Here is a 57055-nt window from a genome sequence, read left to right on the forward strand (position 1 = left end):
TGCTGTAGATTGATACTAAAAGGCTAAAAAAAACACATATTACCCCCCCTTTAAACAGACTTGATTGATATCAGAAGGAAGATTTCCACATTTCATTTGGTTTAAGCTTTATTTTGAAAATGTAAACTGATTTATTTGATTTGTGCTTTGTATCATTTTACAGTTTTCACACTGTCATGGTGAAATAGTTCAATAAACACTTTGTAAAATACTTCAGTCGCTCTTTTCACTTCTCAGTTCAGGATTATGAATTAGGGGGCGGCTGTGGTTCAGTGGGGGAGAGCGGACGTCCCACAATCGGGAGGATGTATAGTTCGATTCCTGTCTCCCCCTATCTGCATGCCGAAGTGTCCTTGGGCAAGACACTCTGAACTGCCGCCTCTCCAGGTGTGTGTGTGTGTGTGTGTGTGTGTGTGTGTGTGTGTGTGTGTGTGTGTGTGTGTGTGTGTCCAAAGACCAGGGTGAGAGGAAGCACCAGATGAGGGCAACGCGCCAGAGAGGCAGCAGAGGAACCTGGACCAGGTCCTCCAGAGGAGACATTCAAAACTTATAAATAAATTCATTCATGTCAAAGAATCCTACTGACTGAGTATCAATGGAGACTGAATTGGTGATCAAGTGTTGTGCTTTCAGAAAAACATCAGTTCATTGATCGTTGAAATCAAACCGTTCCAGCACTTTATCCAGAAAAACCAGCTGACTATGGAAAGCCTTCTCTGCATCCGGCCTGTTCGGGGATGTGTGCTTCTCCTGATGTGATGCTGTGTTTGCCGACCCTTTATGACCCCAGTCTGATCCTCATTGGCCCAGTTTACATGGGTGTTCTGTCAGTCCGATTGAAAACAGTCGTGTTAAACACACATCTATCCATGGACAGCATACAAAGTGATCCACGATGAATCCTCCTTTACCTCCATAGCGTTCCTGGACAGCCAATCAGCATCCTCGTGTGTGGTCAGATTAGCCAACCACCTGTGATCATTCAACCTGGCTGTTGAAAGCACTCAGGCTGGAGCTACATTAAAATTGCTCATGTCTTTGAGTCGTTGTAGCATTTTTTCTCAATTAGGTCTAATTGAAGTCAGATTTGCTTCTGCTGAATTAACCTGAGTGTGACAGTTTCCGTTTACAGCTGTTGTCAGTTGCTTTGCAGATTATGCTTCAGGACATCCATCAGCTGCTTTCTGTTTCAGAACCTCATCATTTAATTATATCATATCAGTCAGAATGAACTCTATTCGTGAATGCTGAATCATCTTTCTCTGGAAATGTTACAGTCCTCATTTCGTTGCTTGACTTATCACATACAGGAGAGAGGACCTCGTCGGGATGTTCCCTCACTTCTGCAGGTTTTCAACCAGGCTCCGTGGTTCCTTCTAAATCTTTAGAGAAATGCGCCAAAGCGGCTGAGAGAAAGAGTCCCAGCTCATGTCCTGATGTGCTTTGACCTCTTCCTCTTCACACACAGCGTGATGAACATACATGGAGGTCAAAGCAGGCCGTCCGACCCCTGAGTGAAACTCCCACTCCTCCATCACTCCAATCACACGCTTGGTGTTTGTCTCCATCACCTCTGAGAGAGGTCGGAAGGTCGCGGTGCAGCCGGCAAGAAGTCACGACTCCACTCCGTTCTCAATCTCTCGTCCTCTGATTCCCTGTTTCTCTGTGACGGCACGGTGCTGCAGGACGAATGAGGATCTGCTCATGGAGACTGACGGCCGTCATGCGACTGTTTTCACTCAAAACACGACTTCAGGGTCCAACATGGAAAGACGAGAAGAGAAGTAATCACATTAGAGCAAAGAAACTGCCTACACACACACACACACACACACACACACTGCACACACTGTAAGTGAGAACATGTGTGTAGTCATGTCCTCAGGCTTTAGCTTTTGCAGTGTTACAGTCAACATTTTACCCTGAAAATGGTTATTTTTTTTGCTCTTAGTGGAGAAACTTTAGTATCATGAAAACAATGTTTTACTCACAGTTCAGTAACAGTCTCATGGCAACGGTGTGAAAGTCATCGTAGTTCAAAGGTCAAACACGGTCCAGCTTGATGTGAAGCAAAAACGACGAGTTAAATCACCACATTAGTGCAAAAAATTCTCACTAAACCATGAAAAATTCAAGATTTATTTAATAAGATTCCCAGAAAAAGAAGCGACATTTAATAGTAAAGCGTGATTCCTCTGAATTCCAACACCTGATTTAGCTTTTGTCTTTATTTAGATCAAAATCTGCAAAACCAGAAACGTGAAACCCGAGTTTAGTTTCTCCACATTCAGATTTCTGAAGACATTAACGTGATTTTCCACCAATCCTTCCACTCTGTTACTCTGGTGGCTAATGGTACCTGACCTTTGACCTCAGCTCACTGCGTTTTGTTGTGTTTTCTACTAAACTGGGTTGATCCAGTTGTTTCTGCTCACACCGTTTGACTGACACACGACGTCCTGATCACCGTTCAATAAGTCACTCCACAGCGACGCGCTGAAGAACCCAAAATGAACAACTGATGAGAGATTCAGGTTTTATCAAGTTCAGTGCAAATTAGAATGAGCCGATGGAGAACGAACAGATTAGCAGTGAAGGCCTGATATGAATAAAACACCTTTAGAGGGCGATCATTAATGCTGCAGATAAAGGTGGGATCTGGCAGCAGAAACGCCGCCACCGGGGCATTTTCCCTCTTGAAATTTAAAATGAGACCTTGAGAGTCTAATCATGAGGCGGGCACGGCTGCAGAGAAGGAAATAATGATGAGGCTGAGGAGGCGCGGAGCCGAGGATGAGACTTTCTGTGATTTCTTCTCCACTGCAGGCCTGGGTTTGCTGAAATGGGCTCCAGATGTGGAGGAGCTGCCGAGACTCCGCTCTGCATCAGATACCAGAGGGAGGCAGGGAAAAAGCCAGGAGCTCACGGTTCTGTGCTGCCGTGGATAATAACGCCGCCATGTGGACCCGGTTCAGGGAAAACACTTCCACATGTTGTGTTTGCATGTTTTCCTTTCAAGATTTATGAATGAGTGAGCCTGCGACATGCTGGTGTTTAAAACCCTCCCATCAAACCCCCCTGCTCTCTCAGCATAACGGTTTGTGGTTTTGTGAGTTTTTTTCTGTGTACAAAGGATAATATGGCCGTTTCCCTCCGTCTCTGCATCGCTGCAGTGAATCTAAAGACGGACACATTGAGACGCTTTAACTTCAAACATGGACGTTTAATGAACTCCAAACCCGACCGCCTTCACTGTGACTTCACTTTTCTTTACTTCAACCTGTTCGAATTACAGCATCATGAGGGATTTCTTTGAGCACATCAGTCTGGAGAAGTCGTGAACAAACCCTCTCCCTGGATGACCTTTGACCCACAACATCAGTTTAACCCACAGCTGGATAAAAAAAACTACTTTGAGTTTGTGACGCTGGAAAAGAAAGAACATAAAAGTGCAGTGTGTTTGAGAATCACGTGAAACAGAAACAGGATCCATCAAACAGCGCAGGTCTGGACCGAAGAGCCGGAGTTCCAGCTGGTCCGGGTGTGTGTGTGTGTGTGTGTGTGTGTGTGTGCGCTCTCATCACTGCTTTAAAGTGCAGCACAGTTTTCCCACAACTTGTCAACCGCATGAGAAGAAGAAGCCGCTCCAGCTGCAGCTGACCTTCTGTTGCTGCCGTGCAGAGACGCCTCGGCCCTCTTGAGGGCAGTGCAAACAGCACCGCGGCACGCTCCGCTCTCCTCCAGCTGACATTTCCCATCATGCTGCACGGCCCGCATCAGTATTCAGCGCCGGGCGGAGGAGGAGGCCTCTGGGGAGAGGAGGAGGAGGAGGAGACGACACAGGACGGGGATACAGTGGCTCGCTTCACTCCGCCGCTGCTTATCTGCTGGAGGAGCTTTCAAGCTTTTCAAAAACACAAAACATCACATGTGAAGACGCAGCCGTGGTGCTAAACGCAGGCTGGAGGACGAGTAGAGACGAGTAGAGACGAGTAGAAACCAGCAGGATCCAGGGCCCCAACTGGCCCCAGCCAGGCCTCCAGCCCCGGGTCTCAGCAGCTGACCAGCCCTCCTCAGACCCGGCAGGAGGATGTGCACGTGCTGGTGCTCGTGCCTCCTGGCGGAGGCGGCCGGTCTTCACAGCTCTCTCCTGAGGCTCGCTCTGAACGGTCACACCTCCTGACCTTGAAACTGTATTCCGATGATTGTGCCTTCCCCCGGTGTAGACCCGCTCCCCTCGGACCTCCGCCCACCTGCTGTGCATCCAAACCCACGCTGCGCTCCTCAGCTTCATCGCAAATTTCTTTTAGACCGAAATTCATCTTTTCTGGGATTTTTCTGGAAGTGAGAGGATGGTGAGTGGTTTTATTTGACGCCTGCTGCAACGAACAAACCGAGCCACATTTCCTGATTATTCCTAAAGTAAATCACTTTTCACAGCCTATAATCTCTCCAGACACAAAGCGCTTCCCAGCAGCCAATCAAACCACTCATTTGCAAGTCAATGTTTTGGATAAAACTGTTGTGTTTTGCACAATAGCTCCAAACTGATTTAATTTAAGCTCAAAGGCAATTTAATAATTCCACCAAGACACCGGCAGCAGCCAGCGTCTAATTTGGACTGCGGCTCTGGATTTGAACCAGCGGCAGCGAATCTGACGGCGCTGTCGGGAGAGACAATCTGACAGAAGAGGAGATGTTCTCCATACACACACACACACACACCCCCAGGACGCCAGGCGTCCCGTCACTCAGTGGGCTCAATGCAACATCTGCAGCAAAAGTCTGCAGGCATGAAAAGGGGATCCTTCCACGATGCCACCAGAGGCAGTTTGATCCACGGCTCGGCCCACATCGGTGTGTGACAGAGTGTGTGAATAGTGACACATGAGGGACAGCAGGACAGCAGCACCGGTGGAAACCTGGCAAACAATTCCAGATCTGAGAACAAAAGGTAAATGGGATCAAATCATTTATTCCTAACATGATGCGCACAGTGTGAGAAGACCGTCCTCAGTGACGCTTCAGCCGTTCTAATCGATCAGTAACGGAGTGTTCTGCTGGAACGCGCCTGCAGCTTCTCATTACCCACTACAGTCTGAGCATCCACACACTTCCTGTGAGTGTTTTCTTGGTGGCGGTGAGCAGTCTGAGGCCACATCCAGGTCACAGAGACGAGAACGTTACTGTGCTTTCAGCACGGTGTGGGTCAGAGGAGGAAGATGCTCTATAATCTGATGTTAGAGGAGGAAGATGCTCTATAATCTGATGTTAGAGCAGGAAGATGCTCTATAATCTGATGTTAGAGGAGGAAGATGCTCTATAATCTGATGTTAGAGCAGGAAGATGCTCTATAATCTGATGTTAGAGGAGGAAGATGCTCTATAATCTGATGTTAGAGGAGGAAGATGCTCTATAATCTGATGTTAGAGGGAGGAAGATGCTCTATAATCTGATGTTAGAGGAGGAAGATGCTCTATAATCTGATGTTAGAGGAGGAAGATGCTCTATAATCTGATGTTAGAGGGAGGAAGATGCTCTATAATCTGATGTTAGAGGGAGGAAGATGCTCTATAATCTGATGTTAGAGGGAGGAAGATGCTCTATGATATTCTGAATGATCAATACTGGTTCCATCAGTTAGATCTTCATATCTTGAGCTTGGACGTTCAGTCTTGCTGTTCATGATGGTTTCAGTGAACCCATGTTCTGTTCTCTGCTGTGTTTCTCCTCCTCGGAGCTCAGAGCTCCTGCTCCTTCGCTCTCTGCTCTGGAACGCCGTCTCAGGCGCCGATGTGTGGAAATGAAGATGGAAACAGAAGAAACAACCTGCTGTGGCTGGAAACAAGGAGCAAAGTGACTCGGAACAGAGAGGCCGTGTGTGTGTGTGTGTGTGTGTGTGTGTGTGTGTGTGTGTGTGTGTGTGAAGGGATTGAATCAGCAGCAGTGAGGAGAATGTTTACCGTGCAGCTCCACGGCCTTTAATCTGCCTCATGTCTGCTGCTGAGGCGTTTCCTACTTGAAGTGTAGTGGAGGGACTGTTTGCTTCCCCGGAGCGCCGCTCTCTCTCGCCTCGCTCAGTATTCCCTGTTGGATTCCCTGTTATAGCGAGCGCGGCAGCGGCGACTCTCGTTGCTGGAGAGCACATCTTCACACCGCTGGCTTAGCAGGGGATTTTTGCTTCACCTTTGACATTTAGCATGTCAACGAGGCGTTGTGGCACTCTGCTCATTACCCGGCTCTCTGCCGCTCGTTCTCCCGGCTCGCCGGTTCTCTTCGCAGCGTTCTGCTCAGTCAGTGAGTCCAGAGACGAGCTGTGCTCTCCCCCCACGGGGTCAGCGGCGGCGGGCCGGTCAGGCTCGGCCCCGCTCTGTTCCAATCTGGATAAAGTATGCTCGCTGTCAGCACTTTCCCCTGCTGCCTGGCACTCTGTTTATTTTTGCAAGACACAGAGCTGAATAGACTTTAATAAATACGGCGGCCTGAGAGTCAGGGAGCCATCTGAGCTTGTCACAACTTGTAACTTAGCCGCTGCGCCGGTTCAGACCTGCCATTGGGTGTTCACTTAACGGATGAGTGAGTGCACAACTCCTCTCATCCAAGCCCCCGTGGAAACTGCAGCGGTCAGGACACACACACACACACACACACACACACACACACACACACACACACACACACACACACACACCTCTGCGGCGTTCACATCCTGCACGTCTGAGAGCAGGCCGAAGAGAAAATCAATCCCCGACACACACAGCCGAGCGGTGTCAAGGATGCTATTTGCTGGGAGTCAAATCCTGCAATCATGAAATCCATTTTCTGAGGATTTATGTTTCCAAATATAAATATATTCATTTTCTCCTGTGCGGTGAAAGCATCACCCATACCTGAAGAGATATGAAAGGAAAGAAAACCAAAACGACATCTATCTGCCTCTCCGTCCGTCCGTCCATCTGTCCGTCTTCTCTGAGAATTTTCCCTCCGTTTGTGTTCCTTCACTCGGCGCTTTGCGATCAGACTGAACTCCTGGACATCAGCTGCTGCTCTGGGGAAACCAGAGAGGAAGTAAAGCCAGCAGCTTGAAAAACAAGCAACCACAACATCCAGTCCTCTGACCATCTATCACTGAGCTCCTGCTCTTCCTCGCCACTCCTCTGACCTCTGACCTCTGACCTCCAGACTTTTTAGGTCTTTCTTAGTACGTCTGTTTCCTCTGATTCACTCAGTTGACTTTATTTATTTTACGTCCCAAAATGCATTGCACTCCGTGGAGCTGCTGGAACATCTGCTTGCGAGAAGACCAAGACTCAGGACCAGAGTCCAGTTTGACCCGGATCAGAGTTCAGGGGAGCTTTAATACATGAAGCAAAGGAGGAGGACTTTAACAGGAAGTCCCTGAAGTGGACTCTGGTCCAGATCAGACAGGACTTTGCAAAATCAGCTGACTTCAGTGAATCTATGTTGATTCAGTAAAACAGAACACCATTAGATGAGTTTTAGGCTTCTTCAACAAATGACGTGTTTTAGAAACATTGCTGATCGTTATTTATTGTATTGTTTTAGAATCTATGGAGAACCAGTTGATCTGTTCTCTCCAGAGTGAACACATTTGATCAGAAGACTGAAATATTAATATCTCTCCTCCCGAAGCGGTGCGATCATTCTGACCAGCCGGATTAATTCTTTGACATCCTCATTAGGCTGGTTCTGTGGAGACGGTGAGGTCCAGCCTTCAGCAGCAGGACTGATCTGAACCAGAAGCAGGTTGAGCCTGAGCGAGAGCAGCAGCGTTCACTGCACACTTCCATCCTGTCAGACTCTTATTCCCTCGAAGCGCGACACACACCGAGAATCTATTATTCTATCCCAGCACACACACACACACACACACGCAGAACAGATAAAAGACTGGCTGCTCTCTTCACCATGAATTCAAATGAACTGAACAAGAATAAAATCATTTTGTCACACTTCTTAAAATCTATGGAAATGATCATGTATGTTGATTAACTTTATTATTTAATCCAAAGCATTAGATTAACACCACAGCAGGATTAAAACGTGATTTATTCCAAAGGATTAATATTGTAATAATGATGAACAGGTGTCGGAACACGTGAGGCTGAACGTCTTTCAGGAGCAGAGGACGGGACATTCGGCAGAGCTCAGGATCATTTGGAGTCAAGCTCTGCTGCTGCTATTGACTTCTCTTTTTTCAAGCCTTAACTCGGAGTTGCTGAAAATTCCTCGGTGGTTTCATCCGGCGTTAATCTCCAGAGATTTGCATTAGTGTCCAGAGACACCTTTGATCTTCCTAAAGACGCTGATTGGATGTGTGAACGAGGGGGCCACTTTCCCATGGCGGGGAGGGGCCTGTTATTTATCATTTTAGAAGCTGTTTTCAGGTCAGTGCCGGCTTTCACAAGCAATCAGACAAACACATTTCAGCGGCAGGGGAAGGGGGCGGGCGGCCGGGTACCGTTTCAAACCCAGTGAACCTGTGACGACAGCGTTTCACTTTCTGAGCTGCGGTCACATGAAGGAGGGACGGCCCTGGCAGGAGTCGGGGGGAAAACCCCACCTCATGTTTAGAAAACAGCCTCAATGCATTCTTTCTTCACCCGTTCCGCCGTGAAACGCATCCCTGAACGCAATCTGGAGGTCTGCTGAGTCAGGTCCAGCTGCTCTCCTTCCAGGAGGAGTCGGGCTGGTGAACACGCTCTCAGTCATGCCTGAAACAAGCCTCCATGCCACATTAATGTGTGCAGCGGTGAGAGCGGCTCTGTGCTCCGACAGCTGAACCTCTGCCTGCCTGGCAGCGCCGCCGCCGCCCCCGCCGCACATTTCCCAGTAATTTGTTGCACCTGACAGCCGGCTCTGCTGGGTTCTCTCCGTCTGCGCCACTTGGCTGCTCTGTGCCTGCGAGGGACGCGTCTTGCTCTTGTGAGAATAAGCCTGAAATATGTTTTGGAAAGAGAATGGTGGAAAATAGGCGCCGCAGGCCGTCACATTTCACGTGTATCTAGGGCAGGTCACATGATCTGGGAGAAAGGCAGGAACCTGCTGTGCTGGGACTGAATCAGGACCAGCAGGACCAGCACCTCCGCCAGGTCTGGAATCAGACAGAAACTTCCAAGTGACCGACTTCAGCTTTGTCATCATATATTGTTTTATACGTTTGACAATTTCTACATTTTCAAAAGACACGTTGAAGCTAGTAGGATCGAAAAACAGCAGATTTTCCTCTCTGATGATCAGGTGTCTCTGTTCAGCTCTTTAAATGACCTAGAACCTGGAGAGAGACGCTTAATCTGCACTGAATCCACACTCAATCCCTGATTCCAGCAAACAGGTTTTAATACGACTGCATTAAAGGAGAAAACTCATGTACAAAACTTTCTTACATCTATCTTGATAAGTGAATTAGTTCTTTCACTGAGTCACAACATTTTGAAGTTAAAACACAAACTTGTTGCATTTTAGGTGTTTGTTTACTCAGCAATGGACTGAAAATGCAAGTTTTGAAAATGCTCCAAGTCTGTCTCCGTGGAAATGGTGGAAACACTCCGTCTCCTGTTGATGGAGGAAACACTGCTGCTGTGCATGAGCAACACGTGAACAGTAGTTCTGCTCTCATGAGCAGCAGACGGGCACGAGGAACAACGGTTTAATCCAGAGTTTCATGATTCTCAGTCCAGATTCTCCTGGTTCCAGATCTGATTTGCCAGGTGTGTCAGGTGTGTCAGGTGTGTACAGTGAATGATGACTTGGTGATTATCTTGGGCTGGTTACTGATTTTGGTTGGATTTTGCTCATTATTGTCATTTAAAGGGTTTTGTGACCAGGAATCCTTCAGAAGTTTGGTTATTTGGTGCTTTTTTTTTTTTTTCTGTTCGGATTGTTCTCTAAACATTATGCAGAAGAAGAGCAGAACATGGGGGCAATGGTCCGTGTCTGCGGTGATTGGGCTTGACGGAGAGCCATCTATCTCCGTGTTTCTCGGTTCTGGGACAAATGTCACCCTGCTTGTTTTTAAAGGACACTTGAAATGACTGCGAGTCTGGAGCGTCAGGCAGATTCTCCCTAATGCTGCCTCCACGTCGGCAGAGCATTTATCATCAGCTGCGACGGCATGAATCATCCTCAGAGCCGCTGCCTCTTCGCTCGCTGACATTAAACCCGTCTCAGACGCAGACCAGCACCGAGGAGAAGAAGTTATTGAGAGAAATCATCAACTGATGGCTGGATTTCATTATTGATGAGCTCGACATTCACCTCGGTAATGGGACGTGTGGTGAGTTGGCAGAACTCGAAGGCAGATCGATGCCGCGCTCCCATCAGGCCGAGCACTCAGCTCTGCCGCGGCGCGGTTCGCATGACCGTCCCGACAGACATTTACAAACATGCGTGCGGCGGGCTGGAGGGGCGCGCACGGCGGCCCCGGGCTCGCGAATGGACAATAACATGTGACAAAGAGCTGCAATAAATGAGCTGTGAAGGCCGGGCCTCCCGCCTGTCAACATGCGACACTTAAAACAGTCATCTGCTCCCTTCGGGGGCCGCGCTCGCCAAGGTATTGAGTTTCTCTCTGGATCCAACACGATTCAACCATCACCTCCACAACGCACACTCCCGGGTTCCAGGTGAACACAGTCACTCGGAGTGGAAGTGTGTGTGTGTGTTTCTCCTGCTGGCGGAGCGCTGCAGGGCGGAGACGTCAGGCTGTAATGAAGATGCAGCTCCAGATAGCCGCTCAATAACATTTCATAGCTGTCATCGTGGTACGGCTCATAATGCCCTAATCTTTTATGCATATTTTCTCTTAAAACAACATAACGTCCATGAACAAGCCCTCCTTTGTGGTCCGTGAATGTCAACATCCCTGTTATCCCGTCAGCTCGCTGCGCCTGAAACCGAAAACCAGCAAACACCTGTTCTTTTGTGTGAGCTGGCATTTTACAGCAGGGTTCCTGCGAGCAGCGCCGAAGCCTCGCTCCTCCAGCCACTCTCCCCCCACCCCCTCCTCAGACGCCGTCCTCTTCTCTTCCACTCACTATTGTCATCCTCTCTCTCCACCGATGCCTCGTCTCTTCTATTTCCCACCTCTCTCCTCCTCCTCCTCTCCCATTTCTTCATCGCTCTGCCCTTTCACCTCCTCTATCTCCCCTCATCTACCATCTCCCCATTGTCCCTCCTCGTCCTCCTCCTGGTCAAATCTCCCTCATTGTTCAGCGTGTTGTAATAAAATCATCTCCCTTGCCGACTCTCAGCAGCTCATTTCTCGTCTCTTTGTTACTCCCTGTCTTCATTTCCCATCTTTCATATCGCCCATTATTCCTGATTTCTTTTGAAGCTAATCTGCTGTTTAGTGCCTCCACTGATACGACAGGACCGAATGTATTCACTTAACATCCTCCTGAAAACCCTGCGCCGCGGCTCTAATGTCCAGCCGGGCTATCAGCGATTCCACATTTACAGGCTGTGTAAAGAGTGGAGAGGATTTGCTCCGTTCAGCGGTGAGGCTGGACTCTGATGGCAGGAGATAAGGCCTGCCTGGGCTGGTGAAAGGCGAGGAGGTCGCAGCTCAGTCTTCTACACACTCGCTGTACGATCGTCTTTCTGTGTGACGGGAGAACAAGTCACTTTAACAGTGTGTTGAACTGCAGGATCAGTTTCACACCTTTGTCCGTCACTCTAAACCGTATGGAACTCACCCACACTGGAAAGCCCATCGTTCCTACAGCTCACCTTGGAGACATCATGTGATTTATAGTGGCTGGTATTTGAATAAAATTTAATTCCCCGGGTTCTCCTGTTTGTGCAGGAAATCTGATTTATTTTGAGTATTTTTTAATCTGCATTTCTATAAAAATAAATGAGCGAAAGCTTAAATCGTTTGAAGTGACCTGAAAGTCTTTCACAGCAGTAGAAATCGGAGCCACTGACAACACAGCATTTAGGAAAGGAGACCCGAGGTGGAGCTTTCCCACCCCGTCTCCATGGAAACGGCAAAAAAGACACTTTCTGACGTTCTGTGGAATGTCCGTGCTCGCCACTGTTCGTGTTCTGAGTGTATTGTTCTCCGTGTTCTCATCTTTGGGTTCTGTCTCGTGTTTTTTGATTTTCTCTTTGGATTTTGAACGTCTTACTTCCACCTCTTGTCTTCTCTGAACTGTTTGAACTGAAGAGGTTTGTTGGAGGTGAACCTGATGGATGAAGGTCATAATGTTGTGGCTGATCAGACTGTGCAGGCAGAGGCTCCAGCTCCAGTTTGTGGACAGCTGCTGATTGACTGGTTCTCTTGGTCTTGTCCTCGGACTGGCTCCGGACCGTCGCTGCCCTCCGTCAGATGGAGCCGTGAGCTGAACCGACGGATGGATTGATCGAGTTCACAGTGTTTCCAGTCCTAGTGTTCCTTTCCATCTCTCCACAGAGCCTCTCTTCCTCCTGATTCCTGGTTTGGCGCTGCTCGGCTACAATATTGTCATTTCCAGACTCATCACGGCTCCTCTTCATGCACACACACTCACTTTATTGGATCATAAATAATTCACATCACAGCAACTGTTTTCTCTTTCTGCCTTTATTATCTTTCCTTTCTGTGGTGATGAAAACAGGGAGAGGAAGTGAGGGAGGAACGGGGCGCTGTGCTGTGGACGGCTGGCAGACACACCAGCAGCCGCTGCAGACAATGGAGTCCAGAGCACAAAGCAACAGCAGCACATCTGTCTTCATGTGATGAAGGTGAAGAACGGCTCTGACCTGGCTGTGCCGAGGAGAACCGCGTGCAGTGGAACAGCAGGGCTGAGAGCTCGGCGATCGGCGCTCGGCTCGAATCCACACCGAGGAGGAGGAGGAGGAAGACTTTCCCCTGGATCCGCAGCAGCTATCAGCTCCTCCTCTCCCTCTCCGGTCTGTGAGGAAGATGAGGTTAAAGAAAGGAGAGAAAGCCCCTAACCCGTCCCTCATCTCCTTTCTGTTTTTGAAAGCTGTCCTTTGTGGGGCTGCCGGGAGCAGCTCCAGTGTCTCCCGGCGCAGCCAGGCCCCTTTTCATCAGGAGAGGGTTGAAATCTAACTGACCCTATTCATGCACTGCCAGGCCTTCGCTTGTGCTCCTGCTACATAATACAGAGCGCCGCAGTGACCGGGGAATGCGGGGGATTCAGGGGAGAGGGGGGAGACGCTCAGCGCCGCTCCGCAGCAGGTCAGGACCAAACTTAAGGAAGCTGCTTTCTTCCTTCAGGAATCCTCCTGCGCTGAATGTCAGCGACTGGAGGACGAGTTGGTTTCAGCTCTGAACGTCTCTCCTCCATCTGTCTGCTTGCTGCTGGAGGCCTTTCTCACTACATCTGCTCCATTTAAACTCACATGGTCAGCACATTTTAGCTTTACAGTTTTTACAGTTTCAACACACACTGTGAGTGTTTAGAGAATAATGGAGCCATTTTAATGTTTCAGGTTAAACATTTAGCTGTTTTTGTGCTCATGTGGTCGGTCCAGGGTCCATGTGCACTGAATTACTGTAGTGTTGGCATTAGCATTATTATTAGCTTGAGCTGTCCACACTGTGTGAGTAAGTCTGAATCACTTGATACGATGAGAGGAAGATGTTTTGTAATTATTTAACTCCTGTAGCCCTGTTCCTCAGCCGGTCGCAGCGTTAACCACATTGAGCCATTCACACGCATTCACACACTGATGGAGGAGCTCGGTCCGTCCACTGGAGCAGTTCAGGGTTTGAGAAAGATGTTCTATGATCTACATATATGAGTTATCTACCAGAAAAAATCTAAAAAACACTAAATTCTAGAGCTCACAGGAAAGAGGAGGAACAAAACAAGACAACAAATGCAGCAGGTGAATCTAATCAGACACTCGGACAGCTGAAACCCATCAGAGCAGAGCAGAGGAGTCCATGAGACTGAAACCAGACTCAGGAGTCATTCGTAGTTCTCTCTTCATCTGCTTCAGGAACGTTCTGCTCCAGAACAGTGCAGAACGATTGAAGAGCTGCTGGATGTTGATGTTGAATCACAACACAGAAGACGCAGTTCTGAGAGACACTGGACTGGATTCCTCTTCTCACCCACCTGACTTCCAGATTGACAGGTGAACACTAACGTGTGAAAAAATTAGCTCTTTCTGTTGCAAAAGGTGTCCCCCAAGGCTCAACATTAGGACCTTTGTTGTTATGACTATATGCTGATGACACAGTTCTTTACTGCGCTTTGCATTCTTTGATAAAAACATTTGATTTCTTTACTCTGCTGTTGATAAGGTCCAGTCACACTGAACTCATCTGAAAATGGTTTTAAATGCTGGTAAATCCAAGCTCATGGCCACCTCTGGTGATAAAGTATTACTTGTCCACCTTCCTAAAATCCCCACAGCTCAAGGGTCGGAGACTGAGCCTGTGACCTCAGACAGGTGTTTGGATCTCACCATTGATCATAGTCTATTATTCAAGGAGCTCACTGACAGCCTGGTGTCTGGGTGTAAACTTCAACTAGGATTCTTCTTCAGACAAATCCTGCTCCTCACGTTCAGGTCAGAGATGATTTAATCTCCACAACTTTCTTACCTGAACTCGACTCTGGTGAGTTGATATTTATGAATGCTGCTGAAAAACATTTAAGGAAACTGGACTCTGTGTAACGCTGTGCTCTACGGTTCATCACTGGTTGTGGTTATAGAGTCCATCACTGGCTGCTGCACGCTGCAGCAAACCGTTCTTCCCCGTCTGTCCAAAGACTTCCTCTCTGACAGCTCTTCATTTATAAATCTATTCTCAGGCTGTTTCCTTCTTATTTGACAACATATTGATCAGGTCTAGGAATCAGTCTGGACTTTGCTCCCAGGATTTTATTAAAATGACTGTTCTCAGAGTCACAGCAGAACTGTGTAAGACAGCCTTTCAATAAATTAAACAATTTAAGACTCATATATGGCCGTGAACAAGTGGGTCTTCTGCTTTGATTCAAATACATCAATAGAAGATTCCTGCCTGATTTCAATCGATATCTTGTTCCACAATGTTGTTGCATGGAACGAGAAAGCCTGTTCCCCTGGTCTTTTGTCTGACCTTTAGGATCCTCAGAAGCCTGGAACCCTGGGAATGCAGAACACGAGTAGGAACATTGTTCACCAGATCTGTCAGATATGATGGGGCAATTCGATTTAATATTGTATGTTAGCAGCAGCACCCTAAAGTCTGCTCTAGCCTGAAGGAGGCCAACTCTGGAATGATGTGCTCATATCTACTGGCTCTGGTCCGAACACCAGCTGCTGCATTCTGGACTGCAGACCATGAAGACTTTTCTTTGACAAACCTGATAAAAGGACATTACAATAATCTAGTTGTGATAAAACAAAGGCATGAATTAAGATCTCAGGATCATGAAATGATAAAACTGATCTAATCTTAATAATTGTTTCTGAGGTGATCAAAGGCCACTCAGGTCATCAAGAAAGAGTTTGACAAAATGTTACATTAAGATTTTTGGCTCTATTAAAGTAGCTTTAAATACAGCCCAGAGGAAAAAAGGGGAACGGTCGTTTTTACAATCTGGACCTTATTTCACATTCGTCACAACAACATTTACTCACCCGTTTGACTTTCGTGTGATTTGCAGTTGGTTCGGAGATAATTAGATGCTCCCATATCCATATAACGGCAGCGGGCGGGGCACCGACATGCAGCCGTTACAGACGCTCTTTTCTCTTATGTTTGTTGTGGGGTGGTAGATACATGTAAATTTATTAAGTCAGCATCACTTAGCGCTACTGGGAAGTCTGTAAATCGGCTAGATTGAGCAACTCTCCGGGAGCGCTGAAGCGATGATGTCATCACACTGCGCCGCTGCGCACATTAATTGTTTGTTTACATGGAAGTAGCGTCTCTGCTCTGCAGTCAGACCACGGCATCTCGATCGGCTTTTTTAAGCAGTCAGAGTTTATTTTCAGCTGGTTGTAGCTTTGGAACAATGGTTCCAGTGTGCATATATCCTGGCTGTGAAAGTAAAATGACCAGCTGGACGTCACTGAGCTCACAGGCTCCCACTTCGTGACCGGGATTTATTGAAGCTATGGCTAATAGCGCTCAACACGGACCCCAGCATCAAAGTTCAAACTTTACCACATTTGGATTATCGGGTGCGTAGTGCCCACTTCACATCTGAGGACTTCTTCCCAGTTCAGGAATGAAATGAAGGCCAGAAGATCCAGAGAATGAACCTCCAAAAGAATGCCATCCAGCGGCTGCAGGAGGAGGACAGGTCGAGGTAACATGAAGCTATGCTATTCATTTTTTTCTTTACTAATGCCTAGAGGCTGGGATGTTTACTGTTTAGTTCATTTGAGCAACAACAAAGGATGATACAAGTATATCTGTCAATGACAATAGTTGTACATAAACAGTAAAATATTCTGTACACTGTTGCTCAAAAGGAGTAGGAACAAGTTTATAACATTCTAGCAAACTCTAGACATTAGTAAAGAAAAAAATGAATAGCGTTAGCGTCTTGTTACCTCGACCTGTTCTCCTCCTGCAGCCGCTGGAATGGCATTCTATTTGAGGTTCATTCTCTGGATCTTCTGGCCTTCATTTCTCTCCTGAACTGGGAAGAAGTCCTCAGATGTGAAGTGGGCACTACACACCCGATAATCCAAACGTCGTAAAGTTGGAACTTTGATGCTGGGGTCCGTGTTGAGCGCTATTAGCCATAGCTTCAATAAATCCCGGTCACGAAGTGGGAGCCTGTGAGCTCAGTGACGTCCAGCTGGTCATTTTACTTTCACAGCCAGGATATATGCACACTGGAACCATTGTACCAAAGTTACAACCAGCTGAAAATAAACTCTGACTGACTAAAAAAGCCGATCGAGATGCCGTGGTCTGACTGCAGAGCAGAGACGCTACTTCCATGTAAACAAACAATTAATGTGCGCCACGGCGCAGTGTGATGACATCATCGCTTCAGAGTTCCCGGAGAGTTGCTCAATCTAGCCGGTTTACAGACTTCCCAATAGCGCTAAGTGATGCTGACTTAATAAATTTACATGTATCTACCACCCCACAACAAACATAAGAGAAAAGAGCGTCTGTAACGGCTGCATGTCGGTGCCCCGCCCGCTGCCGTTATGTGGATATGGGAGCATCTAATTATCTCCGAACCAACTGCAAATCACACGAAAGTCAAACGGGTGAGTAAATGTTGTTGTGACGAATGTGAAATAAGGTCAAGATTGTAAAAACGACCGTTCCCCTTTAAGATGCATGAAAGGCAAAGAAATGTGAATAAAGACATGATGCTGGTTAAACTTCAGTCTGTATTATTGTTCTGATTCATCTCTCAGACCACCATCATTGTTTCTGACAGCGCAAATATGAACAGCAACCAGCACAAATTCAAAACCTGAGAAAGGCGTCGTGTTTGGCAGCTCCACCGCGGTTAATGAAGTGATTGGTGCGCTGGCCGTTGGGCCCATCATCACACCGGCGGCCTTAATTGAAATGGCAACATAATTAAAAGTCCACTTAATCACGCAGTCCTGGATGGAAACATGCAGAAAGCGAGGGCTGACCTTCAGAATGCAAACTGCTCACTGCTCATAAATATGAAGGAAGAAGAACAAATCATTAAATCACCCCGCCTCTTCCTTCAAATTAGTTCAAGGCGTCAATTGTTTGTGCCGTGAGACCAACATGGAGCATTCCCTGGAGTGTTTTAAAAGCGACCATTCAGTCCAATCTTTCTGTTTGTGTTGTCTGGTAAAGTGATTTCACAAAGTCAGCTGAAGGCAATTGAGGAGCAAAATGGAAACGTAAATCAGTATTCCCTTCACTTTCATTTCATGATGACAATGCAACAAACAGAAAATGATTTTAAAAAAAGTTCTCCATAAATTTGAATAAATATTCAATTTCATTTAAACCACTGATTGAGTTTGAGTTTTATAATTTTCATTTTTAAAACATCAAAGTCACTTTAATCTTGTTTTTTTTCTCATTGAAAGAAATAAATGTGGTAAAGCTAATGTTATGTAGAAAAACATCATGAACCTCTGATTATCTGCTCTGTTTCCTGAAGCCAATAATATCAGCACTGACCTAGAACACTGCTGTTAGAAGGCTCCCGTATAAGAGAGCAGATCACTACTAGAAGGTTCCGGGTCTGCAGCCGTTTGGAAATACTACGGTTCCTATTTGAACAGGTCTGAAGCACAGAGCACCAGGGCTGGATCCAGAAGACTTTGACTCCAGTTCAAAATGAAACACCAATAAAACTGGATCGGCTGCGTTTCTGCAGCTCAGAGTTGCTTTGGTTTGGTTTTTTTACATTTGTCGTCTTCAAATTTCAACTTGAGGCCTTAAATCAGATTAATCAAACTCTCTTCACTCTCTACTTCAATGATCAAAGTCAGAGTTTAGTTTTGGTTTGAACTAATGATAGATGGGAGGTATCTTAATTTGAAAATCTTTCCATATTACAGAACACGACTGGTTATTAAATACAAATAAAGGCAGAATCCATCAGGAGGGTTTCTCCTCAGACTTTGTCTTCCTCTTCTTGATCTTCTGGTCTTAGGTGGTCACAGATCCACCACTTGGCCCTTAGCACTCGGAGAGCGCTCAGATATTTAATCAGAGCTCATTAAAAGGCCGTCGTGAAAGAAATGTGGCTCTCTGCCGCTGCCTCTTAGATACCGGGAGTCTATTTGGCTGCAGAGGACAGCAGGTCTTCATTTCTGCGCTGAGCCCAGCACTGCAGCGGCCCTTTGACAGCTGCTCTTTGTTTGGTCCTCATTCAGGTCTGGAAGGGGGGCGGCAGCAGAGCCAGGCCTGGATAAGGACCAAGGGTTTGGTTCGCTGGAGTGGCAGCTGAGTCAGTTCTGCGTTCATAGACACTTTTACCTTCAGCGGTCCGCTCTGGAGCGACCTGACACACACTCTAAATAACTGTGACTTCTAGTCCAGTGGGACTTATGATAGCAGTTTGATTCTGGGCTCTTTCAGAGTGACTCCACAGCATTTGAGTCAGTGGCCCAGGGTTAATGTTTTGGACTGCCATGGGCAGATTCAATAGCTTTTAATGACACTCAATCGCAAATTGCAACTGGCGAGTGCCCGATTCGATTGCTGACTCTTCAAAAGCCGCTTTTTACATTTCCCACCCCAGAAACAGGGCCCAGATGTCTCCTGGTCCTGCTCCTGGTCCTGGTTCCAGTCCAGATTCTCCTGGACTTGGTAGTTTTAGAGGTGACAGTCACCGTAATAACAATCCAACTTGCTGGTCTGTCCACACCAGTGGTGGACATAGTACCCAGCTCCATTACTTGAGTGAAAGTATTGATACTCCTGGTCAAATATTACTTCAATACAAGTGGAAGTTGTTCGGTCAAAATTTTACTGAAGTCTAAGGTACAATAAGTAAGACATTTACTATAAAAATGCTAGAAAAAAAAAAAGCCCATTTTTCACCTGTTATTACAGAAACATTTCTTTTAAAGAATCTGTCGTCTTCAAAATGAGTCGTTTCAGGACAGAACAGCTTTGGTGGGCGGGGCTAGACGTCACACTTCCTGGTTCCAGCGGTTGCCAAACAAGCAGCGCAGCATTCAGTATTTTATGACCGCGCTGCCAGCTGTGGAGTCACGCATGCCAGATGCCAGTCGCACGTGTGAGTTATCTGATGTTAACTGATGTATTAATTCACAAAGGATACAGCAAAGAAGCGGCTATACAATATCATTTCACTGACCAAAAACTGCAATAACGACGAGTACAGACGACTTCATTTAAATTAATGATCTGGAATTGAACAAATGTTTACACGATGTTATCTTACCTACATGCTTTCTCAGGTTTGATGGTGAGTTTTTGTAGCTGGGGATGAAGTTTGAGCGCAGCAGACGTTTGAAATTATACAAATCAAAGAACTCAAACATGGACTTGTCTGGTACAGGTATGGCAACACTACTGGGACAAATCACACAGGATCAGATTTTAGAAGAGAAAAAAATTTCATCCTCTGACTTCAAAGCTTTTCCTAAAAGTAACGCGTAGTGAGGATCTTCGTAGAAATGTAGTGGAGTTAAAGCCGCGATTTTTCACTTTCAAATGTATTGGAGTGAAAGTCATAAGTTTTCCCTAAAAATTAAACTCAAGTAAATTACAGATCCTGAAAAATGTACTTAAATTCAATACTGAAGTAAATATTCTTCAATACGGTCCACCCTGGTCCATACAAATGTATGCATTGATCATATGTGTGTGGTTTCATTACTAAAACAGCCAACAGCACCAACTAGTGGAGCAACATGAGACCTGCATCATTTTCACAACGTTATGTGAACGCAACACTTTTCTGAAATTAAAACGCTGCATAAATGTGTCCGTAAGCCCAGAAATATTCTATAAGATAGCCAAATAGAAAAAGACATAATTCATTCTGTTAAAGGTTAAAACCAACATGCTGCTGATGCTGTGTTCGCAGATCTCCACACAGAATCTGGAACCTCCAACAACAGTCTGGATATTTCAGTGTTACACCAGACCAAACTATTCCAATCAAAAATATATCAAGCCAACGTTTCTTCAGTAGATTGAGATTTACGTTTTAATGGCTTTTGTAGTGCCATGCTAACATTGATATTGATTTTGTTCACAGCTTTACATCTGAGTGCTTTGTGTGAAGTTTCTTGGAGTGTTTCTAGTTTGCAGTGAGCTGGACTCAGTTAGAGCAGAGGTGTGTCTTCTCCTCTGACTCACTTCATTCCGCTGGCAGCTCCCAAATTAACGAGTGAAACTGAAGACTGGTGGTTTAAGGAGCTGAAAGCTGAGAGCGGCTCAGGATGAAGCGCAGAACAACAAGCAGCTGCAGCATCTCCTCTCTTCCCAGGGAGATCCTCCCTCCTCACACTTTGCCACCATACAGTAAGAAGCCAGCACAATGGAAGCGCCGCGGTCTGCAGCTTCCGATCCATCATTATGTGTCACATTCCTGTGCACGATGCGTGTGAACACCTTCCAGCGAGCGCCATTCCTTCCGCCTGGCTGTGTTTTATTCATGGCTGCCTCGCTCTGCTCCATTAAGCAGCAGAGAAGTCTCAGCTCTGGAGGATGCACGGCGTGCACGGCGGTGCACAAGAATCAGACAGAAGCCATCAGGTACCAAGCCTTCAGTCGCTGGAGTTTCCGATACGTCGGCTCCTGAGTTTTCATGCTCAGAGAAGGCAGTCGGTCGGACCTCCAAGCCTCAACTGTTGAGGACTTTTTGTGAACTTGATGGAGAAATTATTTATCCATTCAAATGCTTTCACTCCTTCAAGGTTCTATTATTGAATTATCTCTAATCCAGAGAGCATCTCACTGGTTCTGAGTTGAAATGTGATTTACGAGGCTGTTTAGTTTTTTAATCAAAGTTGAAGTCAAAGTGAACTTTATTGTGAATTCTGACGAACATAAAAGACACACAAGTGATGTTTCATCTTGCTTGCCCTCCTGTAGATAGACATAGAAACCAAAACTAAACAAGAAAATAGTGCAACAAGATCTTAAAATAGAATTTTAAAACAATGGAAATGTATAATGTCCAATAGGAATGTCCTGGAAAGTCATTTGTTAGTTTTCTCTGCTTGTTCCCTGCTCCTTTGTTATTTTCCTTTTTCATTTTAAATCCATTAACGGGAAGACTTCCCATGAATCTTTTGGGCTTCTTTCCTCTCCCTTGCTTGGTTTGATTTTTTTTACAATTCTATATCAAAATGTTATTTTTTGAATATAAAAGAAAAAAAAAAACAGACTCCTCCTTTGAACTGTTTTAGCAGAATGTGTGTTGTAATGATAATTTTATTTAATAAAGTGCACGAGATGGTGAGTTCTTTGTGGTCTCTTTGACAGTGCACAGGAATTATTTTTAGCAGTTAAAGGAATACTCCGAAGATTTTGGACCCACGCCCTAGCCCTATCATTGACAAAGTTAGACAAGCTCAGAAATACCTTTCTTGCGTCTCTGCGTCCAGTGGCTGGTTCCCAGCTGTTAGCATCGTAGTTAGCTTAGCTCAATTGCTGGAAGTCAATAGGGAACAGAGCCGGACTGACAAAAGTGGACAAAATCCTCCTTCCAGTGGTCCAGGGGACGGCGTATTAGCACGTGAAGTAAATCTGAATGGTTATAATACATTTTAAAAGACGTGTTATCTTTTCAATCCATTAAAATACTGTTTTGATACACACAGACCTGCTCATGCGCAGTGCTCTGTGGAAGGATATACGGAGCACAGCAGTAGAAGCCGTAGACTCAGCCGCTGTGCGCTGCTTAGGGCATTAACAGAAATGTCAACTCGTCGACTAGTCGACTCCCGTCGCACAAGTCGACGTAAATTAGGAGGAGTCGACAAGTCGCAGGTTATTCTTTCTGTCACCCGATCCCCCGACAGCGCGCAGCCTTCGTCCAGCGCGTGTCGATGCACTCATCTGTCTCCATGAAAACATGAAGCGCAAGCCCAAAAATGTGAGGGAATAGGACCCAGAGTAGGATTACTAAGCTGAGTGTGATTTCAGAATATTACAGCAATAAGGATTCTTTTTTTTTTTTTTACCCTTTCTCTTATTAGAGGCTGGCGAGCTCTTTTTTTTTTTTTTTTTGCAAGTTGAAGTTGGTTTCTGATTGGTGCCTATTTGTGGTTCTGGTTTTTAATTTCCATTTATTTCACGTTGAAAACTGTTGTCTAAGTAATGTTCTGTGAACCATGCAGGCAAGAACAGTGTTGAATTATAATTTTGACAGCATTGGGTTTTGATTATTTTGTTTTTTTATTTCATTAAGACAACGAGCTCTTTGTTTTTTTCAAACATGTTGCGGACACGCATGGAGTGCGTCTGGGCTGCTGCCGCCTTAAGCTTTAATTGCACTTTATGTTGTGCAGTTAAATTTAAATTTAAAAGAAGCTCAAGGTGTTAGCCTTTGTTTTGTTCGGGTTAAAATGTCAGAGGGACTGTTGATGCTTGAGTCTTGTTTGCGTTTGCGCACCACCGATGCGCACACAGTTTCTCCCATACTACATTTTTGGGCTCAGCTGTGCACGTTCCATGCAGGTGCACTGATCCACACATCCTCGAGAAGGTTTTCCGGCACTCCAGACTGTCTATCTTCTCTTTTATTACAGATTGTTTATAAAAAATGAAGCACATTGTCAATATGTCATCATTTAGTATTAGAATTTGTTTGGCCTTTTTCTCTGTTTCTGAATCGCAGGGTGGCGCCCGAGCAATTCGGGTTGTTGCAGTGAATTTTAATACAAGCTGCTCATTGCTGGACAGCTGTGGGTCCGTGTTGCTCCCCTGTCAATGTGATGACGTCATCACGACTTGTCGACTCGACTTCGACTTTATTGACGGATAAGTCGACTTGAAAAATAATAAAGTTGGTAATGCCCTAGCGCTGGTATATCCTTCCGCGGAGCACTATGCTTGTGCAGATCTATGTGTATGAAAACGTTATTTTAACAGATTGAAAAGATAACACGTATTTTAAAATGTTTCATAACCATTCGGATTTACTTCACGTGCTAATACGCCGTCCCCTGGACCACTGGAAGGAGTATTTTGTCCACTTTCGTCAGTCTGGCTCTGTTTCCTATTGACTGCCAGCAGTTGAACTAAGCTCACTGCGATGCTAACAGCTGGGAACCAGCCACTGGACGCAGAGACACAAGAAAGGTATTTCTGAGCTTGCCTAACTTTGTCAATGATAGGGCTAGGGCGTGGGTCAAAAGTCTTCGGCGTATTCCTTTCGGCAGGTTTGAGCAATGCTGTGTCTGGATTTACTGAGGAAACTGATATTTGATGGAAACAGTTGACATTACAGCAGAGCAGAAGCAGGCCACGCACACACGGCTAACACTAACACCGTAACAACACTATTTAATTAAAAAGAGATTAAATTCAGAAGTTAAACCTGCATGGGGTTCTCTAACCTTCTCCTGGGTTTATTCGTGTTACCAGCCTCTTTCCAAAATGAATTAAATTACCATTTTCCCTCAAAACTCTCCACACAACACCCTGTAATGAAACAAGTTTGATTCAAACTAAGACGTCCCATGTGAAGGAGTATCAACAGGATTCTTTGAATGGTCTCAGGTGTTTCCTCTGATTGTCCTGAGAGTTTTTGTAGCTTCACTGGCGTTTACCTGAGATCATTCAGTAGACTGATGAAGGATTCCGACAAACACCGACTACATAACAGAACAGTTATCAGCAGCAGTGTTTCTGATGTTTGTGTGGCTGTGGCTAACTGCGGCTACCTGTGGCTAGCAGCGGCTAGCTGCGGCTAGCTGTGGCTACCTGTGGCTAGCTGCGGCTACCTGTGGCTAGCTGCGGCTACTTGTGGCTACCTGTGACTAGCTGCGGCTACTTGTGGCTAACTGTGGCTACTTATGGCTAGCTGCGGCTCCCTGTGGCTACCTGCGGCTAGCTGCGGCTCCCTGTGGCTAGCTGTGGCTAGCTGCGGCTCCCTGTGGCTAGCTGTGGCTAGCTGCGGCTACCTGTGGCTACCTGCGGCTAGCTGCGGCTACTTGTGGCTAGCTGCGGCTAGCTGCGGCTACTTGTGGCTAGCTGCGGCTCCCTGTGGCTACCTGCGGCTAGCTGCGGCTCCCTGTGGCTAGCTGTGGCTAGCTGCGGCTACCTGTGGCTCGCGGTGTTTTCCACACTCAGTCTGATAGCTTTCTCAGAGAAACTGATCATGATTCCATAAAAAAAGGCTTCAGGTTGTATTGATTTCTCAGACTCATCGACTTCAGTTTAAACTGCAGGAACTTTCTCTGTTCCCACATGATGAACAGAAAACTTCAGTTTATCTTATTTCTTTCATCTTCTTATCAGTTTTCCTCTCTAGTACTCAGATCTGTACTTTTCCCTGACTCCAGCAGCTAAAATCAATCAGTCCATGGGATTGTTTCTGTTTCTAAACATGCATGTGTAAGACGCTGCCTTTTCCCATGATCCTCTAGCACGAATACAGTTACATCTCCACTAATGTTCTGCAATGCCTTCGAAATAAATAGTTTATGGAATTTATTTGATGCTTTCAGCTGATATGAGGAGGAGGCAGAGAAAGAATGCAGTGTGAGGAAGAGAGAATAACAAGGGAGAAACAGAGAAGAAACGCCTGCACGACTTGTCTGAACTGAAGATCTGCCTCATGACTTAAACATTGAGGGGGATAAAATGTGCCCACTGCAGGGATTCTTCCCCCCACCAGACCTGCAGCCTCAGCAGGCTGAGCGGCTTCACCGCCTCAATGGAGTATTGTACCAGGAGCTGTGATCGTATTGTGCTGCCTCACGGTCGCTGGAGCCGCTCACATCACAATGAGTACTGTTCAAACCTTCAGCAGCGCTGCACCATGGGTATTTCCCTTCAGTCCACTTCACACAACTCTTTGGGCTTCTCCACTGTTAATGTTTAGAGTGTAGTGTTCTCCTGTTGCACTAACTAGTGAAACAGACATCCCTTTCAGAACGTGGCCCTCGATATGGAAAGAAGCTACATCTCCCGGAAAAACACTCCTGAACCACAGGGGGAACATGCAGATCGTCCTGGACAGAGTGTTTTTCAATTCAAGAATCAATATAGTAACTTAATGGGAATTCAGGTTTCATCCATATAAAACATGCAAATGTAATAAAACACTCACAATAGTTTGTTTTGTTAAATCTGTGTCCCTCCATAAATCCAGAGAATCACCTCCAGGCTGTGAGAGACTGTCTGCAGCTTGTTTCACTGGAAACTTCTTATCCTAGAAGTTGATAAGAATAATTTTAAATGGTCTAGACAGTGAAAATACCTTCAGCCTTAAAGTGAACGTCAATATATAACCAGCCAGGTCAGTGAAACCTGCCGGTCTGAGGTTCTGTTGTCATGACAACCTGTTCACCTCCAGTGAGATGGAACTGGATGGATCTGGACCAAGCTGGTCTAATAAACTGTGTTCAGATGGAGAAGTGCATGTTTCCAGATCAGATCAGTCAGGCAGCGTGAAGGAGACTCAGAGGGCACCGCCACCGGACGAGTGTTTAACCAGAGAGAAACCTTTCCCCTCAAACACTTCACTTTGCCTCCACTTCCTGTCGGGGTTAACCGTGGTTTCCCGGGACGAGCGCGGCCGGAGTGCGTTCAGTGGGAAATCTGGGAGAAGAAGTCAGCGGATCCATTGCTGCTGTTGCTAACGCTGGACAAAAAGAGGAATGCGGTGAAGGTCAGATTCCATTAGAGGAGTGTTATACAAGCCGGGGAGGGGGGGTGGGGGGGGCACAGAGGAGGGCTTTCTGCTGCCCGCCTCGCCGACTTCAGACGCAGAACAAATTCCTCGGGGGTATTTATCTGTAGCCAGGTGATTTCCAGAGCCGAGCGCGCTCAGATTGAGCTGTGAGAGGAGAGAACAGGGCGAGGAGAAGCAGAGGAGGTGAGATTCAGGTTAAAGAGAAGAACTGAAGGCAGAGGAGGAGCGAGGAAGTCTGAATCCTGCTCCACTCCATGTGTTCATGCAGTACCAGTCTGTTAAACCCCGTTTACTGAAGAAAACCTCGCTTTTGTGCTTCACGTTTACATGGAAATAGCAGAAACAGTGGAAACAAGCGAGTTTCTGTTCACACAGCAGAGGCACTGGGATCTGGGTCCTGATCCAGCCTCTGGACCCTGCAGGGTGACCCTCCAGACCCCCTCCCTGCTGTCAGGTCCTGTGTGTTCAGGAAGGAGACGACGCCATGTCGACTTCAGTAAAACACACTCCGCCCCCCCGCAGCTCAGAGATAAGAACGAGGTGATCTGCTGTGTGAAACACTCTGCCACATTAGCATTTAGATAACCCCTCTGAATGTCGGACGCAGGGGAATTGAACACAGGAACTGAATAAATACTGTGAATAATCAGATGTTATGTTTTGAATGAACATGGGCTTGTGTGTTGAAATAAAGGAAGAGCCGGAGCGGAGGCGATCTCTGGCTCCAGACAGGAAAACAGCAGAAATTTAATGTTTGTGTCTCTGAGCATCAAACTGAGCGCCGCAGCAAACGGTAAATAACACTCCTCATGACCTGAAACACAGTAGCTAAACTGCGAAAATATCAAGTCATCAAATGAAGATTTTTAGGGCCATTTTCACTCCTTACAAACGCAGAAAAAGAAACGAAGCATGCGGCGTGTTTTCGGTTGTTTAAAGACAAGTTGAATCAGTTTGACTGTCCAAAGCTACATTATGAGTGGAATGAGGGTTAAAAACTGTCTGAATGATCGGTGCAGTTTTGCTATCTTCATGATGTTGGGCACACGCAACCGTTGAGGGTGCCAAGTACCGGGAGGGGCGCCAAACTGCAGTCCCCCGGGTTTTTTTTTTTTGACATTCGAATAGTAGAGTTGGCAGTGACCTACAATGACTGTTGGGTTCTGCCATTTTTTGTCCAGCAGTCGCCTCTGTATTGTTTCCTTTCGTCAGTTATGTTGACACAGCTGAGGTAAAATGCCTGGGTGTTCTTCAGTAGGAGTTATTGATAATGTGATTGATTGCATCATTGCAGGTTGAGAGAAAACTGGGAGTCTGTATGAAGCTCTTATGGTGCAAAATCTAGCCTATCATGCCATAAAGCAATGTTAAACTTATTATTATAATATAAACAAGCTTTTAATATTCTGAACGTGTGACATCAGGCTTTAAACATAGCAAATTAACATTAGATAGACAAAAAATGCTGCCTGTTAAAGGGGAACGGTCGTTTTTACAATCTTGACCTTATTTCACATTCGTCACAACAACATTTACTCACCCGTTTGACTTTCGTGTGATTTGCAGTTGGTTCGGAGATAATTAGATGCTCCCATATCCATATAACGGCAGCGGGTGGGGCACCGACATGCAGCCATTACAGACGCTCTTTTCTCTTATGTTTGTTGTGGGGTGGTATATACATGTAATTTTATTAACTCAGCATCACTTAGCGCTATTGGGAAGTCTGTAAAGCGGCTAGATTGAGCAACTCTCTGGGAACTCTGAAGTGATGATGTCATCACACTGCGCCGTGGCGCACATTCATTCTGTTTGTTTACATGGAAGTAGCGTCTCTGCTCTGCAGTCAGACCACGGCATCTCGATCGGCTTTTTTAGGCAGTCAGAGTTTATTTTCAGCTGGTTGTAGCTTTGGTACAATGGTTCCAGTGTGCATATATCCTGGCTGTGAAAGTAAAATGACCAGCTGGACGTCACTGAGCTCACAGGCTCCCACTGCGTGACCGGGATTTATTGAAGCTATGGCTAATAGCGCTCAACATGGACCCCAGCATCAAAGTTCAAACTTTACGACGTTTGGACTATCGGGTGTGTAGTGCCCACTTCACACCTGAGGACTTCTTCCCAGTTCAGGAGAGAAATGAAGGCCAGAAGATCCAGAGAATGAACCTCAAAAAGAATGCCATCCAGCGGCTGCAGGAGGAGAACAGGTCGAGGTAACGTGATGCTAATGCTATTAATTTTTTTCTTTACTAATGTCTAGAGTTGGCTAGAATGTTATAAACTTGTTCCGACTCCTTTGGAGCAACAGTGTACAGAATATTTTACAGTTTATGTACAACTCTTGTTATTGACAGATATACTAGTATCACCGTTTGTTGTTGCTCAAATGAACTAAACAGTAAACATCCCAGCCTCTAGACATAAAAAAGCCGATCGAGATGCCGTGGTCTGACTGCAGAGCAGAGACGCTACTTCCATGTAAACAAACAGAATGAATGTGCGCCACGGCGCAGTGTGATGACATCATCACTTCAGAGTTCCCAGAGAGTTGCTCAATCTAGCCGCTTTACAGAATTCCCAATAGCGCTAAGTGATGCTGACTTAATAAATTTGCATGTATCTACCACCCCACAACAAACATAAGAGAAAAGAGCGTCTGTAATGGCTGCATGTCGGTGCCCCGCCCGCTGCCGTTATATGGATATGGGAGCATCTAATTATCTCCGAACCAACTGATAATCACACGAAAGTCAAACGGGTGAGTAAATGTTGTTGTTACGAATGTGAAATAAGGTCCAGATTGTAAAAACGACTGTTCCCCTTTAAGTCAGTGTCATAACTCTAACACTACACTCTTAGTCATGGTCCTGCGCCCCCTTGTGGGCACATGGAAGAACAGCCGTCCCGGCTGGTGGTCAAGTTTTTAAGATGGAGCTTTTCTTCAATTTCACTGTGTTTATAAACCAGATAGCGACTACATCCCTCTTCATCAGTAATCGCTTTATTTATTATGTTTGGACATTAAAGTAACTGCTTCATTTGCCTGAAATCTTAATTCCATCTCGTTTTTTTACTGTTTAAACTTCTCTGAGTGACGCCGTCGTGACAGGAAGTTGAATAAAGTGGGAAGGATCGATCACTCAATCAGCGTGTGATGAAAACAGCTGTGATTTACAGGAATCGATCTCAACGTGCTGCGAGAGAAACAATCAGTTAGAGCAGCTTCACGCCGACGCCGACGTGACGAACCAACACATCATGTTCTCTCCTTCATCAAAACAAACCCGAGAAACTCTCTCTCTGCTTTGTTTTCATTGAGCTGCAGTTTTTTTCTACTCAATTAAAAGAGAAAGGGGTGTGTGAGCCGCAGCAGAGAGAAAGAGACGTGTTGATCTGCCGGGAGGCTCAGAGGAAATCAGTATTCCAGTCACCTGCTGCACAACATAAAGAGCAAGCTGTGGACAAAGATACCCCCGGCACACACACACACACACACACACACACACACACTCAAATGCAATCAGCCACACACACGCTTTCAAAAACCTTCATTGAAATAAATGGCAGGGTTTCCAGCAAGCTGCACCTACAGCAGTTATTTTTCAGCTGAGCAGCTGGTGGAGAGAGAGAGAGAGAGAGAGAGAGAGAGAGGGAGAGAGAAAGGGGGGAGATAGGGGAGAGATGAAGAGAGAGAGAAGAGAGAGATGTTACAACATGACTTCAAGTCAATCAGCAGGCTGTAATATGATCACCTCCACCAGGTCCAGGTAACAACAAGGAGCGAGCAAGGGGGGATGGGGGTGGAGGGGGGGGGGGGGGGGGGGGCGGACGGTGGAAGAGGACAGTGAACAGAGTAATGGTGTAAAAACATGATCAACTTTCAGCGTCTGCTTAAAGTCCAGAGTGAAAAAGAAGCTGGGAAACCAACCCGGGACTTTCCTGCTGGACAACACTGCTGGTTGAAGAGTTTCAGAGTCTCTGAAACAAACTGAAAACCTGTCAGATAAATAAATGATTTCAACAAGCAGTTGACAAAACAGTAGCTCACACACACACACACACACACACACACACACACGCTCAGTCTTGTATTTCTATCCTTGTGGGGACCGTCCATTGACTCCCATTCATGTCTAGCCCCTAACCCTGACCCTTACCCTAACCCTAACCCACACCACAACAAAGCCTAACCCTAAAGAAATGTTTTTGCACTTTTACTTTTTTCAGTTACAACAACATGGTCAAGAAAACACTGTTTCTCCTACTTAGGACCGGAAAAAGGTCCCCACAAGGCACGTCGTTCCACGTTTTGCTATCCTTGTGGGGACATTTGGCCCCAACAAGGATAGAAATATGAGAACACACACACACACACACACACACACACACACACACGGTTGAATACTTCATGTTAACCTTTGGGTGTTGCAGTAGTTTATTTTACAATAATTAATTTCACTATAAATAAAATCAGTCCACTCCTGCAGTGTTTGCATGAGACTTCCACTTCTCCTCACACTGAACGGGACATGAGGCAGGGAGGAACACACACCTCCTGCAGGGACAAAGACTCCACCTGAAAGGCAGGTGGTGTTGTGGTGATGAGGAGGAGGAGGAGGAATTTCTGAGCTGTCACATGCTACGTTAGAGCACAAAAACAGCTCACTGTGTTATCACAAGGACATTTTGTCATTGACACATCCAACACTGGCAGATTTATGGCGGCTGGGTTCAGAGCCAGCTATTACAATTCATAATTGATGGGCTGTGTGTGTGTGTGTGTGTGTGTGTGTGTGTGTGTGATATATGAGGCTTCATGCATTCATACGTGTGTGCAGATACATGTATGTGCGCTGCCCCCCCCCTCCTGTCAGTAATATGGGCCTGTGCTGGGGAGGGGAGGGGGGATCGTGGGCTCCGTCGCCACGGAAACCGCACCAAAGCAAACAAAGGGGAGGGCCGAGCCGAGGGAGTACGGTGACACAAAGGGGCGACGGAGCGCAGTGGAGGATTTCAGAGTGGAACAAAGCCTGCGTCACCTCCGCCCTGCAGCAGGAAGCCCGGCTCTTCTCCACCTGCGACTGCTCCATCAGGTGTGAGGCCCAGAGAGCAGACGCCGTCGTTTCGCAGTCCAGCTCCTCACTGCATTTCATCAATAAAAAGGCTTAAAACTAGAGCCGAGCATCGAGAGAGGGATCATTTGTCCCCTTCCATGTATCAGACAGCAGAGGAGTCATTTGACCCAGAAGGCCATAAGCCGAGCTGTTATGTGAAAATTCATGAGAGCGAGCGGCTGAGGCCCGGGGGAATGTCGGGAGTCGCCTTCAGAGCTTCCTCAGTTTCATCACACTGAAAATGCTTCGCGTCATCCAACAGTGGACTAAACATCATGCCCGGGAAACGGAGGATGAGAACTGGTTCGTGACCCTCCATGAACTCATGGCATTTGTTGCCATCGTCATCCTGCAGGGGGCGACCAACTAGTCAGAAGACTTAGGAAACAACAAAATCATGGAAATTATGTCCCAAAATCGATTTGAAGACATCATGCACCACCACCCTCCTCGGCACAGTCAACAAAATTCACCGGGAACACGGCGCTGGCCAGTCGCTGTCTTCTACAACATGATCGACGTGGCGGCGCTGAACGCTCATGTTCTGCGTCAGGCATGCACCGGGGAGAGGGACAGACGGCTGGACTTCCTGGTGAAACTCGCAAAAGAGTTGGCCAACTCTTATGTGAGTGCGAAGCAAGCAAAAAAGGAACAATCGCTTCGTCAACAACCGTCCACACCGAGCACCAACCGTCCACACCGAGCCCTGGGAAACAAGCCCAGTGCCAGGTCAACTGCAACAGCAATCCTGCCGCTTTTTTAGAAGATGTGTGGATATGTTTTTTTGTGCAATTTCTTTCAATAAATCACAAAACACAAAATCAAAACTCAAAAAAACAAACAAACAAAAAAAAAAAACATCCAGGATGTAGAGCAAGCCCAGGTACAAGTTTACCTCCTCCCCCCACAGACTAGAATCTGGACACAAATCTTGCAAGACAACTTCCTGGTAGTAATGTACATTTATGGCCCTTTTCCACTAGTACTGCCTTGGCCCTACTCGGCCCTGGAACCGTCGTGTTTCCCCTCCGTTTCAGTCCTTCGGCCAGGTACTTTTATGGTGTGGACTTGGCCCTGCTCCGGGGAGGTTCCACTGGGGCCGAGCAGGGCCGAGAATGCCTCCAGGCCGTCTATTGTTCTGAGTGAATTGAAAACGGTGAGGGGAAAACAAAAGCACCGGCCCACGAATGTCGCATAACAAGTGACGCTACTTGAGATTCGTGTCGCCTTGCCGCCCCCCTCTAAGGCAGTACTGTTGTAGAGTGGAAAACCAGCAGGGCCGAGGCCGGCCAAGTGAGGCCAAAGCAAACCGTGCAGAGTAGGGCCAAGAAGGTCCCAGTGCAGGGATGGGCCACTGGAGGACTCCATTTGGTGCAGAATGCAAATTAATTTCTAATTATGGACTTCATGGCTTTTGAGGCAGCAGAGTATCTCAGCCACAGGTGTAATTTTGCCTCCAGGCGCTAGAGGTGCAAGAGGCCTGTAGCTCAGCAAGTTGCTCTCTCTGCATTGAACACCGGAGGCAGCTGAACTTCGAGTAGCAAAGATGTCAGTCCCTATGGGGATTTACAGATGCACACTGACATCAGATATTGTGTGAAGTGTCTGGGGAGATTTTTTTGCACTGTGCGCTGAACGCAGTGAGTACTGCTGCAAACTCGGGGACACAGCTTTTCCAACACTGCTACCTGAGTCCCGTTTCCCGTTGCTTCGGGATTTTGTACTTTGCATGGCCGGCATGCTTGGAAGCACTTCCATCTATGAGAGCAGCTTTTCAATTCTGAAGCATACTAACCTGAAAGATAGAAACAGGCTGACAGATGAAACTCTGTTCCAGCTACTCATGCAAATTTAAAGCACAAAAATTGACAGTAACATCCAGAATATTGCGCAGCAACAGGCAAGACCACAGGTGTCTCATCAGGACTCTTGCTGCAGGTCCAGGTGTAGGTGAGGGAGGGTCTTTACAGCACCATACTTGAAAGTTGAATAAGAAGCTTGTCTGTAAATAGTTTAAATTAAATCATTGCAAGCATAAATGTTAGTTGTTGCTGCTATGGTCTGATGCATGTAGAAAATGTAACTAATTAATTGCAAGATTTGTCTACAATTAATCGTGATTAACGGCATCATCTGTGAACTTGAAATCAACACACAGAATCATCAATTTAATGCAAAACCGTATTTATCTGAATCTCTAAACTCAAGTGGAGCAGTTTAACATCAGAAAACACAGAATTGTCGGATTTGAACCATCCAACATTTTAAAGTTGAGTTGCTCAAGGGAAGGTCAGCCCTATTTTCTCTCCCAGTGTTGAACCTTCCAGAACATCGACGCCACAGGAGGATGTCTGTAACATTTTCAAGCTTCAAATGAAGAATCTAGTCCTCATGATGCACATGTTCTGCTCAGGGAGGAAAAAAACCACGAGAAAAATGATTTTCTTTTCTTCGAGCCAATTCTGTGATTAATCGCAATTAAAAAAAGTTAATTGTTGACAGTCCTCTATTAGTGAATCGCTATTAATGCGATTAAAATTGACAGCACTGTTTAAAACACATAAAAGCTGATAATAATCCCCAGACAGCATTAACCAGCAGATGATCCACACCAGCTTTACCAATAAAACCAAGACAGTCAGAAAACATTCACCTGACGACTGCAGATTAAACCAGAGAATGGCTCCAATATGTGAAATGCTCATGAGACGGTTCAGTATTTCTGCTGTAACGCTGGCAGATGAGAGGCTGGAGTGTTCACGGAGGCAAACAGGAAGCCGCGGGGCTGAAGAGGGGATTACATGTAGACGTGGGCCTGTGGTTGGTCCGGCCCGCCGAGACTCATTAAGAACGGCCTTGACATTAAGGAGCCTCTCTCTTTCAACCTGTTTGCAGCCGCGACGCCGAGATCAAACGAGGCGCTGTAGGTGAGGGCGCTCTCAATGGCCTAAAGCTGCTCATTCATCCTTTTTAAAGACAGGAAATCAGGCTAAATGGAGGCCCGGCTCCTCCTCCGTCCCGCTCAAGAGGCTTCACCAGCAGCACACTTTCTGCAGCCAAGAATTTCAAGTGGCCGGGGCCCTTTGAGGGGGGCGCAGCCAATAAAACCGGGGATTACTTGTGTCAAAGAAACACACCTGCATTTTAGACATTGTCAGGGTCTTTTCCTAATCACCGGCTCTGGCCGAGCCAAAGAAGCGCCGCGCTTCCAGAGGATCTTCCCCTCATGCTTCCGCCGGTCCGGCTGGCCTTGAGCGGGGTTTCTGCTCTGCGGTGGACTCGCCGCAGGGGAAATAAAAGCCTTTTGTTTGACACATCCTTAACTCTGACTCCTCAAAGTCAGCCGTGTGCTTTTCTTCCTCCCGTCACACAAACAGCCATCGGTCACGTCTTCATCGTGTCTTCACCGACAACAGCTGCCGTCCAAGACAGTTCATTCACAATGAAAGATTCCTCTTAGGTAAGAAACATATACATGATCGCACTGATCTGAATACACGGGAACAGCAGGAAATATCATGGAATTAATAGAAAAAGATGATTAAAGATTGGAAAACTTGATGAGATTAAACTGAAACCTTAAAACCAGGACGTGAATACAGGAAACAGAAGAGCCTCATTCTACTGATTATCAACACTTCCTGTTCCATAATTCTTTTATTTAGGTCAAATGGAATGTCTGGCAGGAAGTGCAGCTCATATAAATGTTTCTTATTGAATTTGAGCTTTCATTGATTGTTCTCTTTAGCAGCGATCAAACAGGTCAGATGAGAAAAGGTGTGATCGACCGTCGTATTGATCTGGAACACGTGCAGTAAACATGTCCTGCTCACGCTCAGCAGCCTGACAGTAAGACGGACTGTCCTCTGTAATGTGAGTGAGGTTTCATTATGAAAACAAACAACAGCGCCAACTGGTGGGCCGACGTGGAAACAGTCCTGGATTTCATGACGAGGAGCTGTGGGAGCGTCATGGAAACGGGGTCTTGGATGAAAAGACAGTAAAGTGATCCGAACATCTGCAGGAGACCTTTGGAAACAGTGTTCAGTGGACGGAGTGGAGCCTCCAGGCTGAACATGAGGAGCCTCCTCAGCCTGCCACCCCACCCCCACCGCCACCCCCACCCCTCCCTGGGTGATTGATACCTTGGTGCTGGGCGATATGCTGTTTCTAATTTTAGCCCTGCTCGCTGGGGGACTCTCACAGCGACAGGTAGCCGGAGTCCATCTGACTGTAAATAGACGCTGATAAATTATTTTCCATGACAGCCGCAGATATGAGCCGTGTGGGAGCAGCACAGCCAATCAGCAAGAGGCTTCATGTCACCGGAGTCGTGCTCGTCTCCCCCTCCGTGTACGAACCTTTTAAAACCTAACGCCCCCCCATCACAGAGGAATTCCCCCCTGGTTCAGCTCAGCTGGGATCAGGTAGAGGCAATATCTGTAATGACATTTTCAAGACAATTAGATCAGTCAGTAAAACACTGCTGGGAAGGAGAAATAACCCTGAATGAGAACAAAAAAAAAAGAAAAGAAAAAAGAAAGGAAAATATTAAAGCTGATGCTGTGACAGTTCAATTGAGCTTTATTTATAAAGGTTCATAGTCTAGAAGAGAGGATGGTTAATGAGACGTAGTGAAACATATTTGGCAGTTACTCCAGAAAATGACTCCAATCTCTCATAAAGCCCATTTTAATGACTAAAATCCAGCCAAATGTCCTTCAAACTGTTGCATTGTGGGTGCAACCCAAACCCCCTGACAGCATGGCTTTCAGGCTATAGCTTTTATGGCAGCAGCAGCAATATCTCAGCTCGGAGCTAACATTCCTCTTTCTGTTCTTATCTGTGTGTTCTAATGTCTTTATGTTCTGCTGTCTCGTCACTATATCCACCATGAGTGGTCCCTTCTCCATTAAAGGTCTATAAAGATAAACAGATCACCTTTAAAATGACAGATGAACAGACTCACGGTTGGACCAAACAGTGGTTTTTCCTCTGCTTTGACTTTGTGTTGTAAAGTCAGATGTGAAAGCGTTCTCAGTATTCAGTGCATGAGAGCCAAATGTAAATAACACATTCTGTTTGGTCAAAGCAGCAATCAATTGAAAAGACTTCACCGTGTTTTCTTCTTACGGACGGCAGCTCTGCTTTCAGAAATGTCTGAAAGAAACAGCGTGAATCCATCCTGCAACACGTGAAATATTGATGTTGGTTCGACTCTCCGAGCGTCCTGACCTCAAATCACAGGGACACAAAGAGCTCCCAAACTTTCTTCTTTCAAGGGTACGCTCTTTTTTTGTTCCTGCCACACTGGCGGCAGGGAAGTGGGTCATTTTAATGATTTGAATCTCATAATGTAACCAGGGCAGCGATGCAGCAGGTACATGTAGGTCAGACTCCCTCCATGACTGTCACTCCTGATTAATCTGCTAATGCCCACATGCAAATTCCCCACCGGGCCTCCTCAGTGTGACTGTAGGGCTAATGGGGGCCGGCCAGGCCCGTTTAGCCGCGCCATGCATATGCATGAGCTGTATATTTAGCAGCCAGCTCTCTTTTGATGGCCGTGTGGAGATGAATGGCGGTCCAGAGCTGGGCCACATCAGCAGCTGACCACCTGCCTTTCGGTACGGGCGGCTGTGACAGATGGGCCGCGCAGACCGCAACACAAAGTCTCCACGACGTGACGGAGGGACAGTCGACGAACAATCAGAACGACGTTTTCCTCCAGAGTGTCATGACTCCCAAGTACCGAGTCTCCCAGTCCCGGTCCCGGTCCTGGTCCATGAGCTCCTATCCTTGATGTTTAGAGTGTATTGTTCTCTGCAGCATGTGTGTGTGGTTTCAGTAAAAAACAAAGAACAGCACCAACTAGAGGACCAACATGAGAACCACATGGTTCCAAAGTTTCTACCATGTAAACAGACCAGTTTCAGGTTTTCAGCTGTGTAAATGTGAAACTTTTTAAAATTAAAATGAAAAAATGCCTGTTTTCACTGGAAATGTTGGGTAAACAAGGCATCTGTACTGTATTCTGACTCAAAATGTATTTCTGTCAGCAATAAGAACTCATCCTTCAGCAGAATTCATAGTTCATCTGGAAATATGGATTAAAATACTCAAAATGAGTCACATGCTGCATCGTTAGCTGGTTCCTGCTAACAAGGAGAAAAAACTGAAAATGAAGATGGAAACGCTGCCATGTTTTTACCACATGTGGCTTAATGGGCTCGTTGGGGGTGAATGGTTCTTTTAGTGTTCTCCTGCCAAAAGCGACACTCTTTAATTCCCTGTTTTAAAGATCCGTCCGCCGCCCAACGATTCCACAGTCCTCAATAACTTACAGATGAAGCTCTTGCTCCTGCATACTCCTGTAATCTGCTTTAATTTCAAATATTCTCAGTACCTGGGGCAGAAGAAGAATCTAATCCTGAGTAATCTCATTGAGCTTCAAGCTGTTAAAGACATTCTGGACGGTGTAGATTTACTGGATGAGTCCAGAGAGACGTCACCACCTTCACACATCAGCAGATTATTTACCTGTGAATCTAACGGGGGGATTAAAATTCAGCGCACACGCGGCTTCCCAACACAAACACGTGAGTCTTCCTGTGGCCACATCTGCTGCCGCTGCGCGCCGCCCGCTATTTACTAAATTGCACCAATGAAGAAATCTTTGGATTAGAACTTGGAAATTGCTTCTGTCAAGACCACTCAGCGCGGCGAGGCGGTCTCCGTTTGAAAAGGAGGCCTAATCGAACGTGGCATCTTGATAACATGTATCATGGAGACCGGAGGCAGGAAGTGTCCCGGCGCCGGAGGGATCTGCCGCTCAGCTCTCCGCTCGTCATACAGTCAGATCGCTTCGATGCAGCTCCTGAAAATTCTGATTCCAAATGAAAGCAGAGCTCGCTTTCAGGGGAAACGTTCCAGAATTCACCTTCCAATTAGGCTGCCTCCATGTTTAATAAGCACAATCAATGTGCAGAACGGGGTCCGCCGCAGGAGGCTTCAAACGGAGCGGGAGGGACTGTATCTCACTCTGCGGGCCACCTTTACCTTGAGGGGGGGTCGCCTCCTTTGTAAAGGACTCAGGCATTCCTTTTGTAACCACTTTAATGGCCTGTGCCTCCTGGTCAAGAGGTGGTCGCTGAATGGACTAATTCTGCAGGATTAGCCCTCTGTGCTGGTGATCCAGCCAGCCAAACAAATGCGACCTTACGGTGCCCAACTTGTGCATGCACAACTATACATTGACTGCATGGGAGGGGGGCAGTTCGGTCAGGGGATTAGCGGGAATCAACCACTCAGGCATACCGGCCGTTTTCAGATTCCCTTTCTTGACTTTGAAAGACTAGTTTAACAATAATGGCATCGCAGACGGGGGGGAAGCGGGGCCACATCAAGAGAAATACCAGGAAAATGACAAAGAGCAGGCTGAAGGTAAGATCAGCCTGCAGACGGGAGAGCAGGGCAAACTCACAACAGCAGCGCGGAGGTAAAAACACACACAGCGCAGGCCGACCTTTTGTTCCCAACGGGCTCCGTTCTGAAAGAACGCACAGCCAGACAAACAGCAGATATTCCAGAGGAATGAGCCGGCGGGGGGCTGAGGTTCAAACCCAGGAGCCAGTGTGACCGCAGCGTGCTGTACACTGGTCCACAGTCAGTTTAAAATGTCTCCATCATCAGCTACAACAAGCAGTCTTTTTCAGATGAATCACTACATCTCCACCCGCTGACGGAGCGCGCCGTGTTCCCGTCTGTACAAACTGTCATTTCCTTCAGCGGCTCGCACCGAGGACGAGGAGAGGAAGTGTTTAAGCATGAACACACCAATCAACCAATCAATAAACACCGCGGAGTTGCTGCTACACTAACCAGCAGCCGCCAAAGACTTCATCTTCGGTTGGGAATGTGTCCATGAGGAGGAGGAATCCGCAGACGAAGGTCACAGCGAGACATGGGCTAAAGCGTTTTCAGCGCCGTTTCCACGACAACAGAGCTCAGAGCCACTGACGACGCTACTGCTGAGAACACTCAGACCCGGTTTCTGCCTAGATGGTAGAAACTCTGGTCCTGGTCCTGGATGAGCTGCAGTTTGAGAACATGCACACTGAGCAGGAGGGTTCTGACTGTGAGGCGACAGGGTTAACCACTGCACCATCGAGCAGCCAGTCATGAAACCGGGAGATGTTTGAGGCCTCATCTGTAAAAAAAAAAAAAAAAGACATTTGTTTTCTTTAAACTCACTCCAGTGAGCTGCTGTCTTGAGTTAATCAGTGAGCTGTGCGTCGAGCTGTCTGACCTCCATCACCTCTGGGTGGAGCGGCGGGGCTCGGCGACTCCGCCGCCGCAGATCAGGAGGATTGATCTGAGCTTTAACTCCTCTCACCAGATGAAACAATGCCATTCCCATTAAAGAGCCGTTTGACTGAAATGTGCTTAACGCGGCTCTGAGCTCCATCCGAGCCGATGGGATGTGAAACGGCGTGCTGCGCTGATGAAGCCCCCGACGGCGAGCTGTGCGCCGGGGGGGCTGGTGGCGGGGGACAGGTGGTGCACTGCAGAGGCTACGGAGGCTTTCAAACCTTCTCAACTGGAAAATGTGGCTGAGTGGACCAGAGGTCCGGTATGAAATCTCACCCCTTAGAGAGCAAATGGTGAAATATTCTGCAACAATAATGAAATCAGTTTCCTGTTTAAGACTAATGACAGCATTTAAATCAAACTGAACTGTAAATCTGTTGAGACAAAGTCACCTTGAAGGAGCAGGAATCCCAAATCCTAAATGATGAAATCCTCTGAAAGTTTCAACCTGCTTCAGGCTTCGTGTTTCTCTACATTTATCTTCACACCTTAGTCAAACTGCTCCGCTTCATTCATATTTAATCTGGTTTTGATTCATTTGAAGCATATTCAGGATGTGCTGAGATAACAGAGAACCAGAGAGACCAAAGACGTCCACACGCCTGCTGCAAGGCCAGCTCTGCTCACCAGTGTTCAGGTTAATGTCTGTCAGCGACACGGGGCTGCGCTTCTCTGCCAGAACAGGTTCTCTAATGGACTTCACGCTGTGTTTCCACCTTAACATCAGAGAAACAGGTTTGTGAAAGGAAATCATCAACCAGCCGCAGAACGATGTGAAAATCAGAGCGTCAAAATGCAGACTCCGAGCATGATGGGAAATAAAGCAGAAGAGACAGGCGGAGCGGTAACCAGGCCACAGCTGAGCCAAATCACTGTGATCAACGCTGGGAAGGTGCAGCAGAGCGATTCAGGAGCTCAGCGAAACAATCCAGCCAACCACCAGCAGAGAGAAGAGAATCTCCTGGAGAGAGAAAAGCATGAAGGTTAAAACTGGAATTCAGATTCAGCCTGATGCCACAACACCGCAGAATGAAGACCAGACTGACGGAAACACAGAAGTCAGAGTGTGGAGGTCCTGAAGTCTGATTCACACACAGAGATCCTGGAAACGATCAGGAGGAACCTGGTTTCTGAAAGTAGAACAAATGACTAAATACTACAAAAGCTGAAGAACTGCCACCAGTGGATGAATATAACCTGTATCAATACTAACTTTAACAGATAATCTCAACCCATGCTAAACTAGTTTAGTTTAACTAAAATAAACTAAACAAAACCAAACTAAACTGACCTGAACTCAACTAAACTTAACTAAATTAAACTGAACTAAACTAATTAAAACTAAACTAAACTGAACGAATTATAATTAACTAAACTTCACTAAACTAAACTCAACTAAATTAAATTGAACTGAACTAAACTGAACTAAATGAAAGTGAACTAAACTTCACTGTAATGAACCAGACTGAACCAAAATGAGCTGAAATGAACTGAGGCTCCATCTCCACGATGTTTTCAAGTGAAAACAGAAAGCTTTGGCTGTTCAGGTGTTTAATTAACGGAGCTCAGAATCACTGAAAATGCTACTTTTTGAAAACAGAATTGAGACGGTGGAAAGAAGATTTAAACGCTGAGCGTCTCTGACAGAACGGGAAAAGTTATTGACGGACAGTTCAGTTCTGAGAGGAAGTATCTGAGCGGTGTAGCGGCGGCTTGGAGAGAACGAGGGAAACGTTGTTCTGGTAGGTTTAATTTCTGGGTTTAGCGTGGCTATTTACTGTTCTGCTTGTTGTTTTATCTTCATCTTGATGTTCAGTGATCATCGTGTTGCTCTCAGGAGTGAAGGAAGCTCAGCTGTGAGGCGTTCAGCTTCCAAAGTCACAATCAGGTTCTTTGACTCAGTAGACGATGACGTTATTAGTAACAGTCCGTGACAAATACAAGTTACTTTTGTAAACCACAACGTTTGTGATCTGAAATCATTGTTTTGATGTTCAAAATTGGTTAGTTGTTTAGATCCAAATAAAAACATGTTTGATCATGTGCATGCGCGTGCACCCCTGGTCTTGGCCCTGATCCTTTTCCAGGTCCTGGTTCTAGTCCATATTCTCCTGGACTTAGAGTTAACAGTCACTGCAATAAAAATCCAACTTGGTGGTCTGTCCATATGAATGTTCGTGTTCTCCGTTGTTAGTGTTTAGAGTGTATTGTTCTCAGTTTCTCTCTGCAGTGTGTGTGTTTGTGTGTGTTTTCAGCTCCCACTAGCGGCCCGGCACATGCTACATAGTCTTCAGTGTTTCTGCAGTTTCCATGGAAACAGACAGATGGTGATCAAAATGTTGCTGTTTGAAGGTGAAACTCTTCTGAAAGGATTTTTAATTTGAAACGCTGCTGTTTAATGTTCTGCTGGTTTTGTGTGCTGAGCTATAACCTTTATTGTCAATTAAATCAAATCAACACTCGTTTCTCACCTTCTTCTGTTTCCATTTGTTTCCTGGTGAAATGTTCCGCTCTGTTCTATCTCTCCATCTGAAGGACATCTGATGCTCTCAACATCCACGCTGGATGTCGGAGCTTTTACACTGAAATCACAAGGTTAGAGAGGAAACACCTTTATACAGCAAAACTCCTAATGGTCATTCAAGTCATTCGGTCAGGACGGATGGAGGAGAGATGGAGGACTGAACACAGCAGTATGTTTCATCCATTTAACCTTCATTTAAACAGGAAAAGAACGAACCCCAATGAGATGGAGATCTCCTTAGAAGGGTGACCAGACCAGTTCTCCATAAGTCCTCCATCAGTTTCTGCTGATAAAAAGGAAATAAGATGTCTTCAGGATACAGACGGGAACTTTTCAGTTTAATGAGTTAAATCTCAACACATCCATCTCATGGCTTCTTTCCAGAGAAAAACCAAAGAAGTCTTGAGAACCACTGTCCAAAGAGCAGACAGTGAAGCAAAACCTCCTGCAGGAACGAGGTCGAAGTCATAATGCTGGTTTATTAAGCTACCATGGGGCAGATCTCCAAGAACCCCAGGAGACACTGGAGATGAGTTTCAACTGAGTCAGGACCAGGGCGGGACCAGGGGTCTCCAATTCAGCAGAATTTGGTTCTCCATGTGAACTGGATCCATCCTTCCTGGTGTCAGCGGTTCCATGTACGACTTTTTCTTCTTCTTCTTCTTCTTCTGATCTGTACAGGAAACCAGGTACACCTTTAATTCGACTGTAACTCCAACTTCCCCTCAGCTGCATGTTCACTTCTTATTTATGTTAATGTTTCCATACATGCATTTTTAATATAAAATGTTGATTTTTAGCATCCCTGATTGTTCTTCCTGTTATTGGTTGTTTGCCTGAAGCTGCCTGAGGGCAGAAAGCCTCATGAAGCCGAGTTCACTCTCAGAGTTTAGAGTGCAGCTCTATGAAAATCACTACTAATGTTATATTGAATATATTGTATCAGTGGGTGAAAGGTGTTGATCTGTTGATTCAGCACTTTAATGGTTCACTAAACCCTCCAGTGTCACTTCTGCAAAATCCTGCTACAAACCAGACAGACGAAAACAATCTGGAACAATTTTATCCCGACAGCATTTCAGTCATCAGTCGAGAATTTACTGAAGACCCAAATCAATAATCAATGAAGTAAAACAAAAAGAAAACATCCACATTAGCATTCAGAATCATCAAACCCTCTATCATCCTCCACTGCAGTGCAACATGAACTTTATGAAAGCCAGACAGTTTTGTAAAATGAAACAATGGACGTGAAATAACAAAACAATGTTGAAAACGAAGATAAATCTGACGAATTTCAGTTAAAAAGAGTCGGAGCTGGAGGCCGGGAGCTGTGAAACCAGGCTGTGAGGATCGCAGGAGCTTCATGAGCTGCTGAGAAAAGGAGAAATGTGAACAGAAGAAAGTAAAACGATCTCTGGAAAAGAGTCAGGCGTATTTGCACAACAAGGTTCAGCTCAACTTTTCCATCCTCCAGATGATTACAAATCTGGGATCCGGTTTCCTTTCTATATCTAAATATTAATAGTCTCCATTACATGAAAATGACTTTCATCTCAGACTCACACGAAGGGATTAGATTTTAATCAAGGCATTAAATCTGACTTTCTGTTCCTGCAGATGGGAGAGGGTGGCAGGCAGTCAATTAGCACGGCGTCTGTTTGCAGACTCACACTGAAGCCTGATCAAGTCTTTGTTATTGTAGAGAATCAACACAAAGACGGGCTGAAATGTGGGAATGAAGCAACATACTGATGAGCTGCTGTCAGGGATCAGTGCATCGATATCGCTTTGAAACAGCTTTCAGGAGGCGTGTGTGGATTAAAACTATTAAAATAAAACACAGGGAGGGAGAGGCTGCGTTATTCACACGGAGAGAAACTGAAACTGGAGAAATAACAGACTCTGTTCTCCATCAGCTGCTTCAAAATAATGTTGACGTGAGGACGTTCTGCTTCAAGCTACAATCGAAGCTAAAGAACTTCTGTTGGAAAATAGAGAAACTGAGTGATCAGAGCTCTGTCTGTTCACATTGTTCTACCAGTTCACGGTGGAGAACCTCACTAAGTTCCACTTTAACCGTCAGAAGGTTCCTCCGGCGTTCCTCCTGGATCGAGCAGCTTTCGTCCTGATGTTTGAATTCTTCGTATTTCAGCAGAATGACGTTCTGCTGCTCTGTTCATAAAAGTTGATTCGTTTTATGTTACAGTGTGAAAGTTGACATGAGGAACTTGCCTGTAGATTTCTGAGTGTGTGTGGCGCCACCTGCTCAGGTGTGTCCAATCAGCCTGAGCTGATTGACCCGACGACCTGCAGCCGCCTCACACACTATTTCTTCCTCCGCCGGTTGCAGTGGGTGGTTTCTGCTGCGGGTCAGCATGGCTCACAGAGCTCTTTTTATCCTTCTGCTCGTTTGTCCTGCTGTTTTAGCCCGGTTCTTTTTTAGCAGTAGGCCCAGCTGTTACCAGCCGGTTCCCAGAAAGCCTGACTTTGGGGTGAAGTAAGTTCTCCTCTCATCTTTGTTTTATGTTGTTCAAACAGGAAATAGCTCATTAATGTCTTTAGTTATGCAATCTTGTTCTTGACTGAAAGTCTTCTTTGTTCTGGTTCTTTTTTCTTCGCATTGATTAATAATGTGGTTGAAGTTAAAATTGCAGTGTGAATGATTTCGGGTAATGACTGGAGCTTCGCTGTGGCTGCTGGAGCCTTTAAGAACTGGAATTCATTAATCCATTTCATCAGTATGTTTCATTTGTTAGCTGAATGACTCTCTGTGGTTGGTCTGTATTTGGTGCTCGGTTTAATGAGCCCTGCTCCTCAGTTCTCTGTACTAGTCGAGCCTGAAGATGATAAACTGGTTTAGAAAGTGACGCAGACCCGTCTCCTCCAGAACCGCGGCCCGTCCCCATGAACTCCTGAACCTGGCTCAGCTGCCGGAGTCCTGGGACTGGAGGAATGTCAACGGAGTCAACTACGCCAGTCCGACTCGAAACCAGCACATTCCTCAGTACTGCGGCTCCTGCTGGGCTCACGGCTCCACCAGTTCAATGGCAGGTTGGCTTCATTCTGCGCTCCTCTGGATCTCAAACACTCCTCCGCACTCCAGCCAACACTTGACAGCACGCTGTGATCTGTTTCTTTCTAAGATCGCATCAACGTCAAGCGGCGAGCGGCCTGGCCGTCCGCCTACCTGTCCGTCCAGCACGTGCTGGACTGCGCCGGCGCCGGCGGCTGCCACGGCGGAGACCAGGGAGCGGTCTGGGAGTACGCCCACAAGCACGGCATCCCCGACGAGACCTGCAACAACTACCAGGCCATTGACCAGAGTGCGAGCGGAGCAGTGGCGTGCCGTCGATGCCGTGTGTCTGACGGTGAATAAAGCCATGCTTTCTTTCCAGAATGCCAGCCGTTCAACGCCTGCGGGACGTGCACCACCTTCGGGAAGTGCGACAGTCTGCAGAACTACACGCTGTGGAAAGTAACCGACTTCGGCGCGATTGCGGGACGGGACAACATGATGGCGGAGATCTACTCCAGAGGTCCCGTCAGGTCTGGCGCTGCCTCTGCAGCTCCTTGGGGTTCTGGGTAGGACCGGGTCTCAACTCAACTGGTCTGCTTGCAGCTGTGGCATCATGGCCACGGACCGGCTGGACCGCTACAGCGGCGGTCTGTACTGGGAGTACGCTGAACAAATCAACATCAACCACGTCGTGTCCGTCGTCGGGTGGGGCGTGGAAAACGGCACCGAGTACTGGATCGTCCGGAACTCCTGGGGAGAGCCGTGGGTGAGTAATCGGTCCCTGGCCGGTTTCTCTGCAGGGCGGTCTAACTGGACTCGCGCTTGGCTTGCGTGTTTCAGGGTGAGAAGGGCTGGCTCAGGATCGTGACAAGCGCCTTCAAATCAGGGACTGGAAGTAAGTTCAACCTGGGCCTGGAGGACGACTGCATGTACGGAGACGTGATGGTGCCTTCAGCGTACCTGTGATGGAGAGACGGTCACATGGTTTAGTTTGGACTGCAGGACTTCAGACTCCACGTTCATCATGTTGGAGTTTCTTCATGTCAATAAAATCTTTGTGCAGAAAGAACCGAGACTTGTTTGTGCTGTTAATTTACAAGACAGTAGCGTGTTTACAAGGTTTTTGTGGACCAAATTGAGAACCTCTGAAGATCCATTGAAAGAACAGTGAACACTGAAAACAAAACAAATGTTGGAATATACTCCATCAGGTTTGTGAGCACTGATTAAAATCCCCTTTCCCCATAAGAATGTGCACTGGAGGAATGGTACTAGTTTCACCACAAAAGATATTCCTGCTCAAAAAGACAGGAGCTCCATCCTCAGCACTCTGCCTGTAAAGACTAATTTATGGCCGTCCCAGACGAAAGAACGATCGTGATGATGGCTGGTCTTGGCTTTAAATCCATGGTCCCACGTCGCCCTGACACCAGGTCAAGGACGGCCAAAGTCTTCTGGGATCAAAGATAAGGCTGCGAATTCTGACGGTGTCAGAAATTTGGGGCGATTGGGGATGACTTCTGCTGTGACCCGTGGCAATGCTTACTTGAACTGTTTTGTTGGAAAATGACAGTAAATGCTTATAACGCACAATGCTAACGCAAAAGGCTAGTAGATGCAAAAGTGTACTCTGTTGAAGCTCGTTCTGCTAAACTGGCATCCCAGATTCACCTTTCTGACCCACGACTGCAGCCATAGTCTTAGATTCTGGTGTCCAGCTGCTGGGACGCATGCTAGAGATGTTAGCTCACTCATCAGCCTCTGGGGGCTCCACGGGGGTGGGGAGCATCTAAAGTGGGAGTAAACTAGAGCTCTGTTCATGTTTTGCTAGTGAAGGTTGGCGCTCTGATGCTTTGGTTACCATGGAGACCACACGCTTCTTCACGCCGGCGTCATCCACCTGCGATCATCTTTCTTCATGGTTCAGTCTGCTCAAAGCAAACTTCACGTCGTGGGAAACATTTTTACATCCATGTTGAACAGCGTGGCAAGTTCTGAACGCATAAGATGGTTAAAATCATTCTGTACAGGTTTTACCTGGATTCACAGCCGGTGAACTGTCCATGTGGTTGTATGTCAACATCTGGTTCAAGCATCCTGCTTTTTCCCAGGAAAAACAGGATGGTTTAAGGAAAATCACTTCGTGGTTCCTCTGCATCATTACAATAGAAACTCCTTCATTAGTCCCAGGAGGAAATTCCTTCCAGCATCACTGCACTCAGAATATTAATATGAGATGTTTATTCCTCCACACTTCAGCGGGAGCGCTGTTTTAGTCCATGTGACCGAAACCTAACAGTCTGTCCTGTTTGATTCTCCCTTGAAGATGTTTGGCTGGGCGCTTGTGGAGATTCATTTTGGATCTTGAGGGGAACCTCATCTGGTTCCAGCACTTCACCTCACCTGCATCCTGTGATATTTTGTAGCTCTGTTCGCAGGAGCACCGAATGTTCGGCCTGAGTTCCCCCCGGGGACGCCGGTGGCTGGGTACGAGGCCGCGCTGCAGCGGCCCGGACGTCTGTTAGTACACGAGGACATTTTCCTGAGACAGGTGTGAAGAATGCCACGCCGCTGCCTCCAGGTTACGGAGACTGAAGCTGAACGCCTTTTGTTTGTTCTACATCTCCCTGCTTGATAAAGCCGCCCGCCTCCTTCATTGACTGACATGCTTTATTAGTTCCAATCCCGTCGTTCTGCAGCAGTAACGCTCCCTTTAATCACCGGTTATCTACAGCGGCACACACACAACGGCACAATGGCATCCTCACTGTTTATGTGCAATTATACGCAGCCCATTTTCTTTCTGCTCAGCCGGGGAACAAAAGAAAGCGGAGCACTTAGATATTTGGTTCCAGGGATACAATAATAAAAATGCAGAAACACAAGCTGCTGTGCTTTACTGCTGATATGGAAATCTTTCCCATTAACTGCAGTTTCCATTCAGCCTCTCCGGGGAGAACAAAGGATAATCAAACCTGAAGCAGCGCTGCGAGCTTCAGCCTCTGAAGCCCATAAAGCCCGGCGCGTCCGAGCGGAGGCCCGCCGCCAAAACAAACACCGACGGAGGCCCCGCCCTCCAGCGGGTCCTCATGCGAAATCAAATTTGGGTTCTGATTAAATTTCCTGCATGTTTTCTCATTTGCATAATGACAAACAGAGCTCGAATGGCTGTGAATGGAAACACATGCTAATCTCTGGGACGGAGGCAACAAGAATTCTGGTTTAAAAACAAAAAACATGCAGGGTCGAAGAGCTGGGGCCGTTTTGGAGCGACTAATTCAGCATTCGTCTTCATTACAGCCGTCGATGTGGAGAAATGGATTCTTCTGCAGCTCTGGCCGAGCCATTATGTATTGTTTCAGTGATCAATAGCTGGCTCTGTAAACACGGAGCCGGAGACGGGGCGGCGTTGGATGAGCGGAGAGTACCGAGGCTTTTCTCCGCCGCACGGGCTCGGATTATCAGCTCAAAGACAGTTGGAGGGAAAATCCACTTTTAAAGTGTCTTTGAGCAAGGCATTGTAATGATTTATCATGGCAGCTGCCTGCAAGCCGCCATGTAGGAATGTGTGTGTGTGTGTGTGTGTGTGTGTGTAATCCTCCCCCATGCATTCACTTCTCAAGGCCGCCGCTGCTGCGTCTCTCGCAGAATGAGCCTCAGAATGAAGCACGACGGCAGAGAGTCAAACCGAGCTCCGACTCGCAGGTTACACTCTTCAGATCTGACGCTAATAAATCAAACACACTCTGGAAGTGTGACGAGTGGCTTCAACAGACACACTATGAGTGAAAGAAGACATTTATGTTCCTTCTGTCTTCCACGGCTCCATCAGTCTGTCACTGACTGTGGAGGATTCTCTTTGTGGTTTTGCTCCGGTTCTCCAGATGAGGCCAGAACTGTACCAGAGTGGAGCGTCTCCCAGAGGGCAGGAATCACATTAACGTCATCAAAAAGCCGTCGCCAAAGCAGCAGAAGAACGTCGATGTGAGGCTCGCCTTTCTAATGAGCTCGAACAGGAAATATGATCTTTTCATTAAAACAAAGAGTCTTCCTCATGTTGAAACGACAACAGAACATTTCCACAGCGATCTGTGCCGCGGTGAGGCTCCTGGATGGATTTGCAGCCGTGGCCTCCCTGCTGATGTTCTGCATCGCTCCCCCGCTAATCTCACTTCCTGCTCCAACACAGCCTCCGGCCGCAGAATTAGCTTTACTTAATGGATGAGGATTAATCCCTCTTAGTTACAACAAAATTAGGGAGTAATGCGAGCATGAATATTTCAGTTACACCGCAGCAGCACATGAATCTGCTCCAGCAATCTGCCCTGGCTGCAGAAAGAAGAATCGGCCATTAAATCCATTATTAATGCCTCATAATAAAATTCATATTTTGCAGCAGCTGAATGGAGGGAAAATCCATCCAGCAGTCAATACTATTTCAGCGGAACTTGCTGAACACATGGAATACAGAGAAAGAGGCTCTGAAACATCACAGCTCGCTAGACCCTGCTTCTCCTTCTTTTCAAGCAGCGTCTCCAAAGCCAGCCGCCGCCTTATTACAGCCCTTAAAAATAGACGTGAACCTTCCGAGTCAGTGAGTTCCCGCAGCCTCCCCCTGGAAGTTTTAATTAGAACAGCAGTCACTCGTGTTATCGTTGTTTCAAGAGAGCCGCTTCCACATTCCTGAGCCGCCCACTCCGTGAGCGGATCAGAGGCCCGGCCTCGCCTCTCCTCCGGCAGCACCGCTCGGGCCCGAGGACGTCCCACCTCGTCACAGGCGTCCAGACGCTGAGAAACACCTGAGACGATCCTGACATCTGGGTGACTCTGGAGGGACTCTGATGTTTCACTTTCACTGATTTCACATCAACAGGTTGTTATATAAAGAAAAAGCTTCTCATTTCCAGACAAACAGCTAAACTACACCTTCATCAAAATGTTCTGTGGATCATCCAGAGATTATTAATACATACTGAAATATCACGTTTGATTTCATGGTGTTCTGAACTCCTGGAACCATGAATAAAATTCACCAGAAGAGCCGCACCTGTGAGACCAGGTGAGACAGCGATGAGAGAAACATCCTGCTGCTCTGGGCTTTATTTTGATAGGCTGTTGTTTTGAACAGCACACGGGACTGCAAATGGCTGCTTCTACAGAACATGACTGGAGACATTGGTCGTGTACTTTTGGGCTCTTTCCATCTTTTTTGAGGGGGGGGGTGGGGGGTGGGGGGAGGTGCTTCTTCACGTGAACTGACCTGTTCCTGCATGATGCTGCCCCCTGTTGAAAGCACTCATCTGCTCGTGCTGTTTACAGACTCGTTTGAACCGTCAGGAGACTGATTTATATTCATATAAAGGTATGCAGAGGTGATTTCTGCGTGTAAAACACATGTCGACATGCCGTTCTCTGATCATTAATCGTGATTAATGGAGTTATGTGGAGGGAAACACACCTCCGGGTGAAAATCAGCTGAGAGCCTCAGGTTCCTGAGCAGAGGACACAAGAGACAAAGGGCCTGGGGCGCACCGGGGGTTAAAGTGGAGGACCCAGCGTTTCCTCACAGTGATGAACAGCAGGAGTTAAAGACTGTGGAGCAGAGAGAGAAAACCAGGAGGAACCAGGGTGAACCAGGAGCGGAGCTGAAACAGTGAGCGACACTGGAAATAACACATTACAAACTTATTACCAGGACTGTGTGTGTGTGTGTGTGTGTGTGTGTGTGTGTGTGTGTGTGTGTGTGTGTGTGTGTGTGTGTGTGTGTGTGTGTGTGTGTGTGTGTGTGTGTTCCGCCCCGCCCCCTGCTCCTTATAACGGCTGTGTGTGCAGCCAGCCTCTCAGACGTTACCGGGACACTGGAGATTTACGCAGCGGCTCTCGGGTTTCTTCCAGCGCTTTTCGGGTTCTCGCGTCCCTCCAGCTGTTCTCCGGTCCCTCCAGCGGTTCTCCGGTCCCTCCGGCGGTTCTCCGGTCCCTCCAGCGGTTCTCGGGTCCCCTTCCAGCCCCCCCAGCTGCGCTCTGGCTGCGCGCACTGGCCGGATTACCGCTGCTCCGCGTCCTGAAGACCAGCAGCCACCATGGATTTTCTGGATCACGGCTACCTGAACGCGCGCGGCCCGTACGACTACACGTTTAACTTCTGGACCGACTACCTGGGACTGACCACGCTGGTGACCCAGAACCACAAGCCGAACCCCAACTCCATCACCGAGTCGCTGAAAGCCACGCTGGGCCTGGACGACTCCCCGCCGTGCCCGTGCGCCGCGGAGAGCGGCGGGCAGCTGGACTGCTGCTGCCCGCCGCGGAGCCCTCCCCCGCCGGCCTCCATCCTGGACCTGAAGGAGCGCTTCTCCATCCTCAGCCCCTTCCAGAACCAGCTCCCGGACCGGGACCTGGGCTTCCCCGGCGGCTTGGCCGGGTTCGACCTGTTCGGCGTGGAGCGCAAGATGCGCAAACCCGCGTCCAGGAGCAAACAGGAGCCGCGGATCTGCGTCTTCTGCCGGAATAACGGCGCCCCGGAGGAGGTGTACGGCTCCCACGTCCTGAAGACCCCGGACGGCCGGGTGGTGTGCCCCATCCTGCGGGCCTACACCTGCCCGCTGTGCAGCGCCAACGGGGACAATGCGCACACCATCAAGTACTGTCCGCTGTCCAAGGAGCAGCCGAGCCAGAGAGCCCTGAAGGGGGGCCGGGCCGTGGGGGGCAAGAGGCTCAAGATCTTCTGATCGGCGCAGACTCCACACCACAGCCTATTGCACTGAACTGCTCTGACTCACACTCCGAGTTCCCGTTTCTCTCCAAGATCTCTTATATTTTTATAGTTCCTTTATCCACATAGAATAATTTTATGCTTTTTACATCGAATTTATTTTTTCTTCCTAGTTGGTAGCCATTTGAGCGTGTGCATATAAATACACCTATGTATCAGTAATCACAGTGTGAATAAAGGAGGAGGTGTTTTCGGTGTTGTAGGAGCCACACTGGCTTGAGCAGAGGGTGGATGTCAGTCTGGTTCTACCCAGTATTTTTCTAAAGGGAGCTTTAAGCTCTCCGAGTTTCTTTCACGTCTTAGAAAACCAAAGTTATGTTTTGCCATTAAAGAAGCTGAAGAATGTGTCATTACTGAATCCTCCTGACTGGAGGAGGAACTCTCTCACCCCCGACTGGAACTCCGCCGCAGCTCTCTGTAAAAGTTGACATTCAATCTGCTCTGCAGGGGAAAGAAGAAACACAATGTGGCCTCTGTTCGGGGGGATAATCAAACCTCTGATGATCTGACTGCTCCAACTGCTTTCTTATGTTTACATTCCCGAATGAGGGCGACACACTGGATCTCCCCTCCGTCAGGTCTCTCTCTGCCCGGTATCGATCAGTTTCTTGTGCAGAGGACTGAAGTGAGTCTCGTTCAGCCTGGACTCTGCTCGGGGAGGGCTCATGAATGTTAACTCGCCGCGACTCGCTCGCTCCTGACTTTCTGTTCTGACGAATCCCCAAAAAGATGCAAAAATGTTGTGAATGTATGATTGAGAGTCACTCGCAGGACTGCTGCACATTTCTGACAGTTTTGTTTACCAAAGGAATCCAATAGCGTCGACGAGAGCAGAGGGATTTGCTGTATTGTGTATAAAGTGATGTCTATTCAGTATTTTAACATTTCAAGTGACTTCAGAGGGCGCTACCTCAACTCGATTTTCTACTTACATGTAAAATGTCAACAGCAGTTTATTGATATATAGTGCTGCCATTTATAATAAGGGTTTTGATAGTATTTTTGATCTTTGTATAACATAATTGTATTTTCGTTTTGTTGCATTTAACATGATGGAAGAAGGTTTCCAAGAAGCTCTAAGCATCGCTCACCAAAGGGTGACTGTCTGTAAATACTGATTAGACCCATACTTTTTAAAGTTTAGTTGTTCAATGTTGCAAAAAGAGAGTGGAAACTGAAACAAGCTCACAAAAAAAAAGAAAAGAAGGAGAAGAAGAAGAAATGCCACTTTTAACGGGGTTTTTTGATTAAATGAATGAGAGAAAAACAAACACTGTTGAACTTTGTTATTTATATTTTACCACGATTTCCTGTATGCTGCTGTGCAGAATAACAACATATGAATTCACTAGAGAAATAAAAACCTATCCTATATTTGGACTTCTGTGGTGCTGTTTTGTGTTGTGTGGATCCGTCCGGCTCCGGGTCCGTGGCGGACCCCGCTCCGGGTCTTCAGGACACTTTCACAGTCTCCGGGCTGCTGTTGGTGGTTCGGGGCGGCCTGCTGCCCACACAGGAATGTCTTGGCTTCTGCCTCTCGAACACATTTGCTCTGAAGTGGTTGAACAGCAGGGCCCTGTGGAATGGTGGCCGCAGACACGTCGCAGGCCTGGAGAACAGGCAGGAAGCGCGGCAGCGTTTGTGGGAACGCGGCGCAGCTGCGAGCGTTTCATCCCGGTGAGAAACGAGGGACGAGGCCAAACCAGACAATGAAGCGCTGCTGAATGGGCTTTCTGTCCCAACGCCACCGGCAGGCTCACACACTCTCCACACACGGAGACGGCCCGGCGTGCATCAGCCTGGAGCATCCGGACCCCCCCTCAGCCCCCACCCCCCACCCTCCACCCCCAGCTGAGGCTGTGGCATTAAAGATGAATGAGTACTAAGTGCAACAGGGATTTATCTCGGTGAGAACAGTGGTGAAGAAGCCCGGCGGTCTCACGTTTCAGGCTAACGGGGCTGATTCCCACTGCACCACTGCCTCCATTAGCTGCTCACACACACACACACACACACACACACACACACACACACACACACACACACACTCTATATAATCCACTTACTTCAGCCATTTATGTGATATGTATCTTTCATGATCATATACTGGATGCAGAGCGAGGCGCTCGCTGTGTCTCTGATGGAACGATGCATGACAGCAGCTTTTAGAGAAGAGAGGGATGGAGGAGGAGGAGGAGGAGGGGAGGAATCGGCGAGGGGGGGGGTCAGGAAGGGGGAGTTTACTTCTTGTTTACTGCTGCTGCTACAGAGAAACAGGCATCATTAAAAATAGTTTAGTTTAAATTCAGAGACGTAGTTTTACTGACAGTTAAACTAGAAGATCTTTCACTCAAATAAAAGGTAAAAAACAGTAAATTACTTGTGATCATGTGTCTTTATAAGTTGATGTTATCAGGTAATGTCATATATTAAGTATCTGTTTTCCCATTTTAATCATTTTATTCATATCAACAAAAAAAAAAAACTTGACTGTGGAGGAAACAGAAGAGCATGAGGATCTTCTGGATCAATCGCTGATCTCGCTAACCCTGGTTTCCTGCAGTAAATACACAGCTCCATTCACACCTTCTTCGAGATTTGATCATATTTAAGTATTGGTTGTGCTTTTCTGCTGCTTTTCTCCATTCACTCTAAAGAAACATAGAAATTCCAGATGGATCAGTTAGTTTTTGATCAGGCATATTTAACATGAGTTAATGTTAAAGTGAAGCTGGTTGGAGTAAAGCCTTGACCTCTTGACCTCTTAATGAAGCGAAGCGATCAGCCTGGTTTTCCTTCCAGAACGCCGCTGAACTGGCGCCGCTGATGGAAATGACCTTATTTATCCGCACGCCGCTCTTCTCTTTCAATGACCCACATCGTGGAAATGTGAAGTTACAGAGCCCAGAATACACAAGCAGCCGGGATGCTGCTGTCGCCTAGCAACAGAGAGAATGGAGCTGCAGCTGAGCATGAAAGTCATTTGACGGGGAAGCTGAAGAGGAAGCACCTTTCACCCCCATGCAGGAAGGTTTACAGGCGATCTGGAGCGGCTCTGTACAGCTGGAGACACAAAAACCCTGAAAGCCTCTGTGATACGGGGGAAACTCACGGCTGCCCCCTGTGGCGATGAGAAGCATTACAAAAACATGTGGAGCATGAAATCCTGTTTTCACTGGCACACTCACACACATTCAGGCACAGAGCTGGGCGGCTCGTCTCAGCCTCAGGTCTGTGTCTCGTGGTCGTGTTTTCAATAGTCTCCAAGAAATTAGAAATTTCCTGAAAATTCAGTTCAGAAATTAGATTTCCTGCAGAAGCCACGGTGCAATCAGATGTGGTGTGTCGCCCTGCAGGAGTTCTCAGTGTTTACAGGGACAATGTTGACTTTTCTCATTGGTTCAGTCACTAACAGGTGGAGCAGGAGCAAATTCTTTAAATTCAAATAACTTTTTTGGTTAAATAATGTTTTAATAAGAGGAGAACAGTTACTAACGAGAAAGCAAGTGAAGCGCCAGTGAAAACCAGGACTTGGACTGTTTTGATTGGAACAAAGTCAGTAAAGTAGTGAAATGACCAAATCTTTCTCTCAGCCATGATGCAGCGCCCCCTCCTGGTCACTGAGGCTGGCTCCCTGTGCCCGCTCTTTACCCGGCCGTCTCGTTCACCTTCATGATCGCGGTGTTCAGGCTCTATAATAAGTTACACTCAGCTCATTTATCGCTCTCACCATTTCCCAGAATACACTTGCAATTAGGGTTTTCCTGTCGCCTAGCAACTCCTGCAGATAACACCGAACAGGCCATGCATGAACGTCTCTCACAGAGCGAGCAGAGAGGACGCCGTCTTCATGTTGGTGGTAGGAAAATGTAGGATTCTCCTCAATAAACCAAAGTTTACCTTCACTTATTGATCTGCATGATCAGTCTCTCTCTCAGTCGCTACAGCAGGTGAAACACTGTGATTACATCCTCTGATTTCTATTTCATCCTGACCACCTGTGAGTCCTGGTCCTTGACCGTCCGCCACCTTCATGCTGTGTCGAAGCTGCAAACGCCAATCTGATCAGCTGATCAGAGCTGGAAGAACAGCTGATAAGAGCTGCATAACTCTTTGGTAAGTTCATCATGAGGCTCTGGCCTCCATCGCCGGTGGAGTTCTTAAGTGTCTACATCAGGAAAACTATTTTCCAACCGCCGGCTTAAACTGACGGAGAACATGTCACGCCACCAAATGAGTTAGCGTCCTCAGAAAATCGATATTCTGAGAAGCATCCATATTATTACATTTATTACACTTTATTCGTCCTCAAGGGAAATTCACACAGCGGTCTTCCTCCATTCAGATCATATTCTTGTAGACAAAACAATCATTAAAAGTTGCCCTGGGTTGTTTTTTTGCGATGGTTCTGCATTGATCTGCGTCCAAGTGTTGAATTGATCTGTTTTCTCCCGTCTCTTATTTAATAATGCAGTAAACGAGAAGCGCCACAGGCCGGACTTTCCCCCTCACTGGAGACGGTTTGTAGGTGAAACTGATGAAAAGGCTCTGATATGTGTCTGCCAAGGTGGCAGGATTCATTTCTCTGTAGGTGGAAGCAAACAATACTCCACCCTGCAGCAGCACAGAGCTGCACGGTGAAGCCAGCTGGAAACCAAGACGAGAGGCTCACATCAGGGCCACTGCTGCATCCAGCACTCGTTTCACAGGAATGAAACTAGAAAGTGTTTTCATGGACGCTACATGGACGGCTGACGTTTCCAAATTTCTGATCGGTCCAAATATGGCATCTTTCAGTGAAGCCAGCCTGTTCTCCTGCCAGCTGTGATCTGTAATCTTTATATTTCTGAGTTTCAACTTGGACCAACAAGCAGTTTTTAACATTTCATGAAGAGTCAGGGGAGGATTGACAGCCCAGAAAAACATCACACGACGAGGACCCACAGGCGAAAAGCAGCTCGGCTCCAA

At 46.9% G+C, this 57055-nt stretch overlaps 2 protein-coding genes across 2 annotated transcripts; both read left to right on the forward strand.

Moving 5' to 3' along the window:
- The first annotated feature begins 37024 nt into the window (after positions 1-37024).
- On the forward strand, positions 37025-53467 carry nanos1 (nanos homolog 1). Its single transcript, XM_030113709.1, has 3 exons — positions 37025-37029; positions 41380-41382; positions 51383-53467. The coding sequence occupies exon 3, from the start codon at positions 51396-51398 to the stop codon at positions 52041-52043; it is 648 nt and encodes a 215-aa protein (XP_029969569.1). The 5' UTR covers positions 37025-37029; positions 41380-41382; positions 51383-51395; the 3' UTR covers positions 52044-53467.
- LOC115404389 (cathepsin Z-like) lies at positions 44675-46292 on the forward strand. The gene is made up of 6 exons (XM_030113696.1): positions 44675-44796; positions 45187-45350; positions 45443-45622; positions 45695-45845; positions 45919-46081; positions 46156-46292. Exons 1-6 carry the CDS (start codon positions 44675-44677, stop codon positions 46279-46281), a joined length of 906 nt encoding a protein of 301 aa, XP_029969556.1. The 3' UTR covers positions 46282-46292.
- Positions 53468-57055: the final 3588 nt, after the last annotated feature.

The sequence above is a fragment of the Salarias fasciatus genome, chromosome 2, assembly GCF_902148845.1.
Source record: "Salarias fasciatus chromosome 2, fSalaFa1.1, whole genome shotgun sequence".
NCBI classification, from domain to species: domain Eukaryota; kingdom Metazoa; phylum Chordata; class Actinopteri; order Blenniiformes; family Blenniidae; genus Salarias; species Salarias fasciatus.

What these genes read in the sequence shown, in the direction of transcription:
- LOC115404389 (XM_030113696.1), top strand. Translation starts at nt 44,675, where the DNA reads ATGGCTCACAGAGCTCTTTTTATCCTTCTGCTCGTTTGTCCTGCTGTT. An exon ending in AAGCCTGACTTTGGGGTGAA is followed by an intron (nt 44,797 to 45,186) that starts GTAAGTTCTCCT and finishes CGTCTCCTCCAG; the next exon opens with AACCGCGGCCCGTCCCCATG. An exon ending in TACTCCAGAGGTCCCGTCAG is followed by an intron (nt 45,846 to 45,918) that starts GTCTGGCGCTGC and finishes GTCTGCTTGCAG; the next exon opens with CTGTGGCATCATGGCCACGG.
- nanos1 (XM_030113709.1), top strand. Translation starts at nt 51,396, where the DNA reads ATGGATTTTCTGGATCACGGCTACCTGAACGCGCGCGGCCCGTACGAC.